Raw genomic sequence first — 72,089 nt, 5'->3', positions numbered from 1 at the left:
CATGAGAGTGATCACATGATTGCCTGTGACTCCCCAATGTAGTTTGCATATACAATGCCGTTTGAAAGGAGTGTTAATTAAAGTATAAGTACATTTGTTTACAAAATTGTTTAAATGGAGAGCACATGCGCACGGGCTCGATGGCGGACATAGCTCTCTGAGCTCCGCTACTGCTGATGGTCCCGCGGCGACCATAAGCCACAATTAGCGCCGAACGGAGCTTAAATCCACATACATAGGAGAAGGAGGGTTGCGGGCATGAGATTTTGCCTGGGGGAAGCAGGAAGAAGGAGCTGGGAGCTGGAAATATACCGCAGACTCTGGTTTGGGAGGAGACACAGAGTTCCCGCCAAAGTGTGAGGGCGGCACAGCAGCACCCCCAGCAGCGAGACACTCACAGCCCAGCCTCACTACACCCTGAGGAGAAGATATTAACAGGGTTAACACCAGTCCCCAAGGTATTACAAATACCCCTGATTTTAATATAGCCTCTCTGGCCTCCACAGCCTCCTCCCTGGACCATGCTATGGCGGTGGCCTTTTTCAGTCAGCAGTCTCTGACCTTACAGGGGATCCACAACAAGCCCCTACAACCATGCAAGCCCCTCTCTACACTGTAGACAGTTTTTCACACATGCTACAAAGTGAACTAGCGAAAGTTTGCTCTCAAATAACTTCTGATCTTAAAGGGGACTTCCAGTCTATACGGTCCAGAATAGAGGCAATTGAGAATAAAGTGGATTAAACTGGAAGAAGGGTGAATCAGAATAAGATAGAAGACCTGGAAAACAGGTCAAGGAGGGGTAACTTTCATATCAGAGGTGTTCCATAAACTCACACAGATGCAACTAAAGTGGTCCAAGATCTGTTTCAGCTGCTTATCCCAGACTTGTCTGACCCTTTCTGGGAAATTGATCGAGCACATCGTGCTTTGACAGCACCAAGTGTGGACGGACTCCCAAGGGACATTGTGGTAAAACCCCACATCTTTGCAGTAAAAGAAAAGGTGATGCAAGCGTCTCGGGACCTAGCCTCCTTACAATTGTATGATGCAGATATTCAAATCTTCTCAGATCTTGCTCCAAGAACCATCCAGAGGTGTAGATCACTCAAGCCATTACAGCGTGTGTTACAGGAACAAGATGTCAGACATCGGTGGGCATTTCCCCTTCGGCTGATTTTTTAACACCAAAATAGGTCACATGGTTCTCTATTACTGAAGCTGGGCATAATTACAGGGATCATCAGAAGTTATCCTCACCCTCGACAACTACTGCTGTGGACTCGGACTCACCTCTTCATTCTTTATGGTGCACAAAGGCCAAGAAAAAGAAGTGATAAGATACATGGGTTGAAGGGTTAATGTTCTTTATATGTACTGTTCCTTTTAATTCAGTAGGTGCCTTGCTGTACCTAACAGCTGAAACCCGCAGCTCTCCTTGCATAAATATACTGCAAAATGTTGATTAGATTATATATGACTGTTTATATAACCACCCTTATAGTGGTTAATGGTTTCTATATGTACTGAGTTATAGTTTTCTGTTTGCTATATATATAATGTTTTCCATTCGGCCTAAGCAGAGAAGATCGGCTCCTGGGCCCTCTCCTGAGATGTCAGAAGGGATTTGTGGCCTTAAGCTGGTTCTGGGCCGTGACTCCCCTGACCTTGAGGAACTGTAAATTGTTTGCCCACACGGGCATATTTTAGAAGTCAATGTGAGTTTTGATTGTCTTTTCCCTTACCCTTTTTCCTCCCCCTCTGACCTTACCTCCTTACCCATAGATAGAGGGTCCCTGAGAGAGCTTATTCAGCCTTATCCACATTGGAAAGGTAATGGCTAAAGACTCTTTCACTATTCTCACCCATAATGTCCAGGGGCTTAATGCACTGGCTTAGAGGAAAATGGCCTTAATATCTTATAAAGCTTTGAAAGAAGATATCGTATTTTTCCAGGAATTACATTTTTGATTATCATGTCCGAAATATGTGGCGGCTAACTATCCACTTTTGTTTTATAGCCGGCGCAGGGAGGTACGCGCTCGGCGCTTACCATGCGCGCGACTACATAGGAAGTGAAGGAGAGCCGCGCGCATGGTAAGCGCCGAGCGCGTACCTCCCTGCGCCGGCTATAAAGTTTAAAAGGTGTTTTAAACCGCGATACCGCGGTTTAAAACACTAACAAAAATAAGCTCCGGCACCAGCTCACCCTGAGCTGGTGCCCGGTATTTCCATCTGAAACCTGCCACTTCAAGTGGTAGGTTTCCTTTAACTATTATGCCCCCAATGTAGGGTAGGAGCCGACTCTAATTTAGCTTTGGACGATATTCTGGACAGGTCCGCGCCTTGTTCTACTCTCCGTGGCCCTTCTCAGTCTAGTACAGATCTGGCCACCCTTCTTCATTCCCATAATTTAATAGATGTCTGGAGATCTTGTCACGCTAGTGATCATGATTACACATACTTTTCAGTAGCACACAAAACTTTTTCACATGTAGATCACTTTTCCTAGGCCCTCATTTAATTCCTAAAATTAGGAAGGCAACTATCTCTCCAACTGCACGGTCTGACCATGATTCAGTGGTAATATCATTGAACCGTATGTGGTTCAGATCCCCTCACTTTTTGTGGCGCCTAAATGAGTATGTGATGACTGATCCTAGTATGTTTACAGAGCTCTCGGAGGCAGTCAATGCTAAAAAAGAGCCTAGCTTCATACTGGGAATGGCATAAAATTGTCATTTGAGGGAAACTCATGGCCGCAAGATTTAAAAAAAGGAAAGCTGCGCTATTAAGAAATAAAGAAAAAGCCTATATAGAAATAATACAGAAGCATAAAGCCAACCCTAACACTGATTTTAGTAAAGAACTAGTAAAGAAGTAGCAAGAACTGAGCTGAATGTTTGCCTCACTGTTGCAGCGGAAAAGAGTCTAAGATGGTCTCAATATCATTTTTTTCCCAAGGGAACAAACCTGTGACGTTATTGGCTAGAAATCGCAACCCCTTGCCTCGGACATATACAATTCCGAGGCTACGCCTCTCATCAGGTGCATTATCTCAACAACGGCAGAATTTGCCCGATTCTATTCAAAATTATTTAGTAACAATAGTGGATTTGATTTTTCCAGGGTTGAAGAAATGTTTGATCTCCTTTTAATCCCTTCTTTCTCAGAAACCCACAGGCAAATGATGGATAACCCTATTACACTACAGGAAGTGGAGGAAGCGATTAAAACCCTCAAACCTTTTAAAGCGCCAGGCCCTGATGGTATCACTGGATAGTACTTCAAAAAGTTCAGTACAATCCTGGGACACCATTTGGTGAAGTGTTACAACCAATTATTTGATGGACATCTTCTTTTACCAGACTCCCTACAAGCAATGATCTCGGTCATATCCAAACCATTCCGCATGTCAAAATTTCAGGCCCATATCTTTGATCAATGTAGATATTAAGATGCTGACACAGGTCATGGTTACCAGGGTTAACTCATTTATTTCACATTATATTCACCCTGATCCCTGGTCGTCAAGCGGGAGACCAAACTCGTAGACTGATTGATCTAATTTCCTTAGCAAATGGATGGGGAAAGAAGCCTATGGATAATATCATGTGCCTTTCACTCGACCTACACTAAGCTTTTGATTCTATAGATCGGAATTATTTGAGGTTTACACTGGGTAGATGCGGTTTTGTCGACAAATTCCTGGCTTTGCTCCAAGTTTTATATTCTTCCCCATTGACAACAGTTAATTTATTTAGCTGGTTATTTATCAGCACCCTTTCTGATACTCAGGGGTGCGCACAAGGGATGCCCTCTATCCCCTATACATTTTATACTGGCCCTTGGCCCACCTGATCAGATCGAATAGGAATGTTAAGGGACTAGAGGTTGGAGGCGTGTCGCACAAGTGTGTTCTTTTCGCAGATGATATCTTATTCACGCTATCCTCTCCACTCACCTCACTCCCTAATCTACTTAAAACATTAAATGAATTTTCTGCTCTATCGGGCTTGAAGGTAAATCATGACAAATCTCTAGCTTTGAACGTCTCTGTACCTCCGTCCATGGCTAAACTCTTGCAACTAAATTTTTGTTTTCAAAGGAAGGAGGATAAGATTTCCTATTTGGGTATGTTCTTTACCCCCTTTATTGACGCTTTATTTGCAGCTAACTACAAACCACTCTTTCATAGAATGAGAAGGGACATGAATAAGTGGGCCAACTCAAGTCTCCCATGGCTGGGCCTAATCTGGGCTGTAAAGATGACCTTACTACTCAAATTATTATACTGTTTTCAAATGGTCCCAATCGTTGTACCTATTTCCAGTTTAAAATCTCTTCAATGAGATATAAATAAATTCATCTGGGGACCTAGAAGAAGCAGGATCTCAGCAAATACGATGTACACGTCTAAGATCCAGGTTGGCCTGGGGGCGGTGAATATCATTAAATATTATAATGCCTCTAAATTGGTGCCTTTAGTAACCTCTCATAAAAAAGAAGCTTTACTTCACTGGGCGCAAATTGAGCAGTCTGTTTGCCCACAGAAACCGATTGATGCCCTACCCTGGTTGAGACCCAGGGAAAGACCGCTGATTATGTGCCCACTACTCAATTCCATGCTTTCAATTTGGAATAGGGTCAAACGCAGTTATGGATTACAGTCCCCACTTATTCCTGTTGCAAGAATATTAAACAACCCTAGGTTTGTTCCAGGCCTCCAACACAGTCAATTTAAGTGGTGGATGGACAAGGGGTTGTATCGGATAGGGGACATTTATAATAGACTAGGTCTTAGATGAAGTGAATATTATAAGTCCAAATACGATATGCACGAGGGAGAATCATTTTGATTTCAGCAGTTATACCATTTCCTCCATAAACTAAAATATTCTTGCCCAGACATTACAGTGCACGCTTTTTACAAGATAAAATGACGAGAGTTTGATATAATGGACAATATCCCTATTCTCAACAGGACCCCCATTCCTTCCCTTTCCCTCCTGTCTCATATTGGAGATAACATACTTTGTAGAATTAAAAATGGACCCAGCAGGTCTATAGATCTTAATATGTGGTTTTGCTAGACCAGCTGTGTTTTGATTGCTGTTATGTGAAATGCTCATATTTGATTCTCCCTCCCCCTTTCCTTGTTTTTTTTTTCTGTATACCTCCAAAAAACTTTAAAACAAAATAAAAATATTGTGAAACCAAAATTGTTTAAATGAATAGAGCAGATGATTATGGTAAACAATACTTTACTAACCTGTTCACGAGCTGAGCTCTCTCCATACACAGCTGGTGTCACCCGACCATGGCACCTAAGTTTCTGCCCATGGATAGCGGATCAGCACAACCTGTGGTGATCGGTTGCCATAGAGATTCTCATGGGGTTCTCATAGAGACTCGTAGCCTTGCCATGTATAATAATCTCCAATAGCCTGTAAATGACAGGCTTTTAGAGGTCATACAGTACTATAGCAGTATATTGTATGAGCAATCAGACTCTGCATGGTTAAAGAACCCTATAGAGGTCTGAAATAATAGTAAAAAAATGTTTGTAAATTTGTCCAGCACATAACAAGCCCTCACACATCTCTGTAAAAGTAAAAATAAAAAGGTATCGCTTTTGGAATGAGGGGAGTAAAAAACAGAAAGAGCTGTCCTCAAATATTGTGCTTCTCTTTCTCCTCCCTAAATCTTCAAGAGAGTTGAATCTTCAAGGGAAATATTCTCTAGGAATGCTTTCAGATACATTGCTCACTGCAGGTGGAAAAACAGAAAAAAGACACAATTCCTTAATGAAGTCAAGGCAGTCCCCTACTTAACAACTGTCCGGACTAGTTTATAACGGACCTCTGGATATTGGTAATTTACTGTACTTTAGTCCAGGCTACAATGATCAGCTGTAACAGTTATCAATGGTGCCTGTAATGAAGCTTTATTGTTAATCCTGGTTCTTATGACAACCAAACATTTTTAAAATCCGATTTTCACAGAGACCAAAAACTTTTTGGCTGGGGTTACAATTATAAAATATACAGTTCCGACTTAAATACAAATTCAACTTAAGAACAAACCTACAGAGCCTTTCTTGTACATAATCCAGGGACTGCCTGTATATTAGAAAGTTTACTATTGTCACCTATTCATTTCTCAAATGAAAAAAATAGCTTGAAAGGTTTATTTACGCTTTGACTCACTGTTTTGTCGATTAGCCCTGGGCCTTTATTTTTTAATATAGTTTGTATCTTATTATAACAGAAAGAATATCTATACAGATCCAGATTGTCATGCAGATCCTGCGAATACACACCAGACATTTTTTTATTGAGAATTACAAGTAGTTTTCACTAAGCTTCAGTTCACACCTGCTTTCAGTAGGTTACGTTACCCCTTCTGTTATGAAAGAATGAAAATATAGTGCAGAAATTGCTTTCCCCAATGATAACAGAGTTGTATTGAAATGCCAACCTTCTGTCCTTAGAAGTCAATGGGGAATGGAAGGTGAACAGAGACTTTTCCATTATAAGTTTCCGTTACACTTTCCTACACACTTAATCATTCAGCAAAAGTATCTGGTATTCTCCTTCACTCTGTAGTGTATATTAAAGATCAAGTAGGGGGAGCAAAACTTGGTGAGGATTTATCATAAAGCATCAGTATATGATTAATACCTATCCCTCCCAATGTGAAGCTCTATCAGGAGGCTTCGGACCTTGCTTTGTAATATAGTCTTCACCTGTACCTCACAGAAATAGGTAGTGCGCCAGTGTGGAGCAGGATTTTCCACTCCAATTGGCGGTTAGTTGGCATAAGGGGATAAATCGTCACAATTCCATGAATTGCCCCTATTTCAGGGCTTGTACTCCAGGGAGCTGGTGCAAAAGCCCTGATTAATCTCCCCCATTGTTGTGATTAAGTGAAATAATCTTTACTAGTAGGAAAAATGCCATTCAATTACATTCATCGAACCCCTTTAAGAACGATTACATTTCTACTAAGGAAACATTAGTGATAGCACCCTAGTCATTCATTTAATTTGTATCCTACTATATGTCTATCTACCTATATGGCTGAACAGTTGCTTCAAGCACAACATTACCAGTTTTTTCTTTTGGGAATGGTGCTGGTTTGCCCCAACACAAACTTTGCCTTTTCAATATGATATGGTAAAAGAATTAGGAGTTTTCGAATTATTTAACTGTGACCCCTGCCAAAAAGTGCATTGAAGCAGAACTATCAGCAATAAATAAATATGATGCTGTCTTTATATTTTGCATGTACAGTGAGGGTTATGCCACGTTATAATCTGTGTATCTTTGTTCATTTAGTTGCTTAAGAAATCAATGGACAAATAATGATGTAACAAACTAAATGGGGCTTTGTACTTACATGTCTTTGGTGTGCCAAGTATAAGCATAAAGACAGCATTGATTGCAAGCATTCAATATCTACAAACATATTACCTGTTTTCATGTTCTTTACAAGAAGTAGCATGTCTTATGAACACAGGTGTATTAAAAGGAACAAAAAACATGCCCCAGGCTTCCCTGCTTAGGAGCAGTCAACTATTGAAAACATGTTAAGTCAGGAGCTTAAAGACAAGTTTGTACAAATTACTGCCGATATTTAATATCTATGGAAACCTTTAGTTTAAATCCATTCAACACCTACGAATTCCTAGAAGCCTAACCCTTTTTCCTCTAAATATTCAGATGTGAAAACCACCACAATTCCATCCACATAACTTTTATGTGAATAAAGCTTACATAGTGTATATTTTTAACTTGCCCAAATAATGAGATGCTAATGTAGCCTTACAAAGAAAATTTCACTAATTTAATAAAAGCATTAATGTGATTTCCTTTAGCATTCGGCACCACAATGGAAGTATACGAGCATATAGTTTATCAATAGTGCCCCAAACTAGTGTTATGCTGCAACAGTTCCCTGAAAGTACATTGTCCCACAAGAAGGCACTCTGCCGTGATTCACTAGGATTGTGCGCCCGATATCCTGCATGTGTCGCTTCCACGCTCAGGTCCGACAGAATTCACTTTCTTCTTCCTGGGGCATGTAAGTGCATTGTTTTGCAACTCAATTTGAAAGTTAAATCCCACGCTCAGTCCGCATCAGTTGGATTGTCCAAGGGCATGCCCTCCGATTTCTGTCGCATGAAAGCCAGCGCAGCCATGCCAAAATCCAATTGCGTGCGACACAATGCCAGCGCAGACCTCTGTTAAATACCTGTAACAGCCATGCAATGTCCTAAAATGTCGGAAATTCCGACAAAAGTGCGCCCATGGACCCTTAGTAAATATGCCCCTCTGTCTCATTCTGGATGATTGATCTACCACAGTTTTATACCGTGGAGTCATACTTTGCACCTATTAGTTTGTATCTATTAGTTTATGTCTGTGAGCCGACGTCCTTTTCCAAAGTCACACTTTTGAAAAGTTGTATAAAATCAGTAAATCGTTAATAAATTTAGTGCAAGGCATTTTAGACAGATTTTTGGCATAAATTGTAACAGAATTCTGTTGCAAACAGTTTGATAAATCTGCCCCATAGAGTTCCTAAAAGCACAAAAGTGCAGTCTTAAAATATGTAGCTGAATGAAGAGGTTGTCAACTGCTGAAAACATTACACCTAGTCAGCAAAATAGTATGTAACAGTCATTAGCATGTCTTTATTCTCAAAAGAAATTCAATCTAAAAATATTTTTATGCCATTGAAGACTAATATACTAAGATACTGGGCCCTTGTGAAAAAACTATTCTGACATATCCTATGCAAAAAACTCAAAATAATCCAGTTGTTATGATTTCATACTCTATGAGTTCATAGTAAGTGTAAATTGAAACATCCAAAAATGGCATAGTTCAATGTAAATCTTAAGCAGCTTACAGAGCCATTACCAGTATATAAGTTAGTATTTTTCACAAGAAAAAAAATACTTTCAGCATAACCTATGGGGCTCGTTTAAGGGTCATGCAGCGCCCTATTGTCAGACTGTGCGCCTTTTTCGGTTATTACAAGGCTTGGACAGGTATTTAACAAATGTTTGTGCTGGGGTTTTGGCGTACGCGTTTGTTTTTTGACGCAGCTGCGCTGGTTTCCATGTGTCACGAATGCGTCATCAGGCGATCCGGCTGATTCTGACTGAGCGCAGGATTTAACTTTCAAATTGTGTCACAAGCCCAAGCACTTGCATGCACCACGAAAAAGATAATGTACTCTGTAGGAACCTGAGTGGGGAAGCGACACATGTAGGATATCAGGCGCACGATAGCAGTGGATCACGGCACAGTGCATTATCGTCGAACAATGCACTTTTAGTGAACTCCAGAGGACGGCTAAGTAAATGTGCCCCTATAAGTAATGTTAGCAGTCGATGCTTGCCACCATGTCACCTGCATTTCCCTTCTTGTTAGGATTCTCTGTGATTGAACCTAGCTCTATCCATTGACTTTTATTCTGGGTCTGTGTTCTTCTCCTTTGAAAGCCCTGGCTTGACTTGACTCTGATCCGTATCTGACTACCTACCCCTTTGGCTTGTACCTTGGACTCTGTCTGCTTGCTACCCCTGACTTATGGCTTCTTATTCAGATTCTGCTGAATTGCCAACTTCCCTGCCAACTAGACTGTGTTTGACCAGAATGCGTAACCCCTGGTGTTTTGACTGACATCCTTTGACCCGCCTTGGCTAGCTGCAATTCACGCATGAAGAAACCACCAAAGGTACCAGCCTTTGCAATCCCTCCATGTGTAGGGTTGAAAGGAATATAAAATTCAAATCACCTCCATTTTCCTAGAACACATATATAAATAAATAAGTAAAATCCTAAACAGGTATTGCCGCATTCCAAAATGTCAAATCTATCATAATATAAAAACGATTATTCCAGACAGAGAACTCCTTAACAGAAAAAGGCACCCAAGTGCCTAAATCACCCCTTATTTGCCATTTGCCACACGTAAAAATTTTAATAAAATGTGATCAAAAGGCCATACAGTCCCCTTAATGTTATAAATGAAAACATCAACTTGTTGCACAAAAAATGACACCTTACACAACAGTATGAAAAAGTTAATGCTTATGGCAAAACTAAGAATAATTTTTTGTCACAAAATATTTGAATTTTTTTATTATTAAAGGAAACGTACCACTTCCGATGGTGGGTATAAGCTGCAAATGCCGTGCCGGCGCTTATTTTCGTTATGTTATTAAATAGATGTGAAGCATTTAAACGCTATAGTAATCTTTATATACAAGTATCTGCACAGCACCGTGGACCACCACTCCCTGTTAAGGCGCACAAAGTGGTCGCACGCATGGTTCACCGAGCACGGACCACGGTGCGGTGAAGCCACTTTCTATATAAAAATTAATAAAGCGTTTAAACGCTTTACACCTATTTAATAACATTACGAAAATAAGCACCGGCAACACTGTTTGTTATAGATAATGCGTGCACAGAGTGTTGTCCTGCGCACACTGTATATGTTGAGTGCAGCGTATAGTATTGTATTTAATGTGACATCGATCCCAGGTTTCTGGGAACGATGTTCGCATCACTAGTGTTGCTGCTCCTCTATTACTGCGTGCTCATGCAGAGTTATCAGAGGCAGTCGCGGCTGCACTGCTTCTTCTATGCCGTTAGTGTGCCGCTATCTAACACTAGGACTTATTGCTATATCTCCCTCCTTACAATTTTAGAACTTTCCCTAAAAATACCCTACGGCCGTTTTGCCGCCATATTGCGGCTTCACACTGCGGCATGAGCACGCAGTAATAGAGGAGCAGCAACACTAGTGATGCGAACATCGTTCCCAGAAACCTGGGATCGATGTCACATTAAATACAATACTATACGCTGCACTCAACATATACAGTGTGCGCAGGACAACACTCACTGTGCACGCATTATCTATAACAAACAGTGTTGCCAAAAGTCCCTCAGCTCGAACAGACAAACCATTCTAAATAAGGAGCTGAGAGATTAGAAAAGTGCAACATTGTTCTATTGCAAATGAGATACAAAGTATTAATAAAGCTAACACAGGACATTATACTACAAACAACATCTACAAAGTTGAATAACGATACCCTGTAATAAATCCCTCAATATGAGGGGATCCATGCAAGTCAAATTACAGGGGTCAGTCTCAGCATGGAAGGGGAGAACATCCCTTGAACTTTTCCTATTTGTTTACAATTCTTGTTCACAACTACTATTTATTTTAAATATAATTAATAAAAGCTATGTTTTACTGCCACTTTTCCCTACACTTTCCCCTTCCCTTATAATTATAATATAATAATTCCCCAACCCCTTGTCTGAGCCAAGTGCCCCTGAGAGAAAACTCCCATTCTTGGCTATGGTTTCAGTTCATAAAAGTCTATGGAGATGTGAAAAATATGAAAAACATGCGGTGTCTCATTTGTGTGTTATTCTTATTTGCGGATGAGTTGTTAGGTACACAGTCATGTGACATTTCAAGGGGTTGGGACAAGCCACTGACATACAGGCCGCAAGAGGGACCAACAAAGACATATTTTGAGGCCTTTATATTTTAATTTTATTTAATAATACAACAAGATGAATACATTATTTTAGTAAGAATAAAGAAGAACAAATAGTAACTTGAAAAAGAACCGGCAAATAAAGTCTTAAAGTCCCAAGCTGAATACTTATCCGATATTGATAGGACAATATCAGAATGGCACAGTACATGCAGCACAGGGTACCAAATGAGGCAGATGGTTTATATTGGTCTGAATTGTTTCAGTTGCTACATATTTTACAACATTTCTACTGTGGAATGCCAAACTTCTTAACATCTTTGTATCGGTAAACTTTAGTAACCCAGGGTTCCAATTATAGATGATTATAATGTTCTAAATCAGTGAAGCAAGTGCCATAGCCGTTAAGACTAGATGTCTGATAAGACAGTGTTTGCTTGTGAGTCTGAATATAGGAGGGGTAAGAAAATCATAAAGTTTGAGAGTTGTGGAGAGTGTATCATGATCACATTAATTCCATTAAAGAGATATTCACAACATGCATTTATAGCATGTCCACTATTTTCCTATAATATTACATATATAGCTGATTGGTGAATGTCACACTTTGAGGACCCTAATTAATCTAGAAAACTACAAAAATCTATTAAACCAATTTGAAAATTCAGTGTGACCTATCACTCTAAAAAAGCCAAAGGAGATGTGCCTATTTTGCCAGTGTCCTTCTGTTAATTTCTAAATAGGTTCAAGAAAGCAGTTCTCATTCTGTGTAACATCTGTGCCAGCATCGTCTTCTATCTGCAGATGGCTGCTTAAAAGGTATTGTTGATCCTCTCCTGTGTTTTATGTGTATGTGAACTGTGGCTAAGTTTGTTGCTTTGCTCGGATTGATTGATTGAGCCATGCTCTCAGCAGCCCAGCCCTGTGCAGCAAGGGTTACTAGAGTAATGGACAGCCGATCCAGTCAGCTGCTGTGGGTGGCGTCCAGGAACTGCTTTATATACCTGCCCACTCCTGTTCCCTGTAATCTTGTGTTATTACTTGTATTCTGTGTATCTGACCTCTTCTTCTATTGATGTGATTCTGCCCCTTGGCCGCTATCATGGTTTTGAACCGGTTCTGTCTGACTCCGCTTGTTTGTCTGTATCTGTTGTTTGTCCCTCTGTGTCCTAGTGTGAATACAGGTTTAGCTCTGATCTCTTGTTACCTCTCTTATCCGCCAACCAGCAGCTGCCAGGCGAAGTAACTTTTGCAGGGTCTCTCAGGGTCCGTTATTCCAATATCAGAGCGGTATATCTGCTTTAGGCAGTTAGTTGCCTGCAGGGCACTAGTCATCATGCAACAAGAACAACTAGAATACAAAACTAGACACAACAACTGCAGTCACTGGATGAAACAGGTTTCATGTATTTTCTGTAGCTGTATATATGACAGTTTTTTGCCCAAGGACATGTGTGTGGGGTATATTTAGGGGACCTACAGCTACTTAGTATTTGGTACATGTGCACTAGGGTCTGTGCCCCGGATCTTTTATAATACTAGCAAAATCCCTGCCTACAACATATTCCTCTCAAAGACTCAGTTCTTTGAGGTGATTAGACTGTCCAGGGACTTTCTGTAAAGAGTCAAGTAATTTGACACTTTATCAGGCTCCTATATCTCTCAGTTGTTAGTGGACACAGGACAGAAAACTGATTTTGTTACTCATTTACATAACACTATAATAAACAATGATAGGTCATCAATCTGTGTCAATGAGGTTTGACACTCAGGAAATCCTGGATGGGCTGATGGAGGTACATTCAGCTCAGATAGTATTCAAATAAATTAAATTGCAGATGAGTGTTAAGTCCCGCAACAGAAGCAGCTAATTCATAAATAATTAATGGGATGCCTCAGTTACAGTACTAGTCATACAAAGTAATAACTGACATCCACAAGACCCAGAAGACAGGCATAATCTGTCTGTTCTGCCCAACTAATCCACAATGCAATATCTGTATATTGCATTGTGGATTAGATGTGCAGGAACAGACAGAGTACCTGAGTGCCTTCCTTATGGCATTCAAGCTCACATTAGAGTCGACACACTTCCAAATACGAAGCTGAGACATAAAAGGGATATCTGCTTTACCAGAGGAATAACATGAGGGGTGCAAATAGTACAGTTGCCTCAGGGCCAGGAGCCTTAAGACACATACGACATCTTCTTCCCCTGTTATAAAAGATACATAATAGTGAGCGGATTTAGTGCAGATTTTGCATTGGGATTCTGCATTTTCTGTGCATGACACCTTCATGTGTTTTCTAAATTCACAGTTGCACTTCATGAAACATTATAGTAAACTATACATTTACTGTATATGCTGCAAAGATATTTTATACTTCAAATTTGAAACTATAGCGATAAGCACACATAACAACAACAAATCCATCTGATGAAAGTACTTCTCTGAATTCTCTATGCGTAAGTGAATGAGTCATGCATGACATTTAAAACCAAGCTAAACTATCCCTCTTTGAGATACACTCAAACTCTTTGTTATGAGGCAATAGTAATGTATCTGTCCTTGTGTACTGTCTAGTACTTAGATATGAAGAAATCACTTACAAAGCAGATTTGTCTGGTTAATACTATGTTATCTGTAAAGAAACTAAAGTTTACAATGGCCATAAATCAGTTGATTGCTGGAACTTTTTTTCAATTATATCAGAAAAAGAAAATGATGAACTGATTCAGTAGTTGGGAAGATTAGCTACCAATATTTAACCTACAAAGTGGTCTATTTTTTGTAAAAGACTGTGAACCATCCATGTATTTTGTAGCAGATCACTCGGGGTCCCAGTATTCAGAAACCTTAGTGATGGACACTTTAAAAAGGGATGTTATCTTAGTGATGGACAATAAAAAAACAGACTGTTCCATATAACCATATCTCTTTGGGATATTACCCACAAAATATTTTGTCTATTAAAAGGGGTGTCTGTTTTATGCAATATTTTTTCATTAGAAAAGAAATAAGCTGATCCCTAGTTGTAACTTTTAAAACAATTCATTCAGATCAGCATTCATGTATTTCAGTGGTTCTCAACTTGTGGGTCAGGACCACAGCGGCGGTCAAACGACCAAAACCGGGGGCGCCTAAAGCCATCGGAGCCGAAATTTTACTGTGTTTTTACTGCGAGTTGCATGGTTTGGGGTCACAACAGCATGAGGAACTGTATTGCGGGGTCACAGCATTAGAAAGGTTGAGAACCACTGATCTATTTAGAGCTCCTCGATAACCTAAACTTGAGTTGAAGGTGAAAGTATGCAGAAAAACAAGTTGTGGGACAATACTCAATTTTGCCCCAATCTGGGCCTGCTTACATCATGTTGGGTGCCCACAGCAGAAATTGCACAGTTGCATAGATTCAGGAGGATACAATAGATGAAAAAAGCAGCAGTGAATCAAGTGTTCTCTTTATTCATGAGAAATACATGCAGCATTTTGACACTTTTGTCAAGAAGGGCAAAGTATGATCATTATCAAAAAACTCAAAAGGCATAGGATTTGGGGACCTGGGTTCAAGTCCCAGGGTCAACATCTGCAAAGAGATTGTATGTTCTCTCTGTGTTTGCGTGGGTTTCCTCCGGGTACTCCTGTTTCCTTCCACACTCCAAAACATACTGGTAGGTTGAATAGATTGTGAGCTCCATTTGGGACAGGAACAGATTTGGCAAGTTCTGTGCAGCGCTGTGTAATCTGTGTGTGCTATATAAATAAAAGAATTATTATTATTATAAGGATTAAAGCATTTAGTGTTGTGCGACAGCTATACAGACCCTTTGTCATTTATAAAAACTCCAAATGAGAATTCCATTCAAGACAGACCTCATTATATAGACCTAGATTTTTTTGAAGCACCACATAAAATTGCTGTGAAAGAACTGTCCATAGGGGCAATACTTGATCACTCAGTGCTGTAGCTTCACAGGCTGTTACAGTGTGCAAGCAGTGTGCTGAGGATTCCTCTACCAATGTGAGATAACAGTGAGTACTGAAAATATTCATTTTTCACTCTTTGTTTCATTGCAATCAATTGGTAAGAACAAAAAAAAGTTCTTTATTTATTCATTAACCGGTTAAGGACCGGGCCCTTTCCTGTTTTTTCATGTCCATTTTTCACTCCCCACCTTCAAAAATCTATAACTTTTTTATTTTTACACGTAAAGAGCTGTGTGACGGCTTGTTTTCTGCGTAACAAATTGCACTTCATAATGATGGTATTAAATATTCCATGCCATGTACTCGGAAGCAGGAAAAAAATTCCAAATGCAATGAAAATGGTGAAAAAACGCATTTGCGCCATTTTCTTGTGGGCTTGGATATTACGTCTTTCACTGAGCACCCCAAATGACATGTCTACTTTATTCTTTGGGTTGGTACGATTAAGGGGATACCAAATTTGTATAGTTTTTATAATGTTTTCATACATTTACAAAAATTAAAACCTCCTGTACAAAAATAATTTTTTTGATTTTGCCAACTTCTGGCGCTAATAACTTTTTTATACTTTGGTGTACGGAGCTGTGCATGGTGTCATTTTTTGCGAAATATGATAATATTTTCAATGATATCATTTTTAGGACTGTACGACCTTTTGATCACTTTTTATAGATTTTTTTAGATTTTTCAAAATGGCAAAAAAGTGCCATTTTCGACTTTGGGCGCTATTTTCCGTTACGGGGTTAAACGCATTGAAAAACCGTTATCATATTTTGATAGATCGGGCATTTTCGGACGCGTCGATACCTGATGTGTTTATGATTTTTACTGTTTATTTATATTTATGTCAGTTCTAGGGAAAGGGGGGTGATTTGAAATTTTAGTTTTTTTTATTATAATTTTTTTTTTTTTTTTTTTTTTATTTATACTATTTTTCAGACTCCCTAGGGTACTTTAACCCTAGGTTGTCTGATCGATCCTATCATATACTGCCATACTACAGTATGGCAGTATATGGGGATTTTCTTCCTTATTCATTACAATGTACTATCAGCACATTGTAATGAAGGGGTTAAAACGAAATAGCCTCGGGTCTTCGGAAGACCCGAGGCTACCATGGAGACGGATCGCCGCCCCCCGATGACGTCACGGGGAGCGGCGATCCCAGGTAAGATGGCGGCGCCCATGCGCCGCTAACTGTTTGAGGCTGCTGGCAGCTTTGCCGGCAGCCCACACTGTAAAAACACTGTTACCGGTAAGACTTTGCTGCAATATGCAGCAAAGACTTACCGGCTATGGAGAGGGCTCAGCCCGTGAGCCCTCTCCATGCAGCGCGACGCGACCGCCGTCGTGAATATACGGCGGGCGGTCACGAACCGGTTAATATACAGTCTGCACTCCATCTTCACAGAAAAAAAATAAAATGTAGATATTTTTGCTAATTTATGAAACAAAAAAAACTGAAATATCACATGCTCATAAGTATTCAGACCCTTTGCTGTGACACTCATATTTAACTCACATGCTGTCCATTTCCTTCTGATCCTCCTTGAGATGGTTCTACTCCTTCATTGGAGTCCAGCTGTGTTTAACTAAAATGATTGCACTTGGTCAGGAAAGGCACACTTTCTGTCTATAGAAGACCTTACAGTGCATACGAGAGCATATGAGAATTATGAGGTCTAAGGAACTGCCCAATGAGCTCAGAGACAGAATTGTGGCCAGGCACAGATCTGACCAAGGTTACAAAATAATTTCTGCAGCACTTAAACATCCTAAGAGCACAGTGGTTTTCTGGTCTGCTGAGAAGAAGATTAAACTTTTTGGTGAATTTACACTAGGGATAGCGTGATCCCTCATAGACAGTGGCGGATTAAATTAATATTTTGTAAATATTTTTTTTCACTATTTTTCAGAACCCCTAGGGAAATTTAACCATAGGCTATCTGGTTGATCCTATCATATACTGCCATACTACGTATAACAGTGGATGGGTATTTTAAACATCATTTAAACATCTATTATAATGTGCAAATCTCACATTGTAATAGAAGGGTTAAAACCAGACAGCCTTGGGTCTTTGTAAGACTCAAGGCTGTCATGGTAACCGATTGCCCATGTGCCGCCAGGATTTAAATGCCTCCGGCAGCTTACCCCTGCAATTAGTGCCAGTGCCAACCACGGTTGTTACCGTTGGGTGTTTGCTGCACTATGCAGCAAATGACCACCTTGTATGTAAAAGGCTCAGTCTGTGAGCCCTCCCCATACACCCGCAGCTGATGTGTGACGTACAGATACATCAGTAAGGGGTAAAAGGAAATCTTTCATCAAAATCCAGCATGATAACCAGGAACATTTACTGATGTACCTAGGCACAGTGACTGTGGTAATCATCTTATATTTGTTATCCATGGCCTCCTTCTTTAAAAAATTTACTTTTAAAATTGTGAGCCGGTTTATCATTGGCACTCTTGAAGCACCAGTGCTGGGCCCCATGATCTGGATCATTTCGGGGGTGCCAATGCTGGAGCTCTAATAGCTCCAATGATAATCCATCCCTGCTGACTGTCCTTATCGGCCCCGGCCGCACACACCCACCCATGCAGCACAAAAACTGCATGCAGGACAGGGAAGGAGGCTGTGCAGGGGTGGGGGCGAAGCTTACCATAGCTGCTCATATCTGTGTGCAAAGTGAAACAGCAGCAGCTTCATGCAGGATCCTCTACCCTCTGACAGCAGCATGAAGAGTGGAGAAGGGGAGAGGGCACCATATAAGTAAGGAGCCGGAAGTCCCTGCAAGTGTTCCGAAAATGAAGGTTAGTGTATGGAACCTGTGTCTGTAACCTGTGTCTGTAATCTGTAGCATATCACCAACTTCAGTCCGGCCCATTTTTGGAGTTTTGTGTAAAATGATCAATAATTTGACTTTTTTTCTTTCTCTTTTGTGTTTTTTCATTGCAAGCAAAATAAATGACTATATTAATACCAAAGAATTTGTGATTGCAATAATTTTCTGACAGAATTGCAGGGGTGCCAATACTTTTGGCCACCACTGTATATACACTGCAGCACCTGCACACTTCATCACCCCACATACAGTACATGTATATGCATTGCAGCACGATACCCCCCACACAGGTATATACACTGCAGGAGCACATCACTCACACATACATGTTTATACACTGCAGCACATCACCGTCCCATACATGTATATACATTTTAGCACATCACCCCCACATACAGCTATATACATTTGCAACACCCCTGCCAATGCATAGGCTAGGTGGTTATTGCGAATAGCGCCATCTCCATGTCAAGATCTATATGGTGAGCCTATGCAACTCATCCAGAAGCTACTGCTAGGTGAGAAATTGCAGCTGGAAGCCACTACCTGGTAAGGCAAGAGTTAAGCATGCCAAATGTTATTGTTCAGTGATATTCCTTGTAATATTGCGAAGCAAGCTGGAAGCTGGCTGGAGGATGCTACAACCTGGAGTATAAAATTCCCTGGTGGGCAGGAGCAAATGGTCCTGCAGTCTAGTGATGGGAATTCTGGCTCTTGTTAGTGAGCTGGCTCATCAAGTTTAGCTCACTAAGAAGAGCCGGCTCCTCTGGCTCACCTCTCCGTGGCCTGCCTCTCCTGGCCGACTGGCCCACCTGTCCCGGCCGCAGCCACCTCTCCCGGCCGTCCCCCTCACCTGTCCGCGTTTGTAGCTGTTATATCTTAATATGTTTATATGCATCTCTTTATACTGTATGGTGAGTGTGTGTGTGTATGCATACTCTATGACTGTATATAGGTGTGTATATACTGTATGTGTGTGGTGAGTGTGTATATGCTTTATATATGTGTACATGCTGTATGACTGTGTTTGTATATATATATGAGCGGCACGCTGTGTTATTGTATGGTATATAGTGGCACGCTGTATGTATTGTATTGTATATGGCAGCACGCTGTATGTATTGTATACTATATGGCAGCACACTGTGGGGCACATGTATTATCGCATCTGCACCAAAAAAATGCCTGTATTTTAATATTTTTTTTGGCGCAGAACTGTTGGGGATCATTTATAATGTGTTTGCGCCAGAAAAAATAGATGTTTCCAACTATCCCGACTCCTCCGTCTTTTTTTGGCACAAGTGGGCGTAGCCTAACGTGTCCACATTATCCTCCACATTTATGTGTATTTTGTCTGCATTTTTAGGCGCAAATTTTGGCGCACGATTGACCAGGAAAAATTGGTCTGAGAGCAAAATTAAGGCGCAGTCCGTGAAAGATTTTGGCGCACACTTCATCACTGTCGGCATTTTTCTGGCGCACAACTGATTAATTCCGTTTACCCAGTAATCACTAACAGCCGTGCACCACTTTAATACATGGGGCTGTGCTTTATGGAGACTGATTTCCGATGCCGACAGTCGTCCTTGCGGCACAATTAGTAAATACCTCCTGTGGTTATTGTATTACATTATTTTGTATATAAAATACACACATCGTGCCGCCATATAGTATATAATGTATACAGTGTGTCGCCATGTAATATAAAATACACACAGTGTGCCGCCATACAGTATATAATACATACAGCGTGCCGCCATATATTGTTTAACCCCTTAAGGACGGAGGGTTTTTCGGCTAATTTCTCGCTCTCCAACTTCAAAAATCCATAACTTTTTCATTTTTACGTGTACAGACCTGTGTGAGGGCTTATTTTGTGCGTAAAAATTTTACTTTCCCGTAATGTTATTTATTTTAACATGCCGTGTACTGCGAAGCTGAAAAAAAATTCCAAATGTGGAAAAATTGAAAAAAAACCGCACGTGCGTCACGTTCTTGTGGGCTCAGTTTTTACGACTTTCACTCTTCGCTCCAAATAACATGCCTACTTTATTCTTTGGTTCGGTGCGATCGCGGTGATACCAAATTTATATAGGTTTTATTGTGTTTTAATACATTTTCAAAAATTAAACGAATGTGTACAAAAAAGAAAAAAAAATTTTTGCCATCTTCTGACGCTAATAACTTTTTCATACTTTGGCGCACGGAAATGTGTGAGGGGTCATTTTTTGCGAAATGAGGCGACGTTTTCAATGCTACCATTTTGAGGTCTGTGCGACATTTTGATCATTTTTTATTTCATTTTTTATGTTATGTAAAAAGGTGTAAAAGTCGCATTTCGGACATTTGGGCGCCATTTCCCGCCTCGGAGGTCACCGCCGGCCGTAACCGTTTTTATATTTTGATAGATCGGGCATTTTGGGACGCGGCGATACCTAATATGTCTGTGATTTTTACTGTTTGTTATGTTTTATATCCGTTCTAGGGAAAGGGGGGTGATTTGAACTTTTAATATTTTATTAATTTTTTTTATTTTTTAAACTTTTTTTTTTTTTTTTTCCACTATTTTTTAGACCATCTAGGGTTCATTAACCCTAGATGATCAGATCGCTCCTACCATATACTGCAATACTACAGTATTGCAATATATGGCGTTTTTGCAGGTCTTACATTACAATGAGCCACTGGCTCATTGTAACGAACCTGCATAAACCATGTAGCCTCGTGTCAAGAGAAGACCCGAGGCTACCATGGTAACCGATCGCCGCCCCCCGATGACGTACGGGGGCGTGGCGATCGAAAAAAAGATGGCGGCGCCCGCACGCCGCCGTCTTTTAAACGCCGCCCGCGACTTTGCGGGCGGCGTTTAGAGGGTTAATAGCCGCGATCGGTGCAAGCACCAACCGCGGTTATTAGCGGTGGGGGTTTTGTGCAAAATGCAAAAACCCCCACCTCTGTATGAAGAGGACTCAGCCCGTGAGCCCTCTTCATACATCCCTTATACCTCTGCGCCGTAGAGCTACGGCGCAGAGCGTTAAGGGGTTAAAGGAAACCTACTACTTGAAGTGGCAGGTTTCCGATGGCAATACCGGGCACCAGCTCAGGGTGAGCTGGTGCCGGATCTTATTTTAGTTAGTGTTTTAAACCGCGGTATCGCGGTTTAAAACACTTTTTAAACTTTATAGCCGGCGCAGGCAGGTACGCGCTCAGCGCTTACCATGCGCGCGGCTACATAGGAAGTGAATGAGAGCCGCGCGCATGGTAAGCGCCGAGCGCGTACCTGCCTGCGCCGGCTATAAAGTTTAAAAAGTGTTTTAAACCGCGATACCGCGGTTTAAAACACTAACTAAAATAAGCTCCGGCACCAGCTCACCCTGAGCTGGTGCCCGGTATTGCCATCGGAAACCTGCCACTTCAAGTGGTAGGTTTCCTTTAAACCATACAGTGGGTCGCCATATAGTATATAATGCATACAGCATACCACCATAGTTCCACCATACAGTATATAATACATACAGTGTGCCGCCATACAGTATATAATACATACAGCATACCGCCTTATAGTATACAATACATACAGCATACCGCCATATAGTATATAATACATACAGCATACCGCCATGTATTATATAATACATACAGCCAAGGTCGGACTGGGGTGCCTGGGGCCCACCAGTGAAATTGATTTTGGGGGCCCACCTACTACTGCATATAAATATTCTGGGATGAGGGAATTTGTAAGCACTAGCGGGGGCAGTGATGCAGAGGATAAGCTAAGCCCTTTCTCCCACCTTTTCTGCTAGTGCTCGGCTCTTGGTTTGTGTACAGGAGCTGCAGTGGTGATATCACATCAGGGCATTAATGTTAGGGATAGTATAAGAGTTACCCCTGGTGTCCCGGGCTTCTGCTGGTGGCTGGGCTGTGGTTAGGGATAGTATAAGAGTTACCCCTGGTGTCCCGGGCTTCTGCTGGTGGCTGGGCTGTGGTTAGGGATAGTATAAGAGTTACCCCTGGTGTCCCGGGCTTCTGCTGGTGGCTGGGCTGTGGTTAGGGATAGTATAAGAGTTACCCCTGGTGTCCCGGGCTTCTGCTGGTGGCTGGGCTGTGGTTAGGGATAGTATAAGAGTTACCCTTGGTGTCCCGGGCTTTCTGCTGGTGACTGGGCTGTGGTTAGGGATAGTATAAGAGTTACCCCTGGTTTCCCGGGCTTTCTGCTGGTCGCTGGGCTGTGGTTAGGGATAGTATAAGAGTTACCCCTGGTTTCCCGGGCTTTCTGCTGGTCGCTGGGCTGTGGTTAGGGATAGTATAAGAGTTACCCCTGGTGTCCCGGGCTTCTCCTGGTGGCTGGGCTGTGGTTAGGGATAATATAAAAGTTACCCCTGATGTCCCGGGCTTTCTGCTGGTGACTGGGCTGTGGTTAGGGATAGTATAAGAGTTACCCCTGGTTTCCAGGGCTTTCTGCTGGTGGCTGGGCACTGGTTAGGGATAGTATAAGAGTTACCCCTGGTGTCCTGGGCTTCTGCTGGTGGCTGGGCTGTAGTTAGGGATAGTATAAGAGTTACCCCTGGTTTCCAGGGCTTCTCCTGGTGGCTGGGCTGTGGTTAGGGATAGTATAAGAGTTACCCCTGGTTTCCAGGGCTTTCTGCTGGTGGCTGGGCTGTGGTTAGGGATGTAAGTGTTCGCACTGCACCAACCTTCCAATAAGGAAATGCTGAAAACCTTTATAAGAACTGATGACAATAACCCTACTCTGGTGCCCGCACCACAAAGACAAGTCACACCTGTCTCTCTGACCCTATAGATATAACAGTATATTAGCTGAGAGCAGTCTCACACTAGAAGGTAAGTCAGGGACTACAATACTGATCGGACACACTGCCATCCCCCCCTCCATATTTTATTAATGCCCCCCATGCAAACTGCTATCCCCATACATGCTGCCATTCCCTCCAGCATCTAAGGTTTGAGTGCGGTGCACGCACTCAGTGATAGTACCCAAGCGTCCGCTTCCGGCCGCATTGAGTACTATTGCAGCCATTGGCAGGGGCCTCCAATACAGGGGTGAAGAATTTAAGCCTTTATGCTGCCCGAGGCGAGCCATAGAGAGACCACCCCCCCATATATGTAATATGTAGTACAAAATGCATACAGTGTATCGCCATGTAGTACAAAATGCATACAGTGTACCGCTATGTAGTACAAAATGCATACAGTGTACCGCCATGTAGTACAAAATATATACAGCGTACAGTAATCAGTGTATACAGCTCCCCCAGCAATCACTATATACAGCTCCCCCAGTAATCACTGTATACAGCTCTCCCAGTAATCACTGTATACAGCTCCCCCAGCAACCACCGTATACAGCTCCCCCAGTAATCAGTGTATACAGCTCCCCCAGCAACCACCGTATACAGCTCCCCCAGCAATCAGTGTATACAGCTCCCCCAGCAATCAGTGTATACAGCTCCCCCAGCAATCACTGTATACAGCTCCCCCAGCAATCACTGTATACAGCTCCCCCAGTAATCACTGTATACAGCTCCCCCAGCAACCACTGTATACAGCTCCCCCAGTAATCACTGTATACAGCTCCCCCAGCAATCACTATATACAGCTCCCCCAGCAATCACTATATACAGCTCCCCCAGCAACCACTGTATACAGCTCCCCCAGCAACCACTGTATACAGCTCCCCCAGTAATCACTATATACAGCTCCCCCAGCAATCACTATATACAGCTCCCCCAGCAACCACTGTATACAGCTCCCCCAGCAACCACTATATACAGCTCCCCCAGCAATCACTATATACAGCTCCCCCAGCAATCACTATATACAGCTCCCCCAGTAATCACTATATACAGCTCCCCCAGTAATCACTATATACAGCTCCCCCAGCAATCACTGTATACAGCTCCCCACTAATCACTATATACAGCTCCCCCAGCAACCACTATATACAGCTCCCCCAGCAATCACTGTATACAGCCCCCACAGCAATCACTATATACAGGTCCCCCAGCAACCACTGCATACAGCTCCCCCAGTAATCACTATATACAGCTCCCCCAGTAATCACTATATACAGCTCCCCCAGCAACCACTGTATACAGCTCCCCCAGTAATCACTGTATACAGCTCCCCCAGCAATCACTGTATACAGCTCCCCCAGCAATCACTATATACAGCTCCCCCAGTAATCACTGTATACAGCTCCCCCAGTAATCACTGTATACAGCTCCCCCAGTAATCACTGTATACAGCTCCCCCAGCAATCACTATATACAGCTCCCCCAGCAATCACTATATACATCTCCCCCAGTAATCACTGTATACAGCTCCCCCAGCAATTACTGTATACAGCTCCCCCAGCAATCACTGTATACAGCTCCCCCTGTAATCACTATATACAGCTCCCCCAGTAATCACTATATACAGCTCCCCCAGTAATCACTATATACAGCTCCCCCAGCAATCACTGTAAACAGCTCCCCCAGCAACCACTGTATACAGCTCCCCCTGTAATCACTATATACAGCTCCCCCAGCAATCACTATATACAGCTCCCCCAGTAATCACTATATACAGCTCCCCCAGCAATCACTGTATACAGCTCCCCCAGCAATCACTATATACAGCTCCCCCAGCAACCACTGTATACAGCTCCCCCAGTAATCACTGTATACAGCTCCCCCAGCAACCACTGTATATAGCTCCCCAGCAACCACTGTATACAGCTCCCCAGCAACCACTGTATACAGCTCCCCCAGCAATCACTGTATACAGCTCCCCCAGCAACCACTGTATATAGCTCCCCCAGCAATCACTGTATACAGCTCCCCCAGCAATCACTGTATACAGCTCCCCCAGCAATCACTGTATACAGCTCCCCCAGCAACCACTGTATATAGCTCCCCCAGCAATCACTATATACAGCTCCCCCAGCAATCACTATATACAGCTCCCCCAGCAACCACTGTATACAGCTCCCCCAGTAATCACTGTATACAGCTCCCCCAGCAACCACCATATACAGCTCCCCCAGCAATCACTATATACAGCTCCCCCAGCAATCACTGTATACAGCTCCCCCAGCAATCACTGTATACAGCTCCCCCAGCAATCACTGTATACAGCTCCCCCAGCAACCACTGTATATAGCTCCCCCAGCAATCACTATATACAGCTCCCCCAGCAATCACTATATACAGCTCCCCCAGCAACCACTGTATACAGCTCCCCCAGTAATCACTGTATACAGCTCCCCCAGCAACCACCATATACAGCTCCCCCAGCAATCACTATATACAGCTCCCCCAGCAATCACTGTATACAGCTCCCCCAGAAATCACTATATACATCTCCCCCAGTAATCACTGTATACAGCTCCCCCAGCAACCACCGTATACAGCTCCCCCAGCAACCACCGTATACAGCTCCCCCAGTAATCACTGTATACAGCTCCCCCAGCAATCACTATATACAGCTCCCCCAGCAATCACTATATACAGCTCCCCCAGCAATCACTATATACAGCCCCCCCAGCAATCACTATATACAGCTCCCCCAGCAATCACTATATACAGCTCCCCAGCAATCACTATATATAAATATACACACACATTACATATTACACCTATTTATAAACCTATTTCATGTTATACCAGTATATACACACACAAACACACATTACACCTATATCTACACCCTTTATATGGTATACCTGCATATACACACATATATCACATGTAAAACCTGTATATACACATACATGACACACACATATATATATATACACACCTAATACATGTTATACCATTATATACACACATATAGAACACATTACACCTATATATACAGCTATTACATGTCATCAGTCTATATACAAGCACAGGACATGTTGTACACACATATATACACATGACAAAACACACATACACAGGGAAGACACATACATATACACATTACACTTACCTCATATCCAGCAGCAGGTCCAGGTCAGGCAGTGGATGGAGCTGTCTCCTCTGTGCAGGAGGCCGGGCTGGTGGGCGGGGCTTCTCCTGTCAGCTCTGCCGGGCTGCACCTCCAGGGAGACCAGCCACAGATTTGAATGTGGTGCTCCCGCGCTTCCTCCCCCTCGCTCCTCCTCCTGTTCGCTCCTCCAGGCTGCTTCTGTGGTAGTGACACAGGAAGCGCTAGCAAGTGCTTCCTGTGTCACAGCAGCGCCGCACAGGAGGTCCTGCATGGTGCTGTAAGAAATGGTACTTGCATCTGAATGATGCAAATACTATTGTTAGTAGTAGAGAAGCAGCCTCGATTAAAGGCCCATGCTATAGTGACAGGAGTCGGGGCCCACCGGGGGATTCACCGGCCCCCCGGCGGGCCAGACCGACCCTGCATACAGCATACCGCCATATAGTATATAATACATACAGCATACCGCCAAATAGTATAATATATATATATATACAAAGCTCACCACCATATAGTATATTTTACATGGTGGCACGCTGAGTGTATCTTGTATTGTATGGCGGCACACTGTATGTATTATATGGTGGCATGCTGTATGTATTATATGATATAAGGCGGCACGCTGTTTGTATTTTATGGTATATGGCAGCACACTGTATGTATTTTATTATATATGGTGGCACACTGTATGTATTTTATGGTATATGACGGCACACTGGATATATTATATATTACATGGAGGACGCCGGATGCATTTTATGATATATGGCGGCACATATTAAACCAATATGATTGGGTCTGGTTCTGACACTCCGTTGATATATTACATATATGGAGGGGGGGCGTCTTTCTATAGCTCACCTTAGGCAGCAGAAAGTCTAGGTTCACCCCTGATAATTAGGGTTATATGTTCTGCTGTCCTACAGCAGTTTTGCATAAAGAACAAAAAAAAATACTCTATAGCATATAACTCCAACCAAAAGATGAGCCAATTAAAGGACAAAATCTGCTTTCCACTTTTTTTTCAACAAAGTGTATAAGATTTGTATTTGTATTTGTGTGTATGAAAGTGAATCCTTGAGGAAGGAAAGAAATTGGATTACACATTCTTAATTTAGTCAAATGTCTTTTTTAAAAAGAATAAATTGTTGGTGGATAAAAATTATTTAAAACATATCTCAGTCATCCCATGTAACATTTACATATTTCTCTACAGGGTCCTGCGTGGTTTCAACAAAATAAATAAAGTTTTTCTAGAAGACTACGTAAATTGCAGGTTTTCTACTTTCCCTCTGAACCAATCACCTGCTTTAAGTCTTTACACGATACAACCTGTAAGGTATTTCCTTGGCCACACCTTGTAAGGATCTGAAGGAGTCACGGACTGTGCAACGCTATTAGATACAAGTCTATTACGACCCTTCTCTTACCTCTGCCATACAGGTAGGACTCCAGCAATTCATTTGTGAAGTTAAGGGGATATCTGGTCTTAATATTTGAGATCACACATGAGACTTTTCTATCTTGTACAGGTGTTACATCTGCCATACTACTCTAGTTGTTTTCAATTCCTATAAGTATTACTGTGTATACATTGTAGAGTAATTCTGGACTAGCTAATACTATATAATTCACAATAGTCCTCTATTTACTGCTACACAATGTAGAAGTAAACAATGACTGCAATATGAAGGATTCACAAAGTGAATAGAAACATTGAAAACCATGAGAGTGATTTGAGAATGAGATGTCTATGTACTTTGTATTGCACAAAGGAATTTGACCTAGCAGTGATTTTGCATTTATATCTTTAGATAACCTCCCTATAGTACACAATTCTCAATACAGCACTCGATAATAATATAAAGATGTATGAACTACACATTAATACAGATTACAATTGGTTCATGCATTTGCTATTATGAAGTTTGTTAAATGAACGTTCTAACAAAATATTAATACAGTATGTATATTTTTGTATTATTTCTGTTTGATATATGACAACATGGTTTATTGTTGTATTATAAGCAATTTAATACAATTAACCAGTATAATAATAATGTTGGAAATCAAACAATCCAGTGACTAGTATCTAGTTGCTTGTCTTGAGCTCAGAGGGATCATTGAGGGTATTTTCTGCCTATGTACTTATAGCATTAATAAAGTAACTGCTAAGCGTTTTCAACTCATTGACTAGGACAAAATAAACAGCACAGAAAGGCATTTCTCTTAAAATATATATATAAATATTTACTATATATACATATATGTATATATATATATATATATATATGACCATTCATTTTATTTGCTAACAAGCTGCATATTGGGACAATGTTTCATAAATGTATATACTTAATATATTACTAAATAAATATATGTAATTATACTTATATATTTTAATACATAAACATGTGTCTTAAGTCACTGTAAATTGTAAAGCAAACTTTATTATTGGCAGGTTCTCCTTATACTGCATGTATATTTTTTTTGTATTTCAGTTAAGCTTACATATTTAGGTTTATTTATTCTACAGGATGCCAACGTTTCAGTAGCGTCCGTCTTTGAAGGAGCAGGGCGTATAGAATGGGAAAAGTGAGGTTAATGAGAAAGCATTACAGTAGTTTATGGAAGCTGGAGGCAGTCACTAGAAGAACCACCCTGATATGATTAAATATTATCTACTCTTCTACCTGTGGGCAAAACAGTAATATGTGTATACTGTGATATGCAGGTAATGTAATACAGTTAAACATACAGTAAAAAAAGAAAAGGCCCAGTACATAACACTCCATCTTAATTTCAATATTTATTACAGCAAAAATTATGCTGGCTGTTGTACTATTTTTGACATCATAAACAACGAAAGGCAATTGGATGGAAACAGATGGTAAAAGGAAGGTCTTTCATTTACAATCAGTTCGAGGTGCCCAATATTCGAATCCATTTGTCTAACATTTTTAATAAATAGGATAAACAGTTTGTTACACAACACATGTCATGTCAGACAGTCCCACAAAAATCATCAACCAACATTTGTCTCATATCTACGGGGGCCCTCAGTTTAGAAAAAATGTAGAGCATCATTCCAAAGAAATGGATAGAGTTATAATTTATGGGGGAGATTTATCACAAGTCTCTTAGAGCAGAACTTTTCTAGTTGCCCATGGCAACCAATCAGAGCTCTGCTTTCATTTTCCCACAGCTGTTTATAGAAAATATAGCTGAGCTCTCATTGGTTTCCATGGGCAACTAGAATAGTTTTACCTTGATGATAAATCTCCCTCATAGTGTTGGAGCAGTAGACTAACCTTACTATAATAAATGTGCTTTAAAGGCCACCAATCTCGCTTTTCAAGATGCTTTAAAAATTCCTTTGAAAGAGGACCTGTCAACCCTCCTGGCATAATGTAGGCATATATACTTATATCTGCACTGTAGCATGCATCTGTTCCTCCTAGAAATATATGGACAAACAAATTGACATGTAGTCTTGCAAGTTGAGGGTAAGCACCAAATCAATACTTCCCGTACAGACTGTTTACAAACACATACCCTTTACCACAGAAAATAATAAAACACACAGTTTTCCAAGAAAAGATGCTCCAGAATTGGGTGAGTGGGGAGAAAAGAATGGTAGTAGGTCTTCTTCACCTTTAGGGCCATCTTTGAAGATCTTTAAACCCTTTAGGATGCAGGGTTTTTTTTGCTCATTTGTGGCTCTCCACCTTCTAATATCCATCACTTTTTAATTTTTACGTGTAAAGAGCTGCTTGAGGGCTTATTTTCTGCATAACAAATTTTACTTTGCAGTGAAAAATATTTAAAATGTGGTGAAATTGGAAAAAAACACATTTGCGTCAGTTTCTCGTGGGCTCAGTTTTTACGACTTTAACTCTTCGCCCCAAATAACACCTTTGCTTTATTCTTTGGTTCGGTACGATTGCGGTGATGCCAAATTTATACAGGTTTCCTTGTATTTTAATACATTTTTTTTGCTAAATGCGCTGATGTTTTCATTGCTACCATTTTGATGGCTATGCAATATTTTGATCACTTTTTATTACATTTTTTATGTGATTTAAAATTGTGTCAAAGTCAAGTTTCGGACATTTTGGGCTATTTTACGCTATGTGCCTCACCGCCGGCAATAACCAGTTTTATATTTTGATAGATCTGGCATTTTGAGACGCGGCGATACCTAACGTGTTTGTTCTTTTTACTATTTAGTACATTTTGTTATTATTTTTTAAATAATAGATGGTCTGATCGTTCCTGCCATAAACTGCATATAAGGCATTTTTACACAGTATACTTTAAAATGAGCCAGTGGCTGATTGTAATGAATGTGCAGAAACCAGACAGCCTTGGGTCTGACAAAGACTCGGGCTGCCATGACAACCGATCGCTCGGTTGATGTTCAGGGGAGCGACTATGTGCCGCCATCATTTAAACTCCGACGACGGCATTGGCAGGGTTGATACCCGTGATCAGTATTAGCGGTTGCAATATGCAGCAAACCCCACCTCTGTATGAAGAGGGCTCAGCCCGTGAGCCTTCTTCATAAAGCCTCTGCACCTCTACACCAAACATGTAGGAGTGTGAAGGGACTACAATGGTTGTTCAGCTGGAAAATATTTGATAAGGGTCCCACAATGGTATAATAAAGGCAATACTGCATGTATTCCGGTGTGCAAGTATATAGTGAATTGAAGAGATAATTGAGTAACTGTGCACAGTACAGATCACCAGGCAGGCAGAAATGCTGCAGATTAAAAAAATCTGCACCAAAAAATCAGTGCAGAAATATTCCTTCATCTGCAGCTACCTTTGAAGTAACTGATTATCTGAGTGGTACAGGCAAGAATCCACATCATTGCCATCAAAAGAACCAAATTTTAGGGAACAAATGATGATTTTTTTCTGTCCGTAGGACATTACAGATATTAAAAATGTGCAAATACACTCACCGGCCACTTTATTAGGTACACCTGTCCAACTTCTCGTTAACACTTAATTTCTGATCAGCCAAGCACATGGCGGTGACATGGTCAAGAAAATCTCCTGCAGTTCAAACCGAGCATCAGTATGGGGAAGAAAGGTGATTTGAGTGCCTTGGCATGGTTGTGGCATGGTTGTTGGTGCCAGAAGGGCTGGTCTGAGTATTTCAGAAACTGCTGATCTACTGGGATTTGCACGCACAACCATTTCTAGGGTTTACAGAGAAAGAAAAAGAAAAAACATCCAGTGAGCGGCAGTTCTGTGGGCGGAAATGCCTTGTTGATGCCAGAGGTCAGAGGAGAATGAGCAGACTGGTTCGAGCTGATAGAAAGGCAACAGTGACTCAAATCGACACCCGTTACAACCAAGGTAGGCAGAAGAGCATCTCTGAATGCACAGTACGTCGAACTTTGAGGCAGATGGGCTACAGCAGCAGAAGACCACACCGGGTGCCACTCCTTTCAGCTAAGAACAGGAAACGGAGGCTACAATTTGCACAAGCTCATCGAAATTGGACAGTAGAAGATTGGAAAAACGTTGCCTGGCCTGATGAGTCTCAATTTCTGCTGTGACATTCGGATGGTAGGGTCAGAATTTGGCGTCAACAACATGAAAGCATGGATCCATCCTGCCTTGTATCAACGTTTCTTGTTGGTGGTGTCATGGTGTGGGGAATATTTTCTTGGCACTCTTTGGGCCCCTTGGTACCAATTGAGCATCGTTGCAACGCCACAGCCTACCTGAGTATTGTTGCTGACCATGTCCATCCCTTTATGACCACAATGTACCCAACATCTGATGGCTACTTTCAGTAGGATAATGCGCCATGTCTTAAAGCTGGAATCATCTCAGACAGGTTTCTTGAACATGACAATGAGTTCACTGTACTCAAATGGCCTCCATAGTCACCAGATCTCAATCCAATAGAGCATCTTTGGGATGTGGTGGAACGGGAGATTCGCATCATGGATGTGCAGCCGACAAATCTGCGGCAATTGTGTGATGCTATCATGTCAATATGGACCAAAATCTCTGAGGAATGCTTCCAGCACCTTGTTGAATCTATGCCACGAAGAATTGAGGCAGTTCTGAAGGCAAAAGGGGGTCCAACCCGTTACTAGCATGGTGTACCTAATAAAGTGGCCGGTGAGTGTATGTTTTCCATGATGGGGTAAGGAAAACATTTCCACCTAGTGACATGGCCCCCTTAAGGTCAAGCGTAACTTTTTCAGAAAGTCTACATACCAGTATATCTATTCCATAGGGAACAAACTGTTTACCGCACTGTTTCAATACATGTGCATCTGGTCATTACAGAGTAGGGAACTGATTTAGTGAGAGAGAGGTTAGCGAATAGAAAGTAGGTGGGGAAAGTAAGTGCTGTTCTTAACCCCTTAAGGACGCAGCCATTTTACAGCTTAAGGCTCAGCCCGATTTTTTGGATTCTGACCTGCGTCGCTTTATATGGTTATAACTTTTGAACACTGTTACTTATCAAAACGATTCTGAGATTGTTTTTTCCCCACATGTTGTACTTCATTTTAGTGGTAAATTTTGGCTGATAAGTTTTGCGTTTATTTACAAAAAAAAAGAAAATATGATAAATTTTTTGAAAAATTTGCCATTTTCGAAATTCAAAATCATTGCGTTTTCAGGCAGATAGATTTACCACCCAAATAACTTGCAGAATAACATTTCCCATTTGTCTACTTTACATTTTCATAATTTCTGAAATGTTTGGATAATTTATTTTGACGTCACGCGGCCTACAAATAGAATATCGCTTTTCCGGATTTTCAGAATTGACTATTTTGGGGATAAATACAGTTTTGAATGAAATTTTACATATTTAGCATCAAAACCCCCTATATAATCTACCCATTTTCAAATCTGCACCCCTCAAGCTATCAGAAACAGCTTTTACGAAGATTGTTAACCCCTTGAGATCTTCATAGTAATTGAATCAAAATGGAGGTGAAATTTAGAATGGTCATACTGTTCCCTTATACGTTCATTTAGCCCTAAAATTTACACATTTCCAAAATATAAAAAGAGAAAACCCACCATACAATTTGTTCTGCAATTTCTCCTGAGTGCAGCGACCCCCCACATGTGGCTGTGACTTGTTTTATGGGCGCACAGCAAGGCGCAGAAGGGAAGGAGGGCGCTGCAGCTGCCAGGATTTTAGTTTCCTCATTGGCCCCTTTTGAAGGCTATAAAATTTTCGCTTTTTCGTTATTGGGGCCATGTGACGGCATTTTTTTTGCGGGATGAGATGCTTTTTCCATTGTTACCATTTTGGGGTTGGTATCACCTATTGTTGAAAATTTAGGAACTTTTTTTGAGGGCAGGAGTAGAAAAGCATCAATTCTGTACTGGATTTTTGACTTTTTTTTTTTTTGGTGTTCACCGTATAGACTAATAATCCTGTTATCTTTATTCTATGGGTCGATACGATTACGGGGATACCAGACATGAATATATTTTCTTACGTTTTACTAAATTTGTCAAACAAAACCCTAATGTGGGGAAAAATCTATAATTTTTGTATTGCCATCTTCCAAGTGGCATAACTTTGTTACGTTTTTGGCTACGGAGCTGGTTGATGGCTTGTTTTTTGCGGGACATGTTGTACTTTGCACCAGTATCATGTCTGAGTACATATGGTTTTTTGGTCGCATTTTATAGCATTTTTTGTGGGATTGAAAAGGTAAAAATCATAATTTTTGGAGGGTTTATAACATTTTTTTTTTACGGCGTTTATCGTGGGGGTTCAATAATGATTTACTTTTATTCTACGGGTTGTTACGGACGCGGTGATACTATATATGTGGGGTTTGTGTTATGATTTAGACTTTTTTTTTGAGTTATATGTCTCTTTATATGTTTTGGGGGTTTGGGGCATTTTTAGTGATTTATGACTTTATTTTTTTATTGAATAACTTTTTTTTTTACTTTTTCACTTTTATACCATGGTACATGAAGAAGCAATCTTCTGATTGCTTCTTCATGATAATATTCTGCAATACTGATGTATTGCAGAGTATTATCAGTGTCAGCCTATGCACTTGCATAGGCTGGCACTTTGCCAGTAAGATGACGTCACAGACGCCATCTTACTGGCAATTCTTGCTAGTAACTCTGGGGACCAGATCGGACCCCAGAGTTACTATAGCAACGATCGGCGCCCCCCGAAAACGGTTCGGGGGGGCCGATCGTGGGGGAAAGACCCCCCAGATACTTGTTAGATGCCGCGGTCGCGCTGACCGCGGCATCTAAAGGGTTAAGCACCCGCGATCGGAGACAACTCCGATCGCGGGTGTTACACTGGGGTGCCGGCTATTAGTTACAGCCGGCACCCCGTGTTTCCCGATGCCGGTTCGGCTCTGATCCAGAGCCGAACCGGCATAAGCGCCGTGGCGGATATATCCGCCACTGAGCGCTAAGTCACTGCGCTCCGTGGCGGATATATCCGCCGCGGAGCGTGAAGGGGTTAAGGAGACTTTGTCATTAAAGGCCACCTCTCCAAGCAATACAGACATTGATTCTCCACTGGAGGAATCTGTGAAATATGCCAATGAACTCATTTTGGCATTTTTTCACATTACTGATTTCTCACTGAACCTTTTTGGCTAAGGATACATACAGATTGTTTTTATTTTCCCAGCTTGAGTGATTTTTCACTGATGCCTTACTGAACCATTCTTTTTAATGTGCTGTTTTACACTTAAAGGGACAGGTTTCACTAAAGACAAGTTGCAGAGGTCCATCACACCTGCATTCCAAATACGCCTTTCTGCCTTCTCTAAACATTTGCATTAGAATAAAAATGTGTGTGATAGAATTCCTGACAGAATCCACAGTTTAGTCCCAGGGATTGGCTTTGGTTGGCTTTGGTGTGCCTCTCTCTCCTCAGCTCTCAGCCCCCACCTTTGTGCTTCTGTATAGCTCTTCCCTCCTCCACTGATGTCAGCTCACCAGGCTATGAGTTCTGTTCCTGTGAGTGAAGAAGCAGGAGTGAGGAGCTGTACAGGAGCACAAAAGGTGGGGGCTGAGAGGAATGAGTGCACAGCAGAGACAAGTCACATGTTGTTTATTTAAAATGCATCCAAACCAAAGCCAACCTCTGGGACTACACAGAGGATTCTGCCAGGGTGCAAGCTAAGTTATAACACACAATTATGTTGTAATGCAAATTTTTAGAGAAAGCTGAAGGGCATAGTTGCAATGCAGCTGTAATGGGCTTCTGCATCCTGTCTTTAGTGAAAATGAGGTCCCTACAGGTTCTCTTTAAGTTCTGTTTGTGTTCACTGACAACATTGGATCAGTGAAAAAAAACTGTGCAAAAGCGTGAAAAAGCCCATTCAAGGAAATCTACCACTAATATAAACTCAAGCTAAACTATGCTTAACATACTCACCTAATGTTCTCTTCATCTTGATCCTGGCGGTGGTTTTCTTCAAACCTGACACGTCCAGATCAACTGAAAAAATAACTTGGGACACAATGTCCGGTGCTCTTGGGCTTCTAATTTTTCATGCCTCCTGCGTGATGCCACCTTCATCTCCAACATGGGAGAGAGAGTCATCTATCACGCAAGAGGCGTGAAGTGCCAGGAGGCGTGAATACTTAGCAGCCCAGTGTGCCGGACATCATTTGCTTTTTAATAAGTCTTTGTTCAGGCTATACCAGTGTGTCAAGATTAAAGACCATGGCCGGGATCAAGATGAAGAAAATGTTAAGTGAGTATGTTAAGCTTTTATTTAGTATATTAGTGGTAGAATTCCTTTAAAAAGAATGGTTCACTAAGGCGTCAGTGAAAAATCACTGAAACCAGGAAGAGGAAACAAATATGTATGTGTCCATAGGCCAAAATCTGTTCAGTGAAAAATCAATGATGTGAAAACAACACCAATGTGAAACTACCCTTACAAGGTAGCTAAGAGGCAATGTTTTCTTAATCCCATCCTGGAAACCGTTTTTCCAGAATCTCCCAGTGGAGAATCAATGGCTGTTACTCGCCACATGGCTTCACAGGTGGACTCTAAGTTTTATTAAGAGTGTTTTTATTTCCCAGATATATTAAAAATGCATACAGAATCCGATAGAAGAAAAATCTGTTGGTTTAAAGCAAATGTTACATTATGTTTTCCACAATAGCCTTATAAAGACTGTATGAACTGCATACAAGATGAAAACAATGAACAAAAAAGTCATGAAAATTGGAATCAGTAGATGACAGAAGTCATTATGCTGGTTTTTTTTTTTTTACTATACGGTTCCATTGTCTCTTGTAATAGTCATAAACAGAATAAACACAACGAGGCTGCTCTGAGAGAGAAGTCTTGTATTGTGTCTGTTTCAGGGCGTGAGAAAAAAAATGCCTCAATAAAGGGTGTTGCCCATACAAGAAAGCATCCATTTCAAGCTGAGTGATCAGGTAAACTTCTATTGTTGAGACACCTACTCCCTTATCCTATTTCACCTATTTTATGTCATCATATCCACTCATTATACAAAGCCAAATGGCTCATACCTGGACAAAGAGGTTAACTACACACCTCAGGCACCTGACTATTTCTAATACAAATGTCCCCTATGTCACTTTTTCCATACTTTTCTCTTCATTTCTCCCCTTGACAATGCAGAAAATTCGTTTTTGTACAAACCGGCTCAACAAGTTCCATGAATGAAACGTTACACCCAGATGTTTGTCTGCTGCATATTTTTTTTACTTCTCAGTGAACAAACATTTAACCACTCCGCTCTTTGCCAATGGTTACCTGAGTAAAGGAATAGCAATGTAACCTTTGTGTCATCATGCAGAAATGCAGGGAACTTCTCTGGTCATGAACTGCTCTAGAGAGCCGGAAGACTTACACACGTGGAACATACAGGATAAGAGTGTGCAGATAGTCAGTTGTGCAATGGCCATTTCTTTCCGTGCAGTGTATGTGACATGGATATGAAAATATCAACTGTTAATACAACTTCTACTAGTAAGAAAAAAGTATCCTATTGGCATCCTCTTTTGGGAATACAGTGGGAGTCAAGAGTAAACATTATTGAGTTGCACATTGTTAAATCATTTAAAATGTTTGTAACGGAAATAAAACATCATAAGTGGCAGCTGGTACTTAAAGCATTTTACCAGTATATTCTGTGACATTTTTTATTTTTGTTTCTATGTGGGTTCTGGCTGGATTCCCCAGACCAACCACAGAGCAGAGGTATAAATCATGATCACAGTTTGGCAGGGACTACAGGCTTAGCTTGTATGATATAGTACAGTATAAATAGGGTGCCTGTTAAGTTACATTGCCTATTGATTACTCATTGTATATGTAATTGGAAAGAAAACCTACTAAATTGATATAATCGTTTGACGTGTGACAAATTGTGGATTGCTTTGTGTCACATTCTAGCTTTCAAAAACATAAGTAAATCTGCCCAAATATTTGTAAATTCAAGTATTAGAAACTAGCTATTTAAACACCTGCAATCTACATTTAATCTGATAAAAAGATCCTACAGTGCAGTGCCTACCACCCAAGATTCCCAGAAACCAAATCCACTGACTGGATACAAAACACTAACAGACTGCATAGTATATTTACTCTTCTCATATGAACTGCCAGTACTCAGGAAAATCCATTCATTGACAAAGCAAATACTGTTATCAGGCATATTACTGATATTAAAATGGTTAGCTTTTTATGTGCTTATTTAAACTGGGTGTGATGTTCCCTTCTATATGTATATAATTGTAGATAAGCAACAATGTACTTTAATACAGCAACAGAAATAGTAAGTCGATGAGGCAGATGTATTATCGTATATGCACCAAAAAAGGGTCGGGAACTCGTGTTTTTTGGCACAAACCTGTTGCAGGTCATTTATAAAGTGTTTGCGCCAGAAAGAACAGATGTTTCCGACTATACCGACTTGTCCATCTTTTTTGGTGCAAGTGGGCATGGCCTATATTTTCTACATCAGACTACATTTATGTGGAGTTTTTTAGGTGCAACTTTTGGTGCAGAACAGACCAGGAAAAAAGTGGTCTGAAATCAAAAGAAAAAGAAAAAAAGGCTCAGTCCATGTAAGATTTTGGCGCCCATCTCATTTGTGTCACCATTTTTATGTCGCCCGACTGATTAGTTCCATCTGCGCATTAATTACTTACAGCCGTGCACTACTTTATGCTTTCCATAGACGCAATTAATATATCCCCCCCCCCCCATTCAGTGCTGTGCTTTGTATTTATCAGTGTAGAATCTTTTTTACCATAGAAAAACTCAATGGCGGTCATTTACTAAGGGCCCGATTTGCGTTTTCCCGAAGTGTTAGCCGAATATTTCCGATTTGCGCCGATTGTACCTGAATTGCCCCGGGATTTTGGCGCACGCAATCGGATTGTGGCGCATTAGCGCCGGCATGCACGCGACAGAAATCGAGGGGTGTGGCCGACGTATTCGGAAAAACCGCTGCATTTAAAAACTGAAAATGTGTCGCTTGGAAAGCGCTTACCTTCACCTGGTCCAGCTCGTTGTATTCCGTTCAGATGATTTTCAGCGCAGCAGCGCCACCTGGTGGACGGCGGAGGAACTACCTTCATAAATCCCGTCCGGACCCGAATCCTGTGCAGAGAACGCGCCCACTGGATCGCGAATGGGCCGGGTAAGTAAATCTGCCCCAATGAGTCAATATAATGCAGTACATTCAGTACTTCATTGTGATATAGAGAACATATACTAGCAAAAACACAACTGGCACAATTAAATCATAAATCATGTAGTAATGGAGTCCATACCACAACAAACATGAACAAAACACAACCAGAGGATCAGTTTGTAAAAGGCCCAAAAAAAATCAAAGAATCAGAAAAACGTGTAAAAATCCTGATATTTTACTATTGAGCATGCTCAAAAATAAACACACACTTTGTGTGTTTTTTAGCATTTTTTTTACTGTTTTATAGTATGCTCAATAATAAAAATTCAGGGTTTTTACATGTTTTTCTGATTCTTTTTTTTTCGGCCATTTACACACCAATCTTTTGGTTTTGTTTTGTTCCCAGAGAATGTATAGAACTTCACAACAAGTTAATTTTTTTAATTAAGCCTTTCACTTCCACTTACTTAGTACCTGATATTTGTATATTTTGGCTTCCACACATATTGAATAAGGCCTCACCCCAACACGTGATCTCATGCCTTCATTTTAGAATTTGAGATCATGTGCATATCTAATTTGTCACATGCAGTGACTAAATAACCAGAGACAATACAAAAACCCAGATGCCAGTAAGTCTAGGTTACTAGAACAGAACAATTATTTATGATATACTTATTAGAGGTCAAAGGATCAATTACTAATAGACAGAGATAATGATCAGTAGACATAGATAGTTTAATTCATGGCTTTTCATATAGAGTGTTATTGTTCTAATTAACAAATATAAAAAAAGTTTTCCGTCCATACTTTTAAATACCATGAGATCTGTAGGGATAAGGCATAGAGATATTCAGCAGCTCAGCTTTCATTAAAGCGAATGGAGCCTCAGTAAACCTGCAAACAGGGTACCAACTATCACACCATTGTCAGTCTCATATTGATGACCTATTAATATCAATAGGTCAGTAATAGGTTTAGACCGGAAAAAAATCTTGAAGAAAAAGCTGTGCTGTGATTTGTTTCTATTGACTGTTTTTTCTAGACAGATTTGTAAATCTCCCCCCAGAGTATTTTTGACCATATTATGGTCAAAAATATATGCAAAAAAACCCTGCAGCCAGAGGTTATGTTTTTGGAGCATATTTTCTTAGATTGTGGATTTTTAGATTTATGTTCTAGGTTTGGTAAATGTTTAGGCCTTTCCTAAGGCCCTTTTCTATAAAGTAAAAAAGCTTCTGGAAAATCATAGGACAAAACAATTTAACCCATTAACACACTATGATGTTCATGTACATCATAATGTCATTAGGGGTGTATAAAGAGGGCTCACAGGATAAACCCTCTCCATACAAGGAAGGTGTCTGTATTATAGAGCTTTGACTGATTGCGACACAGTAGTGGTGCATGGACCAGGATTGTTACTTAGCCAACTCAAATACAGTCTGTCAGAGTCAAGAGAAAAGCTGCAGGGCCCCTTATTACATGGACAGAGTCTACTTCTGACATTTTCCATTGTATAGTTCAGGAAGCTGAATCAGTACAGGATATAAGTAAAGAAATCCAGCCTATTACATACTGATAACTTCTTCTATGGATAAGTCATCAGTATGAATAATGCACGAGGGGCCAGGCAACTCCTTCAATTAACAGAAAAAAATCACTATTGACAATAGAAGAAATAATTCTCAGATGTCGGTCTACATTGTGTGAATTCTACTTTCAACGTGCATTAAAACTGAAACTTAATCACTACAGTGTTTCAGACCTTTGTGACTTTCTGCCACAAAGACTATAATTATAACTACCCTCAGATATAATTAACATTTGAACATATAGGTTTATATATAGATATAATATGATCTGTAGCTTGGTATTCCTGTTGACTGAATTGGTAATGTACCAGGAATAAAAACCATCTTAAGAATGCTATGAAAGTATAGACGGGTTGGTATAACATGTGACTTGATGAAAACATGAGACACAAATTAGATTATATGTATACTTATAATATTGTATCATACACAGCGTTAAAAACTATAACAATGGAAAATAACAATAAAAACTGATGCCATGGCTCTGAACTGATAACCTCAATCAGTACAACTAAGTTAACGGGAAACTAATTGACCAGTTGTGTCATCAGTTTCTCTGAGACATTTTTTGTACTAGACTAGAGGGCCATATATTAAAAGGTGCCAGATGTATAGAAAGATTTAATAACCTGAATGCTAAGTGTCCAAGGACATGGTTAAATGTGGTTAAGATACATCAATGCATACAAATATGTTGCTGCAAAGATCCCAGACAGTTAAAAAATTGTAGCAGATTTATTCCTCAGCATAAGTTCCTTTGATAAATATGGTGCAAATTTAAGTCAGATTTTTCAACAGATTTAAAATTTAAATTGTCACAAAAATTGTCTAAATCTCACTCCAGTAAAGGGGTTACATAAAAAATTGAATTACATCTAAGATCAGAAGTGCACAAAATAAACAAAATATCCTCTGAATTTTACAGTTATTAAATCTGTTGCAATATATTGTATGACCATGGTTTGCAAATGTTTCATAATAAACAAATAAGTATAAATTCTGAATATTGTTGGAAATTAATCCAATATTTTTGTCTCTTTAGGCAGCTAGTTCAAAATGGACTGGAAAACATTTCAGGGTCTCCTGAGTGGTGTTAACAAATATTCCACAGCTTTTGGAAGAATCTGGCTGTCAGTGGTATTTGTATTTCGAGTTCTCGTCTATGTGGTTGCAGCGGAGAAAGTATGGGGAGATGAACAAAAAGATTTTGATTGCAACACACGACAACCAGGTTGCACCAATGTTTGCTATGACCACTATTTCCCAATCTCTCATATTCGACTTTGGGCTTTACAGCTCATATTTGTGACTTGCCCATCCCTTTTAGTCATTATGCATGTGGCCTACAGAGAAGACAGAGAGAAAAAGAACAGGTTAAAAAATGGAGATGACTGCCATAAATTGTATGAAAACACAGGCAAGAAACATGGTGGTTTGTGGTGGACCTATCTTTTTAGCCTTTTCTTCAAAACTGGTATAGAAATCACATTCTTGTACATCCTTCATACAATGTGGGATAGCTTCGACCTACCAAGACTTGTCAAGTGTACTAATGTGGAACCCTGCCCTAATATTGTGGATTGCTATATTGCGCGACCAACTGAGAAGAAAGTTTTTACCTATTTTATGGTAGCAGCCTCAGCCATCTGCATTATCCTAAGTATTTGTGAGATATTCTACCTCATTACAAAGAGAGTTGTCAGTCATGTTACCAAGTATAAGAGAACCAATAAACATTCAGTTACCTACAGCAAGGCATCAACCTGCCAGTGCCATATTCATTTAGAGGCCACAGAGAAGAGACCAATGAACAAAACAGTGGAATCTCTAAGAGCATCTGCACCCAATCTAACCTCTTTGTGAAAAGTTCATATTACGGTATTTTAAATATGTACTGAACCGGGTCAACCAGGTCTTCAATCTGTACTACTTTCTATTATGGAAGCATTGATCTAAAATTTCTTGGAGGAGATACTGGGAGTCTTGACGTGACTTATGTCTACAGAAACCAACCTCCTTTAGAACTGCCAAAAACTATTTGTTACTTGTACTTAACATGGGACATTCTACTATGGAAATACCAGCAGGATATGGTAGGTTTAAATGGACCCAAGATAATGGAAGAACAATATAAATGAACAGTATTACTGTCTATTCCCTGAGTTAAGTACTTAACAAATCCTATGATATGCATTTCGTAGTTTACTTACAAAGTTGCTCAAGAGTGTATGCAGATTTTTAAATGAATGTATTATACTTACTGCCACAATGTTGATATAGAATGGACTGTTTGAATGTTCTACTTGGAGAAGAAAAAGAATATTACTCTATTGATACTTTCTTATTACTACCTGCTGATGCTGACATCCAGAACATATGCAAATAGGCTTTCCAGGATGGGATAAGGAAAACCATGCCTACTTTAGCTACCTTGTACAGCAGCTCCCTTGACATCAAGACCTTCAGAAAGCCTAATGACATCATGCGGGATTAAGACCAAACCAGTACATGTATATCTATTCCAGAAAGAACAGATTCCCAACTGTAGACAGCACTGTTTGGACCTGATTGGGTCTCGTCAGTACAGCGTGGGGAACTGGTTTGGCTTTTGACTAGTGTTGGGAAGAAAGAGTTCCCCTTACGGAGACTGCCAATTAAGGCCACCTTGTAGGTGTGTGGAGACTTGACGGTCCACTAGGGTATTCTGAGAAAATATGAAAATAGTCCTACATCCAGAACATGCATTCTTGTCTCCAGGGCTAAACTAGCCCTCTAGAAAGAATAGAGGATCCTTCAGGGAGCTAGTATATGAGAGGATATTTAAAGTAACAGATAACCTGCTGATTGGGTCTTTCACTTTTGGTTCTTTTGTACTAATGATATAATAAGCATTATATAAGAGCGAGGTTTACAAAATAATTAGAAAAGGACAATAGCTACTTCTATCTGGAGGATAAGTCCTCAGACTAGCTTACTCTTTTTGGCTTATAGTAAGTTGGCCGTTGTAGTTTCTTTAATCAACATATTAAAAAAACATTATAGTACATCTATCATGTCTCTACAAAAAATACTGTATAGAACATAAATTAATTTGTGTCTGTGATATATAATGTTTATATCCTACAGTTACTAAGCTAGCCAATAATGTTCAAGAAACTATATCAAATTTTATTACGTTTCATTACACTGAATGTAGCTAGGATAATGGTAGGAAAGGTAAGTTACTTATCGCTGCTTGTATTATTCATTTGTGTGACAAAATAGAGACATGCATACACAGGGTATCAAACTAATTGTAAAAAGTGACTGCACTTGAGGTAAAGACAGAAGGCTGGATGAAAGGCAAAAGTGGCAACTGACCATTGGCATCCATCACCCCTGCATACACAGGGCTGCATCTGCCATGAGGCAAGATGAAAATGTTCCTTGAGGCAGCAGATATCAGAAGCCTGATGGAGGCGGCAGAATGACAGCTTGGATGATTCAGGAGGCAGCCTGTGACCTGCTGTATCAGCCAGCAGAAGTTCATGCCGGCTGCCCTCTGCTTCCCCTGCACAGGTCATATATTATCTAATTAGGATCCTTTTAGCTATCAACCAATGAACTGGCTGTAGAAGGTCACGTGACCTTCTCCTGTTTGAAATGAAAGAGAAGAGCTTTGGTGGTAACTAGCCCTGTGTGATAGCAGGAGCCAGGGAGGGGCTTCTTTATACTCTACAGACCAGGCTACTAGAGGGATTTTGAGGACAAAAACTGCCACTTATTCTGTCCCTGTTCATACTCTGTTCAGAGCCATCCTCCCCCTCCATGTGAATGCAGGAGATTACTGCAGGTTGGGACAGAGAAGAAGGAGGAGCAGTGTATATGAGCATGTATTGGTGTATATGACTGTGAGTGTATATGAGCATGTATAGGTGTATATGACTGTGAGTGTATATGAGCATGTATTGGTGTATATGACTGTGAGTGTATATGAGCATGTATAGGTGTATATGACTGTGAGTGTATATGAGCATGTATTGGTGTATATGACTGTGAGTGTATATGAGCATGTTTTAGTGTACATGATTGAGTCTATATGAGAATGTATTGGTGTATATGTGACTGAGTGTATATGAGCATGTATTTGTGTACATGACTGAGTGTATATGAGCATGTATTGGTGTATATGACTGTGAGTTTATATGAGCATATACTGTATTGGTGTATATGACTGAGTGTGTATGAACATGTATTGGTGTATAAGACTGAGTGTATATGAGCATGTATTGGTGTATAAGACTGTGAGTGTATATGAGCATGTATTGGTGTATATGATTGTGAGTATATATGAGCATGTATTGGTGTATAAGACTGAGTGTATATGAGCATGTATTGGTGTATATGATTGTGAGTATATATGAGCATGTATTGGTGTATAAGACTGTGAGTGTATATGAGCATATACTGTATTGGTGTATATGACTGAGTGTATATGAGCATATATTGGTGTATATGTGACTGAGTGCATATGAGCATATACTGTATTTGTGTACCTGACTGAGTGTATATGAGCATGTATTTCTGTATATGACTGTTAGTGTATATTAACATGTATTTGTGTACATGACTGAGTGTATATGAGAATGTATTGGTGTATATGAGCATGTAAAAGGATAGGCAGTGCGTGTGCCACACTCCTAAGGTGCTGTTCAGACCATTCTTCTTTCTGCAGCAGTTCTGCTATGTAGCAGGGTAGCAGGGCCCCTATGCATTATATATATATATATATATATATATATATATATATATATATATATAATTTATGGTGCTCTAAGTCCCATCCCAAGGAGTGGACCAAAACTTGGCTAGTGTGAAGCCCTAAGGCTTGTTAGTGATGTTCTCAGGTTATAGAGGCTTTTTAACAATTTGTATATGACTGTGAGTGTATAGGAGCATGTATTGGTGTATATGACTGTGAGTGTATAGGAGCATGTATTGGTGTATATGACTGTGAGTGTATATGAGCATGTATTGGTGTATATGACTGAGTGTATATGAACATGTATAGGTGTATATGACTGTGAGTGTATATGAGCATGTATTGGTGTATATGACTGAGTGTATAGGAGCATTTATTGGTGTATAGGACTGAGTGTATAAGAGCATGTATTGGTGTATATGACTGTGAGTGTATATGAGCATGTATTGGTGTATGAGACTGTAAGTGTATATGAGCATATACTGTATTGGTGTATATGACTGTGAGAGTATATGAGCATGTTTTAGTGTACATGATTGAGTCTATATGAGAATGTATTGGTGTATATGTGACTGAGTGTATATGAGCATGTATTTGTGTACATGACTGAGTGTATATGAGCATGTATTGGTGTATATGACTGTGAGTTTATATGAGCATATACTGTATTGGTGTATATGACTGAGTGTGTATGAACATGTATTGGTGTATAAGACTGAGTGTATATGAGCATGTATTGGTGTATAAGACTGTGAGTGTATATGAGCATGTATTGGTGTATATGATTGTGAGTATATATGAGCATGTATTGGTGTATAAGACTGAGTGTATATGAGCATGTATTGGTGTATATGATTGTGAGTATATATGAGCATGTATTGGTGTATAAGACTGTGAGTGTATATGAGCATATACTGTATTGGTGTATATGACTGAGTGTATATGAGCATATATTGGTGTATATGTGACTGAGTGCATATGAGCATATACTGTATTTGTGTACCTGACTGAGTGTATATGAGCATGTATTTCTGTATATGACTGTTAGTGTATATTAACATGTATTTGTGTACATGACTGAGTGTATATGAGAATGTATTGGTGTATATGAGCATGTAAAAGGATAGGCAGTGCGTGTGCCACACTCCTAAGGTGCTGTTCAGACCATTCTTCTTTCTGCAGCAGTTCTGCTATGTAGCAGGGTAGCAGGGCCCCTATGTATATATATATATAATTTATGGTGCTCTAAGTCCCATCCCAAGGAGTGGACCAAAACTTGGCTAGTGTGAAGCCCTAAGGCTTGTTAGTGATGTTCTCAGGTTATAGAGGCTTTTTAATAATTTGTCTTCAAATTCACTAATATAGCAGGGGATCAGGCGGTAAGTTAGGGGGGCACCAACCAACAGCCAGACATATGTGTTTCAGCATCATAGTTTCTGTTGCACATCATGTAGTCTGCTTGTCCAGTCAGAAGCTGCTGCTTTGTGAGCTTATAACACCTAATGACAAACTACAGTTGCAAGATCTACTCTTTTGCAATACAATTTACATTTTTTCCATCTAGAGAAGCCAATAGGATCTAACAAAATCAATAGAATGAAAAAAGTGCTCTTCGCTATATATTAATAGTATTCTTTCATTATAATTAATAGTCAACTCATATTAGAAACAGTTTAATAAAAGTCAGGTCTATCAAGTTCAACCTATAACTTGTCACCCCGGGGACTGCACCATCCATAATCTATACTTAAGGGGAATCCGTCAGAAGAAATTTACTTATTAAACCACTACGCTGAAGTCAAGTTACTCCCTTCAATGTAATCATTGTCTTTTGCTTCCAGGGACATGCATTAACAGCTCCCCTGCTGGAGTGCATGATGTCAGTCACTGCAGAGGTGGCATCCTGTTGCATGTAGCGCTAAACTCTTTGTCCCTGTGACTTTACACAACCATTTTATATATACAACATTTTTTACCAATTCAAAGTTGATATTCTGTATGATACCATCACACTGGGTCATGAAGAAACTTGATCTGGAATGTGTAAAGCTGTTTGACTACACGCTGGTGGAGTTTTATTTGGCTGATTTCTGCTTACAGGTTCCCTTTCAACAAAACACTAACAATTGTAAAATGATCAGCACTTTAATGGAGTATAGTAAAGGTACTCAATGATTAGAAGATAGGAAGCAGCTGGTGATGGATGTATAGAACAATTGTCTGGTTATATTACATTCCGAAACTATTGTTTCTACTGCATTTGTATTTATTATTTATAAAACTATACATATTTTATTAAAGTTGCATTTTTATAAAAAAAAAAGTGATGTTGGCTTTTATTCAGCAGTTCTTTATGTGTAAGTTTATTCAAATATTGTTAATACACAGTAGACAAATATTGATAAAACAGAAACTTTACGCAAATTCCAAGAAATATTGGTACTACAACTATAGCATTTAATTCTAAAGAGTAATTTTCAGCGTGATAAATCAGTTAGCAGCCATTGTTGCTTCATAGTTTATGATTTTAAGGAAAGTCTCACCAATTTCATTTTTTAACGTGAGCAGATTTTTGTCCCCACAACCTAGTACATAGGTTGCATTATGGGTAAATCCATCCTGCTTATTAAATCATTTTTTATGTTCTGATTTTATATTTTAAATACTATATTTTTACATTATTTTCATACATTGTTATTGGGGACTGCCAGGCTCGTTCTACCAATTTGCAGAGGTGGCACCTCCAAGTTAACTGGCTTTTTGGTGCAATTTTTTCCTTCATGCTCCAGCAATTTTTTCCTTCATGCTCCAGCCTACTGTATGAAAGAATCAGTAGTATCTGCATTTTTTAAATGCGGAAATTATTGATTAAGAGAGTGCCGAAACAGGTATCTTTCTCTTAGCTTCCCAGAAGCATACTCACTGCGGGAGACAGAAGCAAGTGGACACCATGGGTGCATGGGAGAGGTAAGTGGTTTCAGCCCAACCCACTGTGATTAGAAAGCAACAGACATGACAACAACTAAGAGCGATAATACTAGAGAATTATGCAAAAAATATGTATGAAAAAAAATCTGTAATCTTTTGGTAACACATTACCAGGGGACCCTGTACCACCTGGTAAGAATTTTATAACTGGTTCCTTATAATTAGTCATTATGCCCACTTGTTGGGAGAGAGAAAAACACTTTCCCATTATGTAGAGGAAAAGGAATTCCCCAGATCAGATTCACATTCAAAAGGGGGAGTGAAAAAGCCATAACTTTTTTATTTTCCCAATTAAATATATGAGGGCTTGTGTTTTGCATTACAATTTTCTTCTCCTTTTCCACTCAGGGAAATTCAAATGTATCAGGACAGCATGTTTGTAATTGGACATCCTGAAGCATGTGATACGGCACATGCTTGTGACATCACTACAGGTCCTACAACCACTCCAACAATCTTCTTCTCAACTCTAGATGTTCTACACAGTTTCCCATGGTTACCAGAAAGCATTGCAAGTGGAGAGTAGCCTGGGGGGAAATGGTAAAGCCTCTGCTAGCTGCTAAACACCTGCACCATTGTGTGGACAGTCTTTAAATTTTACATTCATTCAGTGCTTTTCTAAAATCACATTTGTAAATTTATACTTATAGGGGATCATTTTTTGTGGGATAAGATGAAGTTTTATGGGACTTATTGGTTACATTGTATAAATACTTTAAAACATGTGCATGGACCATACAATACTAGTATTTATTTTATTTTACAGTTGCTGCTATTTATTTATTAACACTTTTGCAAAATAAAAACATTTTACCATAAGATATTTTTATTTTTTGGATGTATGATGTGTGTAATTTTTTTATTTTTAACTTTTTTCACTAATGGCCTGTTCTTTTCAGTCCAACTACAAAACTACACCTTTCCACTAATAGCTGTTGTCGATATTGACAGTGGCATTAAAAAGGTCAATCGGTCTTATCAGTAACTGTAATCATAAGGTTTAGAGCAGGGTTATTGTGATGATCATACCAAGCACAGTGTCTGTGCCCATACGATCACCTGAACATAACTGTATCCGGCCTGCATGTATTTATTCACCTTGACATAAAGTTACACCAAGGTGAAAATAGACCGATATTGACCAGAGACCTATAAAGCCGGATCACATACATTGTAGCTGGATTTTAAACACAATTAGACCAACAAAAAGCAAGTACACTTCAGGAATGTGGTTTCACATTTCTGACACTTTAAATAAAACCTACCATTTGATTTGATGCATTATGAAGCAAACAAACCTTGATGACAGATATAACATTATGATAATGAAGCTCTGTTGCTTCTAACACAAGTTACTATGATTTTGGTCATTTAATGGATTTAAAATAAAGATTTTGTGAAATTTTTAAAGACAAGACACTCGCTTCTAATCTTATGATTTTTGTGTGTCTATATTCCGGTGATCAACAGACTGCTTCTAGGAGATTGTGTGTCCAGGCATAGGTATTTCCTACTGATGATCTGAAATTCATGAGTTACTACCGTAATGTATGCAGTATCTTCTTCCTCTGCTTTTATCAAAGTATGTTAAGGGCTAAAATGGTGACAATTTTAAGAAAATACAGAGGTTAAATGATATTGAAAAATCTGAAACAGATATGGACAACCAATATCTGACTGCTCTATAACTGTTTGAATGACATAAAAGAGGGTTTCTTATCAGAAAGCATCTCCATTAAAGTTGTCTTCCATGGTCAATTCATGTGTAAAGTAATTGTGTGCTACAGGAATAATTTTAGATCGGTAAAGAGAATATTTTATCTTCACTCCCTGATAAAAAAAAAAAAAGTGGAAAAAAATGGGAAACCAAAATTGACGATTTTCTTTTCCTCAATAAATTCAAGAGTTAATAAAATCTAATCAATAAGCTAAAGACTCACTAAAATGAAGTAAATGTAAAGTGCATCTAATCTCACAGAAAATTACTCCTTGTATGTCAAAATTGCCAAATAAAATAAAGATTGTATAGCCTTTAAAAAGTGACAATATACATCTGCTCTGAATGGCACTACTTCCCTTCAATGCCCATGCGTGTGCCCATACAGTAGTTCACCACCACACACGGGGGATTGACATACTCGGGAGAAATCGGGTATCAAACTTTGTGGAGCGTTTTGGTATCTTAACGACTGGGAGGGTGACATTTTTTTGACAAATACATTAATTTAGCCCCCAAAAAATTTGAAATTGCACCCAATTTTGTTTTAACCTCTGTAAAACAATTAAAGGGTTAACAAACTTGATAAAAGTTATCTTACATATGTTGATGGGTGTACTTTCTATAATGGGGTAATTTATGGAGTTTTACCATCATTTAGGCCTCTAAAAGTGACTTGAAAGCTGAGCAGGTCCCTCAAAAGTCTGATTTCGCTTTTTTTTTACGAAATGTGAAAAATTGCAAGTTCAAAGCCTCCTAACAATCCTACAAAAATAAGGGGAATGTTAAGAAATGTCAACATAAAGCAGACAGGTTAATGTTAGTTATCAAGTCATTTTGCTGTTATGACTAGGTGTGAAAAAATCATTTCGAATTTCAGAAATCAAGAATTTTTCCAAATTTTCGCTAAATATAATTTTTTAAATAAATAAAAGCAATACATATCACCCAAATTTTTCAACTGACATGAAGGACAATGTGTCACAAGAAAACGATTTCAAAATCACTTTGAAATGTTAAAGCATACCAAAGTTATAACTAATTATAGTGACACATTTGAAAAGAAAGGAAGGTGAAAAGTGGCTTCGGCGGCAAGGGGTTAAAGGGCACAAAGCATAAGCAACTTACTTTGAATAAATTTAGCTGGGCACCTTTGGTATATGCTCAGTCTCTGGTTGCAAACAACAGTGTTCTACAGGGGAATCTAGAACCTTAAGGGACATCTACCACCAGGATGAAGGATTGCAAACCAAGAACACTGACATACTGGTGTGTGCCCCTCTGACAGGATCCACTTCTGTTTAAGATTCATGTTACCATGTTTTTAATAATAAAAAGCTTTAAAAATTATACAGAAGAGCCTGAGGGGCTCCAGCCTTCATTAACATCTATGAAGCCCAGAGCCCCGAAGGGTTATTTGCATAATCAACAAGGAAAAGGAAGCTAAAAAAAGAGCAGATCCTGTCAGAGGGGGTACACACCATATGTCAGTGTGTTTGGTTTACCATCTTTGATACTTGTAGTAATTTCCTTTAAACAGTCAATCTCCAGGAAGTGGTCTGGAACTATTTTCAACAGTCAGGCGACAAAGTATTTCCTTATACACAGTATTTTAAAACAAAGCCAAAGTTGATTGCAGGTTAACACGAATAGGTCAGTGGTTAACCACCCAACAGGATCACAGAATTGATTAACAGGTCTGGCCTGAATAACTTAGCTGCTTGTGTTCATGTTACTATGTAACTTTTTATCAACAACGTGTGCTGATGGATCTTACTCACACTTAAGATGGCAGAGATATAGCATTTCCACTAGTTTAGGGCATCTTGATTGTGGGTCACCAGATTTCAGTAACTCTTGAAGTATAAGTATATATATGAAGTAAGTATATTTGAAATAATACCAAATTTACCTTCATAACTAAGCTTTTCCCTGAGTAGACTAAATTTTCTTTCCTAAATTTACAGGGATTATTATTAAGGCAGTAAAGACATATGGACAACTCATGTAAAACAGGGTCCAACCCCTTGAAATTGTTGCTAAATTGGGTGCTTTGCACTAGGGGAGTAGAATTTAGCATAATGACGCTATCTTGTATAGGTGGGTGGGGCTTTATGTGCTAAAGTATGAGGCTCTCTACTGCAAGTGCACCTTGTGATGTGACTGCAGTAATTTGCCCTTGTACTTAAGTACTGGATGAATCCTTGCAAGGAGCACCCCAGGTCAAACGCTTGGTTTTTTTCTATCTTTTATTTGGTGTGTAACTGCTAAGATGGGGGCTACTTATAAGAAAGTTTGCTACCAAACTATGACAGACCCCCACTTTCGAGTTATGTCACAGGGTACACTTGCACTAAAACCATTAAAACAAGATGTTGTCTCTATGCTAAATTCTATTCCACTTGTAGCAACAATTTTTGTCAGGGGAACCACTCATCAGACTCCCTGATACTACACACCAAACATACATAGCCCGGAGGGCGAACAACCACACTATGTACTCCCCTACCCCTAGAGAACTGATGAAATCCTGGACAGCTCTGCAAAGCTGGTTGGCATCTCCTGAAAATATGGTATGCTTCTTTTAGAGTGGCTACCTAATCCTTTGTCATAGGAGAGGGGTGTGGTTACACCTGGATTAATTATGTCATATTTTTTTCCAGGAGTCTCCTAAGGAGAAGATATTATCAGCACATTCCCCAGCATTAATTTACAAATATAGCAATACCAAACATCATTAAGAAATATTTACCCAATTCCCTAATACCTATTTATTTGGCTACCTAGCTCCAAAATCCATGGCACTTGACACCCTAAAAATATCGGAAGATGCTGATCGTAGATTCATTGACAAGAAATTGAAATCTATGAATTATGACAAGGCTGGCTTTGAAGTATAGTTATGCATAATCTAAGCAGCCATGTTACTGACATAATACACACCCATTTGGTGTGTATAATAGGGTTTTTCAAGATTAGGCAAAACCCACAGTCAAGGCTTCAGTGTTTACTCTCCATTCTCCCTGCTTCCATTGGATGAGATGCCACAGACACTGTTCGCTAACGTGTTTCAGGCAGAATGTACGCTAAACGCCCTAAATCATACACACTATATGATTGATGAGGGACACTTAAACAACACAATATAACTCCAAGTAAATCTAATTTCTGTGAAATCAAAGGAAGCAACACTAATTGACAATAAATTTCACAGGCAATTTGCAAGACACACTTAATAAGGTAAGGACCACAGATCATTTCTCAGTACCAATGCTTTCTAGCTGATGTTTTAGTCAATGTCAAATGTTGGTGGTGCTTTCACACTTGTGGTAGCATGAAACGTACACAACCCATACAAGTGTCTCAGGTAGTGCAGCTCATCCAGGATGGCACATTAATGCAAGCTGTGGCAAGAAGGTTTGCTCTGTCTGTTTCACAGTGTCCAGAGGCTAGAGGAGCTACCTGGAGACAGGCCAGTAAACCAGGAGATGTGGAGGGCAACAACCCAGCAGCAGAACCACGACCTCCACCTTTGTTCAAGAAACAGGAGGAGCAGTGCCAGAGCCCTGCAAAATTACCTCCATCAGGCCACAAACGTGCATGTTTCTGCACAAACATTTAGAAACCGATTCCATGAGGATGGTATGAGGGCTCAACGTCCACAGATGGGGGTTGTACTTACAGCACAACACCGTTAAGGACGCTTGGCATTTGCCAGAGAGCACCAGGATTGGCTAATTCACCACTAGCTCCCTGTGCTCTTCACAGAAGAGAGCAGGTTCACATTGAGCACATGAGACAAATGTGAGTCTGTAGACGCTGCAGAGAATGATCTGCTGCCTGCAACATCCTTCAGCATCACTGGTTTGGCAGTGGGTCAGTAATAGTGTGGCATAACATTGCTTGGAGGGCCGCACATCCCTCCATGTGCTCCCCAGAGGTAGCCTGACTGCCATTAGGAATCGAGATGAGATCCTCACACCCATTGTGAGACCATATGCATATGGACAATTGTATCATTGAAGCATAAATACGCTTCAAAATAGTCTGCATGTGGACATAAAAAAAGCATCCAATTAAGAAGCTATTACTGAAAATGTCCACAAGGTGACGCTCACGCCAAACATGCTCATCAGGGATGAGATGTAAAACACATACAGTGGGTATGGAAACTCTTCAGACCCCCTACACTCTACACTCTATATTGACAGAAAAAAACAGAAATGTATTTATTTTTGCTAATATATTAAACAAGAAAAACTTAAATATTACATGCTCATAATTATTAAGACCCTTTGCTGTGACACTCATCTTTAACTCACATCTTATTCATTTCCTTCTGATCCTCCATGAGATGGTTCTACTTCCTCATTCGAGTCCAGTTGTGTTTATTTAAACTGATTGGACTTGATAAGGAAAGGCACACACCTGTCTATATAAGACCACACAGCTCACAGTGCATGTCAGAGCAAATGAGAATCATGAGGTCTAAGCAAATGCCCAAGGAGCTCAGAGATAGAATTGTGGTTATGAAACAATTTCTCCAGCATTTAAAGGTTCCTAAATCTCAGTGGCCTCCATAATTCTTAAATGGAAAAAGTTTGGGACAACCACAAACCTTCCACGACCAGGCTAAGCTTAGCAATCATGGGAGAAGATCCTTGGTGAGTGAGGTAAAGAAGAACCCCAAGATCACTGTAGCTGAGCTCCAGAGATACAGTAGGGAGAAAAGGGGCGAAAGTCCCACAAAGGCAACTATCACTGCAGCCCTCCACCAGTAGGGATTCTATAGCAGAATGTACCAATGCAAGCCTCTCCTCAGTCCAGGTCATATGAAAGCCCCCATACAGTTTGCAAAAAAACACGTGAAGGACTCCCAGACTATGAGAAATAAGATTCTCGGGTCTGATAAGACGAAGATTGAACTTTTTGATATTAATTCTAAGCAGTATCTGTGTAGAAAACCAGGCACTGCTCATCACCTGCCAATCCCAACAGTAAAACATGGTCATGACAGCATTAGGCTATGGGGGTGTTTTCAGATTGAGTGACAGGACGACTGGTTGCAATGGAAGGAAAGAAGAATACAACCAAGTACAGAGATAATTCAGTGTGGGAGAAGGAATGGACGGCACTCACCAGTCTTCAATAAAATCTTCTTACTCTTTGTTCATATCACGGGAACAATAGCATACTCACAATGATGCGTGCAAGGGAGGTGGAGGCAGAATGCCTATGGTCAGTGGCAACGGCCGTTTTGAGTAAACTCGCGCTCGGACATCGGAGGCCGGAGGAAGCGAGAGTTTACGCAAAACGGACGTTGCCACCGACTATAGGAATTCTGCCTCCACCTCCCCCCTCCCTTGCACGCATCATTGTGAGTATGCTATTGTTCCCGTGATATGAATAAAGAGTAAGAAGATTTTATTGAAGACTGGTGAGTGCCGTCCATTCTATCTCCCACACTGAATTATTGTTCAACTGTCTGCCTAGGACTAGAGCACCGCCTATTCGATATTATTTTGTCACCACAAGCAGAACATTTTACAGGACACAATATTTTGAACATATGCTTACTGAACAGTTCCCCAGAGAAGACACTAGGTGGTGCCGTTGTTCTTGTTGGATATTGTTGTACAAATACAGAGATAGTTTGCTTACTGACGATAATCGGCTATAATTGAAAAATAGTCCAGATAGGGAAAGATGAGAATTATTTTCCTTCATAGGACGTTCACTACTTCTAGCATTATTTTCATGAAGACAGAGTAATCACTATATACAGCCCCCCAGTAATAAATATATACAGCCTCCTAGAAATAACTCTATACAGTCCCCCAGTAATCACTAAATACAGCTCCCCAGTAATCACTGTATACAGCCCCCCAGCAATAACTATATACAGCCCCCAGTAATCACTAAATACAGCTCCCTGACAACAACTATATACAGGCCCCCCCCCCCCCCAGGATTAACTATATATAGCCTTCTAGCAATAACTACATACAGCCCGCAGCAATAACTATATACAGCCTCCTAGCAATAACTATATACAGCCCGAGTAATTACTATATACAGACCCTCAGTAAATCGCTGTATACGACCCCCAGCAATAACTATATAAAGCCCCCAGTAATCACTAAATACAGCTCACTAACAATAACTATAAACAGCCCCCAGTATTCTCTATATACAGCCCCCTAAAAATAACTATAAACAGCCCCAGTAATCCCCATATACAGCCCCAGTATTAACTATATACAGCCCACAGTAATCACTACATACAGCCCCCCCAGCAATACCTATATACAGCCCCCCCAGCATTAACAATATCCAGCCCCCCAGCATTATTCATATAAAGCCTCCCAGCATTAACTATATACAGCCCCAACGCGTGACGGTGTGATGTGAGGAATCACATCACTGGTGCTTCCTCTGTGAACGACTCCCCCCCTACCTGCTAACTTGCACATGCGGCAAACAGACTGCAGTTTGCTTGGCTATTGAAGATTAGCCTGAATATCGCGGTTGGCAGTTTGGCAAGGCGCGTAGGGCTGAGAGGAGGAGAGTAGCTGGGGCTACTAAAGATTGCGGGCTGACGCAGCACTCATCTTTTTTATGCCTGGTCGTTTGTTGACAATAGTGGTTAGTACACCGCAGGCATAATAGTATATATACACTGTGTATGGAAGGAGACCAAAGGAATATTTATCTGGATGGGCTAAAACGACGGTGAACTAGCTCTAGTCCCACTTTGGTCCTATGTGACTTTCTTAAGTAGAGTGGTGAGACCTGCAATTGTTGGATATGTACAGCTAACTTGTGGTAGGCTGGTTTTTCAGATCAGAGACGCCGTCTTGGCTGGGAGACTCGACACTGGAGCGAGCATATTAGCAGTAGTAATTTTTCTTCCCTTCTGTAGATTTGAATTGTGTAAAACAATTGTTGTATGTGCTCTGATTGTATTAAGTTCCCTGTAAGCATATGTAGGCCTTTTGCAACATTAAGTTCTTGTGCTTTTTCTGTTTTATAACTGCTGTCCCAGAAGGGGTAAAAGATACCTTAGACTAAACGGTGATCCCGGAAGAGAGAGGAGGGGGGGGGGGGGAGAAAGGGAAGGAAAAGAAAAAGAGAGAGAAAAAGGATAAAACCTCTCCCATTGGAGAGTGTTATCTAAAGTTTGCTAAGTAGAGAGATGGGGCCAAAAAATGCAGCACGAAAGTCCACAGGATTGGACAAGATGTGGACATGTTCCCCAGTCCGGTCCAGACAGACAGCGAAAGAAAAGGACAGGGATGAGGGAGGCCCGGGAGAAGTTGAACAAAGTGGGTCTAGATTTTCGGTGTTACAAAATGACAAGCCCATAGCAGGAAACTCCCCAATCCTCTCAGAAATACTAGAAGTGGTCCGAGAAACCAAGGTTTCTATGGAGTCGATGAACACCCAGCTGGGTGAAGTAAGAGTTGACATTTAATCTATTAGCGAGGAAATAAATAAGCTGAGACAGGAGTGTAAAGAGGCGGAAGCTTCTGTAAAGCAGGTGGCTGGAGAAATGAAAATAGTTAGACAGGAGCTCGCAGATCTGAAAACAGCCAATAATGCTAGACCTAGAGCCATTCTGGTAAAATTATTCTGCTCCTGGGACAGGGATTATATTCTGAGGCATAGTAGGGATAAGGATCGAATTCTTGTAAATGGTCAGAAGGTCTTTATTTTTCCTGACTTTGTAAGGGATACTCAAAAAGCAAGAATAAGCTTCATAGGCATAAAAAAGAGGCTTTTGGAAGCCAAAATGCAATACCCATTACTTTTTCCTGCGAGACTACGAGTTGTTTATAAAAATAAGACTTGGTCTTTTGACTCTTCAGAGGTGGCCTCAGAGTGGCTGGAGGGGGAAGGCTCTTAACTGAAATTAAGCTTATCCACGTAGGTGGTTGTGGTACAAATATGGTTGTAAGGTTTTGTGCAAGTTTTTGTTTTATATATTCGTTATTGATATGTTGTAAATTAGGTGGGGTGGAGTTGGTTTGGCAGAGGGGTGGCGTAGGTGGAAGGTTTAGATCTACGGAGAATGGCTATTGTAGATCAAGGTGTGGGGGGATACCGATGGGGGCTTTTTTTTTATCTTTATAAATGTGCTCTAGGGTAAGGATCTTTGCCTGGAATGTGAGGGGCCTCAGCGATAGACTGAGGAGGTGTATGATCTTTGACCGGATCAAGAGACATTTACCAGCAATTGTTTGTTTAACAAAGACTCACTTAACAGCAGAACATCATGATCGGATTAGAAAAAAATGGGTGGGAAAAGAGTACCATTCATATGGGAGCATTTATTCATGAGGAGTATCAGTACTTATCCACTCAGATATTAATTTTAAGTTGTGTAGTAAACAGATAGACAAGCAAGGGAGATATGTTTTTTTTAGGTGGAAAGATAGCTCGTCAGCAAATTCTGTTGGCATTCGTATATATATTCCCCGGTGTTCTCTTGGTGTTTTTGGAGATTTATTAAAATTTATGGAAGGAAAGGAAAGGTACCCAGTTTTTATAATAGGTGATCTGAATGCAGTATTTAGAACTGAGTTAGACCAGATGGGTTTGGAGAAACGGGTGGGGGAACTATAATAGATAGGGGTTCTAAGTTGACCACTCTGTGTAAAGAACTTGGTTTGGTTGATGTATGGCGTATGAAATATGGTACAAAGAAAGCCTTTTCCTATCTGAGTAAAACAAATAATTTACTAACACGTATTGATCATTGTCTAGTAAGCCAATCTTTTGTTCCCAATATTTTCAAGATGCAATATGAACCAATAATTGTTTCTGATCATGGACCAGTGATGGTATTGATAGGGCCAGAAGAGAGGAAGAATACAAACTTTAAGTTGAATCCATATTGGCTCACTATACTGGGCGACTCTTTAGATGTGAAGAGGTTCATAACAGAGTTTTGGATGGCAAATGACAATTCTGTAGATAGGTTATTTGAGAGGATTGTTTAAAAAAGTATAGTAGAGGCTAAAAGGGCATTTAATCAGGAAGAACGACAGCTTAAATCAAAGTATAAAGAAGCGGGAAGAAACCTGAAGGATCAACAAAGTGATGAGAGGGTAAAAGCATTGTTGGTTGTTAAAGAAAATTATGAAAAGCACAACACAGAATGTTCTTCAATGGGCAAAGGTATTTCACTGCGGGAGGTAAAGCTGGGAAAATTCTAGCACATATGATTCAACCCCCAAATAAAGATAGTTATATTTCTGTAATTCAAGATGAGCAGGGGTTGGTGTTAAAAGAATTTAAATCCTTCTATGAGGACTTATATACCACTGGAGCGCCCTGCTCCAAACTGGATGTCGAGGGTTAAAGAAAAAAAAAGAATAAAAATACAAAATAAAAACTATATACAGCCCCCCAGCATTACATATAAACAGCCCCCCCCCCCCAACAGTAACAATATGCAGTTCCCAATAAAATAATAAAACTTTGCTTACTTGCCCCAACTCCCCTGCTGCATGGAGCAACTTCTGACAGGTCAGATGTCTGGTGCAGGCGTCGCAGTGTGTGATGTCACTGTGGTGCCTGCGACAGGACAATCAAGGACTTCCTGTACACTACACTCCTACGTTAATGTAAGAGCAGGGAACGTTGTTCCTTGCTCTGCCATGCACTTAAATGTACTGGACAGTAATCTACTAGCGGTTCAGCAGACATCTAGTGGGTGAATTGCCCACACTGTAAACAATTGGTTGCGGCCCCTGTAGGAGCAAAGTGGTGTATAATCTGGCCCTGGGTCTAGAGTACATATGACTGCATTCATTTGGATTAAATGCACCACATATTTTATAGATTCCATTTGAACCAGTAATATCTTACCCATTTGTTTAGGTTTTTAAGGTTTATCAGTCTGAAAGATCCATTTGTTTTTTTTATCAAAAACAGTGCAGAGCAGACCCCTTGCCTCTGTTCCATCAGGGGAACGAACCATCACCACTACTGCCGACTTGATTAAGGCTAAAACATTTTCCCAGAGGTGACAGGGGGAGAGTCTTCAGGGGAAGACCTGAAAGGCAGATACGATATTCCTCTCTGATGATTGCTAGAGTTCATTTGTTGGATGCAGGTCTGGTCCACTGGCCAACGGAAGGTCAGTAGTCCCCCCCCCCCCCCCCCCACTCTGGTGCCATGGTCTTTTTTCAGTATTGGAAGTTCTGAAAAGGAACCCTCTGCCTTTGCCCCCTATGGGGTAGCTCGATCTTCCTTGTTTGCATTAACCTTGATAGGCATCCTTCTCAAATCTACAAAAAAAATTCTTAGGGCGGTCGTGTGAGGCTGGTGTCCTTTCTATAGATAAGCGCATTTTTACTAAACGTTTGTGAGTAATATTTAATTTTATCAAAACATTTTATGAAGACATTCTACACGATTGGAGTGCGTGTTTCTTCTAGTGGTCCGCTGTGGTGAACGGTGGTAACAATAGGAGCAACGAAAACTGCATCCACGTGGGTCTGAACAGTGGGCTACTCTTATCTGGAGAATCTGTGGATTTGTGCTGTGAGCAGAACGGAAGACAAACGAGAACAATTATTGTGAACGTTTGGAGTGAAAACCTGTGTGAACGTCTGAAGCTCCGGTCAGATAAGAAATCTATATATTTTTATTTCTATCTCTTTATATGATATTATCAATATTTACCTTTCTGTTACAGGAAATGGAACTCTTTCACTTATGACTGCCAAAAACTAATGTTGTTCTAAGTAATGTTATGTAACATTTTTAAGCCATGTATCCATTGTGTTATCTAATGCCATTTAATGAGATGCTTACACAAATATAGTAATGATTAATATATATTTAGTTTGCACTAGCCTTTTTACTAGACTTTGCAGCTTTGTAGAAATACTGTATCGGACCATCTATTTCTGTATTGATGTCAAATCCTGACCGCAGGCTTATGCCTAAAACCTAAGCTCAGTAATCGTGTGGTCTCTGTAAACCAAGGGTTAGGGGACATGGGGTGTCTAAGCAGTGACGCCTTGATATCATACACTAGGGTATGACCGCAAAACAGAATGTATACTGTATTGTATTTCATATATTGCATATATGTATATGATTATGCCACCTAGGTGACGTGTATTAGGACAAATTTCTGGACTTGGTGCAAGGAGTGCATTACAAAACAGGACACCACACTTTACCCAAGAATACAGTTGGTTTAAGGGCAAGTAGCTACTAACTGTATAGTACTTGTGATATGTACTGTACTTAGTCCTATACTTACCCCAGCTCCAATAACCAGGACCATGGGTGGCTTGTCTTCCACACCCAGGTATACAATACCATATTTATAGCTTAATCGCTTTTCTGAAGTGCACTTTATTTCACCTTTCCTGGCATACAGCATACTTGGACCATCTGGAGGCTGCACTATGACCTTCCAGCCCCAGCTCTATTCCCAGCAGGTCCAAAGCCAAACCGTGGCAGCTCATTCAATTACCAAGGGATTATGCAATACCCCTGCCGACACACGGTAAAATATACTGTTGCAAAATCAAATCTCTTTCCATGCAATAGGGTTTTCTCAATGAGCCTGATCAACTTCACTGGGTACTCCAGTGCTGGATAATGGTAATGCAGCTGATAATTCTCTGCCTGAATAGGAATATTAATAATGTTGACCAATGAAATGTAATATTACTATTGTAATGCAAGGAGAGATGAGTGTCAGGCACCCGGGGTAGTGGACCCCCTGGACCACCGCGGACGATGACCTAAGCCGACACCTGGTAGCCGAGTCTAAGTGGCACCTGGTTTTTGTCTGTGGCTGCGGCCAACTTAGCTTTCTCTCAGGCATAGAGCACAAGACCCGGCAGGGGACACAGGAAGGGGCCGGGAATTTAACAGAGAAAGCGGTCTACGTTTGCATGGCAGTGTTATATAGGATTGCACGGTACCCGTTGCCAGCAGCAGCCTGCTATAAAAATCCCAACAAGTTATGTCTCCATATCCAGTATTAAAGCTGTCGAAGATTATGTGAAAAGGGAATTGTGACCAACACTCTTAACATCTCTCTTGCAAGTCTGGGAGGGGGTTTCACCAAAATGCATAAACGTTTGCAATGAAATGCATGCGTTTCAGGCAAACTCCTCTCCCATTTGCATTTTGGATGTGTTTAAAAACATAACGAAAACGGCACATTAAATTAACGCAAAACACCGGCAGCTCGTTCCCAATCGCAGGCGTTTCCATAGAAACGCCGATGCGATCGGGCCGAGGCCTGCCCCGGTGGGTGCGACTTTGTCTGCGTTTGCAAGCGCAGACAAAGCACTACGTGTGGCACCGGCCTTACGCATGCATTTCAGTGGAAATGAAGTAAAAACGTGATGCAACACATTCACATGTGGCGTTTTGGTTGTGTCAGAACGCATCCATTTTCAAATGTTCCTATGCGTTTGGCTGCTTTGGCCGCTGTCACACATACCACTAGGCGTTTCCAGAGTAACGCATGCGATCAGCTTAACAATTGCATGCGTTTCGACCGAGGACCTACCCCTGTGCGCTAGGGTCGCGTTATGAACGGACGCCTAGCGGTACGTGTGACTGCAGCCTTTGACGTGGCATGTTTTTTTAAGTGCTGGAAGTGTAAGCAGCTCTGTAAACATTTTCACATCTGTTTACACTTACAGCAATGCAGAAAACCACTTTGGGCGCATTCACACGTTCTGATAGTATTGCGTTCATAACGCGACGCTAGCGCACAGGGGGCGGGGCTCGGGTCGATCGCATATGCGTTTCCAGAGAAACGCATGCAATCTGGTTATCGATTGCATGTGTGTCCTGGGAAACGCATATGCGATCGGGCCGAGCCCAGCCTCCTGTGCGCTAGTGTCGTGTTATGAACACAATACTAGCGGAAAGTGTGACCACGCCCTCCATGTCCTTTACAATACAACGTGTGAACACAACCTCAGGCTGTTCACCACTGCTGTAGACTATATGGCTGTAATGACAATTTAGGATCTACACCTGTGCAGAGAATTGGGCAGTAGGATGGAGATGTGCTGAGACTGATGGCCGCAGAATTAGCAGTGGTGAGTTCTGGTTTATGATAGCATATCCCTCTGTATAGACCACAGATAGGACGTCATGTTTAAGGCTGTGTACAGTATACAGGTGTGGATCTGTTCCATGATGGCTATTACTAGCAGACCCTATTGAATTACCATCTGGCCAGGTACCACCAAAGTGAGTTTACTTGTGACCAAAAATTACAGTTTACATGAAACCTGCAATCTGGGCCTTTGACATGTGTGTGAATTTATCCAATGTGCATGTTGTGCTCTGCTAGATTTGAAGTCTTAACTCTGTGTCCCCTTTTTAATTCCTTGCTCCAGACTGAATGTGCTGAGTGATGAAACAAGACTGGTTGTGGAGAAGCCTATGTACGGAGTACAGTCCCCAGGACTCCTACTAATCTCTGGTAATCTATGTACATGTAAATACTTACTAAAAAATTAGGCCCCTTTCACACTTGCATTTTTCACGTGCGTGTTCTGTGCGTGCTTTTGACGTGCAGAACTTGCATTTCACTCTGACCCATTGTAATCAATGGGGTGTTTATCAGACTTGCATTTCTTTTCACGCACACATGCACGTTTAAATCTCAGCATGCTCTATTTTTGCAAGTCACATTTTGCAAGTACATTGCCATAGAAAAGATGTCCTGAATCCTTTTCATGCACTTGAACAACGCATTGGAAACACCAAAAGAAACCCCTGAAAAACTGAGACACTGAACAAACTCTGAGGGCGCGTTCACACATTGCGCTTTGGTTGCATTTTCATTGCGTTTTAAAACGCATTACAACAGCTGAGGAGAGGAGATTTGCCTAATTACATTACTATTTACATGTGTTAACACTTTGTTAACACATGTGTTAACAAAACGTACACGTTAACGCACATGCACAATGCGTTAATGCGTGCGTTTTGTAAACGCAAACGTTAATAGTAATGTAATCAGGTAAATCACCTCATCTCAGCTGTTGTAATGCGTTTTAAAACGCAATGAAAACGCAACCAAAGCGCAATGTGTGAACGCGCCCTGACTGAAATCTGTTTGAACTCTGATGAAAAATGTAAATTTCTCACTGACCAAACCCTGATCAGACTCTGACGTGAACTGCAACGCAAGTTGTTGAAGGGTCCTAAGGGAGCGTTCACACATTGCGCTTTGACCTGCGTTTTCATTGCGTTTGAAACGCATATACAACAGCTGAGGAGAGGTGATTTGCCTATTTACATCACTGTTAACGTTTCGGTTTACAAAACGCATCGTAAACGCGATGTTAACGCATGCATTAACAAAGCATTAACGCATGTGTTTTGTTAACATTGCGTTTACAAACGTAAACGGTAATGTAATTAGGCAAATTACCTCACATCAGCTGTTGTACATGCGTTTCAAACGCAATGAAAACGCAACCAAAACGCAACGTGTGAACGCGCCCTAAGTATTCTACTGCAAAGACTACACAGGTCAAAATTTTCATAGACGGTGGGAAATTTTTTTGTTATTTACTTTTCCATTAACTGGGATGACTCTAGCTATAAATTGGAAACATGAGGCCGGTTTCCCACGTGCAGTTTTGGTTGCATTTTTTAAACTAATCCAAAATGCAAGTGGGAGGGGGTTAAGCCAAAATATGCGAAAACGGCACGTGTGAAACCACCCTCATGGGTTGTGTTCAACTTTCTGATGTTTTCTAGGGGTAGAGGCAAAAACCAAAACAGCATTATTACACATACTTTTTTTTTTTTTTTTTTTTGCATTGTTACATGGGTCACCAAGCAGGATGAATAATAGATGACAACAACCATTTATTTTAATCAGTAGCTTTAATCATGTAAGAGTTATTTTTAACTGCAATACTAAGGGTGATGCCACACATGGCGTTTTGAAACCATTTTTGGTCCATTTTTAAGCAATCTGTTTTCAAAAAATGCATGCATTTTTTAACGGAGTGCTTAAAAACGGACCAAAAACTGTTTCAAAACGCCATGTCTGGCATCACCCTTAGGGTGAAGACACACGTGGCGTTTTTAGGCCGTTTTTGGGCCGTTTTTAGTTAGTGCGCGATCTGAAAACGCACTAACTAAAAACGGCCTTAAAAACGCCACGTGTGTCTTCACCGTTAGGCTGCATTCACATGTGGTGTTTGCTTTGTGTTTGGTGGTGCTCAGCTTGATGGCATATGCATTGCCATAGAAACGCATGCAGTCGTTGCCTAAGGGCAATGCTGGCAGGCCTAGTGGTTATCAGAAGCCCCTCGGCTGCTATAGCAACATATCAGCGTAACCTTACCTTTGTAGTGCTAATAGATGGTGCGGCTGGATGCATCCAATTAATTAATTGTACTATTAATTTATTACAAAATCATTATTTTGTGGCTGCTCAGGAATAGCATGAAGCATCAGAACAATATGTTACTTATATGTTAATTAGGTGCAGCTTCCACAGCACTCCCCTCTCCCTCTGCCTGATGTCATTTGCAGCAGAGGAGGTTTCAGCCAACAGTGAGAGGGAATAGATCCCTGCACATTTTAACAGCCTGTACTGCTGTGACATCATACGGTCACATGCCCACTGATGTGGCTGGAATATGGCTCTTTTACTGCATGATGGGTGATGTAGAGCCGTAGACAGGATTTTATTTAGCAGGTGGAGAAGCTAATTTGGGGGGGACTGAGGAGCCGAGATGTGGTGGGAATCCATAGCTAAGATGTGTGGGGGGGGGTTGCATGTGGATGGAGTTGAGAGATGGTGGTGGGGTTCAGGAGCTGAGATGCATGGGGTGAGGAGCCAAGACAAGGGGGAATAGGGGGTGAGGATGAGGAGCAGTGAAATGGGAACTTGGGGTGAGAGGTGGGGATGAAGTTGATATTATTGCTGATAATATTGTATATGTAGGACTGATGTTTGTAATGATTTTTTTTTAGTATTTAACTGTTTGACATTTTGTAATTTTATTTTGTCATCAACTGTTCCAGAAAAAGAGAAACGTTTGCTATTTATCCTTCCTGTTGGATCCATGTCTGCCATTGCCTGAAAAAAAACAGCAGTGGAGTTAATTTAAAAAAATGTATTTGTAAAAAAAAAAAAAAAATGTTTTTGTTGTTATTGTTTCCAGCATTCACAATGTTAAAAAATACATTGGCCAGTTGTGAACGGTTGTGTGAAGAGGGCTGTATAAGGTTGCGGTCACTGTTGCGTTTTGAAACGCATTACTACAGCTGAGGAGAGGTGATTTGCCTAATTACATTACTGTTAACATTTGTGTTTACAAAATGCAATGTAAATGCGATGTTAACACATTGCTATCTTTGTAATATTCTGAACACCAAATTCTTAACCTAAACCGTTGATAGTTTCTAAGCTAAACTTTAGCCACTGCCAGAATTTAGCATATAGTTAATGGGTTGAGGAGTAGCCTCAACGCTCATCGCCCCCCCCTACCCCCCCCCCCCCCCGCCTGCCATCTGCATGCCTTCTAACACTCCTGCTGTGGTCCCAGCTTCATTGGAACTGGGACCACAGAGGCTATTCCACGCTCCAGTAGCTTCTTCCAAAAATTAGCATATAGTTTAATAAAAATTTATCTCACCTTAAAATCTATCGTAGGAATAGATAAGTGTTTAGAAGATTACAAGAACCTACCAGCAGCTCTACCTTAATAGATAGATAGATTTCTGATGGTAGGTTTCCTTTAACAGGTCTGCTTCTGGGCTCTGCTCTCTTTCACTACTAGATGGAACACAGAGTCAGACTATAATACAGAAGAAGTATATTGTATAAGAGATCAAACCTCCTACGGTTCAAGTACCCTGATGGTGGTGGGGGTTTGAAGTAATAGTAAAATAAAACATTTTTCAAAAATATGTAACAAAAATTTAAACACTCATAAGAATAAACATGTAAAATCAGAAACATTGCCATGTCCAAAAATGCCTGATCTATTACAATATAAAAACAATTATTCACAGAAATAAACCCCTGGTGGTGTGCTTGGGATTGTCATGTTGAAAGACCCAGCCACTTTTCATCTTTAATGCCTTTGCTGATGGAAGAAGGTTTGCACTCAAAATCTCATGGCCCCATTCATTCTTTCATGTACACGGATCCATCATATTGATCCCTTTGCAGAGAAGCAGCCCCCCACCCTCCCATGCCTCAGGCCGCGGTCACACGTACCACTAAACGCGACGCTAACGCACAGGGGGAGGTCCTCAGCCCAAACGCACATGCGTTTCCAGAGAAACGCATACGATCGGCTTAACAAAAGGAAAGGCTTGTGCGTTCGGGCCAAGGGCCACTCCCCCTGTGCGCTAGCGTCGCGTTATGAACGGACGTCTAGCGGTATGTGTGACCGCGGCCTCACAGTAGGAATGCTGTTCTTTGGAGACTCAGCATTCACTCTCCACCAAACATGGAAAGTTGTGTTTCTACCAAACTGTTCTACTTTGGTTTCATCTGACCATATGACATGCTCCCAATACTGTCCTGGAACATCCAAATGCTCTCTAGCAAACTTCAGACGGCCCCATATATGTACTGGCATAAGCAGGGGGAATTGTCTGGCACTCACGGTGTAGTGTCTTACTGACGGTAGACTTTGTTACGTTGGTCCGAGCTTTCTGCAGGTCATTCACTAGGTCCCCCTGTAGCTCTTGGATTTTCTCTTGTTGTTCTTGTGATCATTTTGACCCCACGAGGTGAGATCTTGTATGCAGCCTCTGATTGAGGGAGATTGTCATTGGTCTTCCATTTCCTAATTATTCCTCCCACAGTTACCTATTTCAAATTCGGTCTTCCTAGATTGGTGCAGGTCCTCAATTTTGTTTTTTGTGATAACAAGTTCAAACAGGAAACATTACTACTAGTGAGTGAAGGACAGGGGAACCATTTAAAGAAGAAATTACAGGTCTGTGAGAGCCAGAAGTCTTGCTTGTGACCAAATACTTATTATTCCACCATAACTTGTAAATAAACAATGTTATTGTCCTGTTTTTGTTTTCACATTTTGTCTCTTATAGTTTAGGTCTACCTGTGATGTCAATTACAGGCCCCCCTCATCTTTTTATGTGAGAGAACTTGCACATTTGGTGGCTGACTAAATATTGTTTTGCCCCACTGTATGAGAGCTTTTAAATTGTAATTCTTAGTGTCAGTATTTGCAATTTATTGAAATGCCGAAAAAAGATAATTTGCTAATTTTTCTCAGTTGTCATTTTTTTGTGGTATAAGCTGACTTTTTTTATTGCTACCATGTATGTATAAAATGAGGAGGTCATGTGACGGTGTATGAAGCAGAGCTGGATGTGTCCAACACATCAAATGCAGATGTCTCCTGCACAGAATAGTAAGGTGCAAGTTCTCCCTGTTCCCTATCAGTCTCTACATCCCAGTCTGATTCTACAGAACTTTCTCTCTCCTCTCCTACTGCTGATCCCTTCCTGCACTTTGTCATCAGCAGTATCAGCTCTGTGAGGATAAACGGTTAACCCTAACGGTACATTCACACAGCGGTATGCCCGCCGTGCGAGCATACCGCCGTGTGCTGGAGAGGAGGAGGAGGCGGCCCCTCCTCCCTCCATAGAAAATAGCGGCGCACGGCCGCACACACGCCAAAAGATAGAGCATGCTCTATCTTTTTGCGGTGTGCGGGCCAGATCGCTGCCACACATGTGTGGCACCGCATCTGCGCCGCGCCGCTATTGCCGTCTATGGGGACGTACATGCGGCCGCAAATTTGCGGCCGCATGTACGTCCCCGCAGACGGCCATGTGAATGTGCCCTTAGGGCTCACCCAACACAGGCTGCATGTACTAAGGATTTCTATCACTTATTACATGTTCCTTTCTACTCCATGTGATGGAAGCTGCCAGGCTACCACCATATACATCCTTTATGTTCACTGTACATGTTTCCTGCTCCTCCATGTGATGGAAGGTGCCAGGCTGGTTGTCAAATACATCCTTTATTTGCACTGTGCAGTGTTCATTGGATTTGCTTGTGGGAAACTAAATACATTTAATGCTAAATTACTTTGAGAGAGAACACAAGGCATTATGGGATCTGTGGGCAAGTGAACTGGCCTCAGCCTGAGGGCATAGACTGACAGATATTAATCTCCGCCCACTTCACCTCTGGTGAGAAAGATTTTTGTCAAATACTTTCAGAACAGAAAATGCCATAACTTTGGAAAGAAAAGGGTGAGCAGCACAAAGTAGGCATCCTTCTGTTTGTTTTCAAAGGGGGAATCACATATAATAATTTGGTAAAATCATTATAGCTTTATAGTTATGATTTAAGCCCTCATAAGGCTACCTTGCCATCGTTTCATCATAACCTACAATTTTTGCTTATAGAGTGTCTCATTGGAAAATTGGACAGCGATAAAAATGTGTATGAAAATATATAAGCTGTGTGAGATGACATCAGGGGTACACCCTGGGTTTAGCATGAATGAAAAAGCACCAAGACAGGTGCTGCATTACATTTCAGATTTTTCACACATAAATTGGGCACAGCAGATCTGCAAGTAATAGGCTGAGTGTGTGGGGAAGGCTCTTAAGGCGTTAGACTTTAAAAGTCAGGTACTGTGTAAATTCTTAAAATGTTACTGTTATAGTATTTCCCTTTCTACAGTGTCAATTACTTTTTTTTTTTTACTTTATTTTGTTTTTCAGTAAATCATGGCAGGATGGGACCTTCTTAAAATATTGCTTGATGAAGTCCAGGAACATTCTACACTCATTGGAAAGGTGTGGCTGACTGTGCTTTTCGTCTTCCGAATCCTTATCCTAAGCTTGGCAGGGGAGTCTGTCTGGGGAGATGAGCAGTCTGACTTCACTTGCAATACTATGCAACCAGGATGTGCCAATGTTTGTTATGATAAGGCTTTCCCTATCTCTCATGTTCGCTACTGGGTGCTGCAGTTTCTCTTTGTCAGCACCCCAACCCTCATCTACCTTGGGCATGTTATTTATTTGTCCAGGAGAGAGGAGAAGTCTAAACAGGAAAATACCAAAGAAATCCATACAGAAACGGCTGAAAAAAAGATGAATCAAACATTTCCAAAAAAGATGAAAATCCACGGAGCCTTAGTTTACACCTATGCTGTCAGTGTTATCTTCAAAACTGTATTTGAAGCAGGATTTGTTCTTGGTCAGTGGTACTTGTATGGCTTTGTAATGCCTCCGATTTTTGAGTGTTCAAGAGTGCCATGTCCCCATAAGGTGGACTGTTTTGTTTCCCGACCCATGGAAAAGACGATTTTCATCATCTTCATGTTGGTGGTTTCTCTCGTATCTTTATTGCTCAATTTGCTTGAACTTATTCACCTTTGTAGCAAGCAATTCCAAAAACGCAATTTAGAGGACAAAGTACCTTGCTCTGTTCCTACATACACAAAGAGTTTACCAAATGGTGCCATTTCTCATAAGTCTTACTCTAATCCTACACCAAGTGACCAAGTGCTACCGATGTACAACAAAGGCTCCAGCAGGCATCGTTGGCCAAGCATTCAGCTGGAAGAAAATAATAGCAGTCTTGAAAAGGCCAAGGTATTGTGTGACTGCTGGTCCCAAAGTGGTTTATCTGTTATGGTTACTGATGTCCCAGGGCCAGTGGCCAATTTGGCAGCCATTACTTGTAGCTCCCAGAAGGCTTGCAAACAGTATGTTTAGCCGTTACTAGATAGACTACATGTTAGTTGTTTAAGGATGACTGTCTTTAGTTTAATACTGTTTGGCAAATATTGTACATGTAATGTAAATATTTCTAGATACAAATGATGCTTAAGGCAAAAAAATACATTGGAATGTTGTTCCGTCACATGTTAAAGCATAAATAAAAAATAAAATAAAATATTAGCACATATAGGACAGAGTATTGTTTGACTTTGTGATTAAATACACAGCTTGAATCTTATTTGTGGCTTTAAGATCCTCTATTAGCATTCCCTAGCGTAAGATTGATCTTAATGGGTTGTCAATGTTCAGCAACTAATCGATATTGTTTGTGTAATGAAACCTTATATGGTTTTACACAATATATAATTTCCTTACTGTTTTCAAGACCTCTGCTTGAAAACCCATCTGTGAGTGGTCTCCAGTGATTAGAAAGTTGCCTCCTACCAATGGTGTACCACTTTAAGTCAGGCCTGGCAGTTAAATAAATATATATAATCCAGGTAGGGTGATGGCACATGTATATTTTCATTATCAGTGCGATTGTAAAAAATATGTTAAACTGGGGGATCTGTACATAAACCTATTTCATGGTTTTATATAACTTAGACATAATATAATGTACAGCGGTATATTTTTTACAGCATGGTCAATGTTGTAAACAATATGGTTCTCAGGAGCCCAGTGTGGGGCATAGTTATTAACCAGGTGACACCACTTTGTAATTCACTGTGGTATTATCAAGAGCATTGTATTGTTGTTTACTTCAAGGTGCCAAAGCCATCAAGGGGGGCAAATTCAAGAGCAATAAGTCATAAGAAGCCATCAAAGTTTAATTTTAACATTTTCAACCATTTGTCTCATAACACCATCTTATATTACATAGCCTTAAAGCGTAACTGTAAAGTTACTTACAAAAAATTAGTGTTGGCACAGCTGGAGAGAGCCATTGATAACAATTCCAACGATACCTGTATCATGCTGCTGGCTTCTTCCTAGCATGTGATATATCTGGTATATAGAAAATTAGATTCAGATTTGGGTGGGCACTTCCTGGTTGTGACTTCAGCTCACTCCGCTGAAGCCAGAAGATGACAGAATGTTTGTAATTGGCTGATCTGAAGCATGTGACGAATCACATGCTTGTGACACCACTGACGGTCCTTTGCATCAAACTAAGGCTACATGCACACGATGTATGCCCGCCGTACCGTAGTACGGCGGGCATACATCAGCGCTGCGGAGAGGAGCAGGGGATGAGTGTTGCTCACCCCC

At 40.6% G+C, this 72,089-nt stretch overlaps 2 protein-coding genes across 5 annotated transcripts; both read left to right on the top strand.

Moving 5' to 3' along the window:
- Positions 1-27,635: 27,635 nt before the first annotated feature.
- LOC140118602 (gap junction beta-3 protein-like) lies at positions 27,636-48,655 on the top strand. The gene is made up of 4 exons (XM_072136722.1): positions 27,636-27,793; positions 41,660-48,121; positions 48,186-48,246; positions 48,297-48,655. Exon 2 carries the CDS (start codon positions 41,674-41,676, stop codon positions 42,478-42,480), a length of 807 nt encoding a protein of 268 aa, XP_071992823.1. The 5' UTR covers positions 27,636-27,793; positions 41,660-41,673; the 3' UTR covers positions 42,481-48,121; positions 48,186-48,246; positions 48,297-48,655.
- Positions 48,656-61,326: 12,671 nt separating this feature from the next.
- LOC140118601 (gap junction alpha-2 protein-like) lies at positions 61,327-71,004 on the top strand. Of its 4 annotated transcripts, none has more exons than XM_072136720.1 (3): positions 61,327-61,392; positions 63,458-63,543; positions 69,813-71,004. In XM_072136720.1, the coding sequence occupies exon 3, from the start codon at positions 69,819-69,821 to the stop codon at positions 70,809-70,811; it is 993 nt and encodes a 330-aa protein (XP_071992821.1). In that variant the 5' UTR covers positions 61,327-61,392; positions 63,458-63,543; positions 69,813-69,818; the 3' UTR covers positions 70,812-71,004. The 4 variants fall into 4 exon arrangements, with proteins under 4 accessions (XP_071992821.1, XP_071992822.1, XP_071992819.1 ...); XM_072136718.1 differs by lacking the exon at positions 61,327-61,392 and adding an exon at positions 62,990-63,154; XM_072136719.1 differs by lacking the exon at positions 61,327-61,392 and adding an exon at positions 63,161-63,308.
- Positions 71,005-72,089: the final 1,085 nt, after the last annotated feature.

This window comes from Engystomops pustulosus, chromosome 2 (genome assembly GCF_040894005.1).
Source record: "Engystomops pustulosus chromosome 2, aEngPut4.maternal, whole genome shotgun sequence".
Taxonomy (NCBI): Eukaryota; Metazoa; Chordata; class Amphibia; order Anura; family Leptodactylidae; genus Engystomops; species Engystomops pustulosus.
Note: the sequence above shows the minus strand (reverse complement) of the source record. Positions and strands in the feature narration are given on the sequence as shown.

Excerpts from the sequence above, each read along its gene's own strand:
- LOC140118601 (XM_072136720.1), top strand. The coding sequence starts at position 69,819 with ATGGCAGGATGGGACCTTCTTAAAATATTGCTTGATGAAGTCCAGGAA.
- LOC140118602 (XM_072136722.1), top strand. The coding sequence starts at position 41,674 with ATGGACTGGAAAACATTTCAGGGTCTCCTGAGTGGTGTTAACAAATAT.